The sequence below is a fragment of the Dromiciops gliroides genome, chromosome 2, assembly GCF_019393635.1.
Source record: "Dromiciops gliroides isolate mDroGli1 chromosome 2, mDroGli1.pri, whole genome shotgun sequence".
NCBI lineage: Eukaryota > Metazoa > Chordata > Mammalia > Microbiotheria > Microbiotheriidae > Dromiciops > Dromiciops gliroides.
Genome location: NC_057862.1, coordinates 530,140,811 through 530,209,523, shown reverse-complemented (window position 1 = coordinate 530,209,523; position 68,713 = coordinate 530,140,811). Strand labels below are relative to the sequence as shown.

Sequence of the window (68,713 nt, the reverse complement as noted above, 5' to 3'; positions counted from 1 at the left end):
TCACCCCCACTCGGTAATATGGACCAGTTCCCTTCTGCCTTCAGAACTCAGGAGCTTAGAGACAGTTGATCCTAGTCCTTTGCTGACGCTCGAGTTCTCTGGGGGTAGGACCCGCTCACGTACTTTACAAATATAGATACAACTCACTCATTTACTAATACTACAACTCACATATACCGTGTGCTCACAGCCACCTCGTAGGGTCCGTAGCGCAACTATCATTACCTCCATTTTACAGATGAGGAAACTGAGGCTCAGCGAAGAGCGTGTTGCTCACAGTCATTCAACTACAGAGGTGTTAGGAGCTGGACGTAGCCAAGTTCTATAATTTTTGTTTTTACATCGCAGTCATTTTCGGGGAATATATCTCTCTCCCGGCTCCCTGTATGACTTTATGTATGTGATTACCACCCCCAACCCACCTCCAGTAGTGAAGATTGTTTCCGATCGTTTGGGGGGCAGTTCTCACTCAAAGAACCAATGACGTCTTAATTTTAGCATCTACAGGGGGCCAAATACAAAATCGTAAGCCATGATCCCTCTTCTAGAGAAAAGGTAACCCTGGAGGTTACCAAAATAAAGACTAAAACTAAACCGTCAAACAAACAAACAAACAAACAAAACCTCAGTAACATCAACAAGAGCATACCCCCCTTTTCTGTGGTCAAATGCTAAGTGGGTGGCAACCTTATCCCAGTACTTAAGAAACTTAAGTCAACAAGCATTTATTAAAGTATTTACTCCAAGGAAGACATTGTGCCAAGTTGGGAGATAACAAAGGAAGGGAAAAAACAGTCCCTGCCCCCAAAGAGATGACAAGCTAAGGGGGAGAGACAACATGTAACAGAATGGCATCTATCTATCTATCTATCTATCTATCTATCTATCTATCTATCTATCTATCTATCTATCTATCTATCTATCATCTATCTGTCTGTCTCATGGGGAAAATGGGGTAGGGGTAGGGGTTTGGGGTCCTTAGGAATTCCTCTTTAAAGAATTGCACCCTCTTGCACACAAAAGCAGTTAGAATAGTTAATTTTGGAGCTGAGGAAGGGAAGGGGGAGGGAAACTATGAAAGAAGTCCTTGGACTTCTCATGGGGAGAGGGCATGGCACAGAGCGTGGCTCTGAGATACCAATCTCCTCGAGCAGGAGACTGGCAGGTACTTTTATAGAGGACTGATGGGGGTGACCATCTGACTGTGGGAAGTTCCTTTAGTGAGGGAGGACCATCCCCCACTGGTGGTGGCTGGAGGAATTGGGTGAGGGGTGGCTGCAGATCTCAAGCCATCTCCTCAGGACACAAAGGAAGCAGCCACATCTAATCTTATCTCCCCAGGGTTGAGGGAGACTAGAATGAAGGGTGGAGGTCCCGAAGCTAGATCAATCCCATCTGGTTCCACTTCTCTCTCTCTCTCTCTCTCTCTTTTTGGCCAGGCAATGAGGGGTTAAGTGACTTGCCCAGGGTCACACAGCTAGTAAGTATCAAGTGTCTGAGGCTGGATTTGAACTCAGGTACTTCTGAATTCAGGGCTGGTGCTTTATTCACTGCGCCACCTAGCTGCCCCCTCCCCCCCCCCACTTATCTCTTTAGGTGTGTCTGTCCTTTGGATTAGTTTCTCAAGGAGAAGGTTCTTTGATATGCCCCAGAGAACTTCTGGGGTACTCTGGGACCATAACATATCTATCTATCTATTTATTTATTTTGGCAGGGCAACGAGGGTTAAGTGACTTGCCCAGGGTCACACAGTATGTGTAAGTTAATGAGGTCACATTTGAACTCAGGTCCTCCTGAATCCAGGGCCAGTGCTTTATCCACTTTGCCACTTAGCTGCCCCCAGCATCCAATATTTTTGAAATGAAGCATTTTGTCTAGAAATAAGGGAGGTGATAATCTCATTGTATTCTGATCTAATAATATAATATATATATAATATATATATATAATAATATGATAATGGTCTACCATTATCATAGTCTTGTGTTCAGTTGTGGGCACCACATTTTAGGCTGGACATTGTTTTTGTTTTTGTTTTTTGGCAGGGCGATGGGGGTTAAGTGACTTGCCCCAGGGTCACACAGCTAGTAAGTGTCAAGTGTCTGAGGCTGGATTTGAACTCAGGTCCTCCTGAATCCAGGGCCAGTGCTTTAACCACTGTGCCATCTAGCTGCCCCCTAGGCTGGACATTGTCAACCTGGAGACCATCCACAAGTGAATGATCCAGGGCTGTGGGGGTCACTTGGGCACCTTGATAGTACTTTAGATAGCTTATTACAAACAGCATTTCCACCTTTCCTCCTAGACTGTGAACTTTGTTTGTATAAGAGTTATGTTTAATTTAATTTAATTTAATGTATATTTCCCATCCCATGTGATGAGCAAGTCACGACTTCTCTGGTCTTCAGGAAACTCTTTAAATTTGGACTATAAGATGAGATCTGCCTTGATGAAGAAATATTCCACACATAGGTACCACAATTTGACACAATGGTTCTTGTGATTTCTCTTAATAACCTGCACGATGTTCTGCCCAGTGTGGGTACTTAAGAAGGCATTTTTGGAAATTATAGCCTTTGCCCATGGGAAATTCTACTTAGTAGAACTTTCGACTCTTGCCCTTGGAACTTCTTTTTGAGTCTCGGGCTCTCTGGTCTGGCAAACAAAATTCCAGGTGTTCTTGAAACAGGGATGCCATTTTCCCAAGGAAAAGTTAGGGGCTTCTTGCAATTGTTCTCTCATGCATTACTCCAAAAGTGAAATCTGGTTTCTTTAGATTCGGGAGAGTGTTGACTTCTAAGGCTGACTTTGGCCAACAAAGATAATGGTTTGCTCCAATGACGCTTTTAAGGTCAATGTAGGATCTGCTCTGCCCCATAAATATCCAAGAATGTGAGCAAGATTGCTGGACACCCTAGCAGATGTTGATAAGTATTTGCCTGAAGGAGCTTAGCAGGGTAGGAGTTGGGGGAATATCAAAGGCATGAGGGTGAAAGCTTTGGAGTAGAATGGGAGAGTTCAGGACATTCAAGGCATGATATGCATCTTAAAAACTTCAAATATTTCACTTCATGATCATCAATAAATAATAGTATCATCAAAATGGAAATTTTTTAAATTCAACAAAAAATTAGTTTTACAAAGCATTGCATTAGACCTCAAGATACAAAATTTAGATGTCAGTGATCAGTTACTAGACTGATCAGGAAGCACTTTATATCCTGTTTGATAAAATGCTACATATTTTGAATTAATGCATCTTTTCACTGGCTAATAAAAAATAAACACATTGGTGAGGGCTCAAGTTGCAATTTTTGGTGGGTTCTGACTCAGAGAGTACCTCAAACCTGGAATATCTTTTGGAGGGACCCATTCCCTATGGGAAAGGAGGTACCCAGGAAGCACAACCATACTGCACAGAAGATAGTCTACATTTACTTCCTCTACCTTTTCACCAACCATCTGCTCTTCAAAGCTTTTCAATTTGGCTTCCAACCCATTATTCCTTTACTGCTATTTTTTTGAATTTTAAATCACTGTAGAAATATGAACTCTTACTATACAGTGACTTGATGGATATGTGATTTCATGCATATAATTACAGCCTTCACTAGTACAGATTGGATTCTCATCATCCTGCGCAGTTTTTACTTAAAGGGAACCGATGACATCTTAATTTTAAAATACATAGGCTTTTTTCCATACTTTATCCTCCATGAACTTTCTGTACATCCCCCCTTTCCTGGATACTGTCTTCTCCTTTGCTTCCACAACTGTTCTCTCCTGATCCGTTTCCCTTTCTGATTGTTCTTTCTAGTCACTGGTAAAGGTTCCTATACCTTCCTCTGTCTGCCCCCTTCTGTAAGTATCTCACAAGCATCTGTCGTGTGTCCCGTCCCCCCCCCCCTCCCCCGGCAATGAGGGTTAACTGACTTGCCCAGGGTCACACAGCTAGTAAGTGTCAAGTGTCTCAGGCCCGATTTGAACTCAGGCCCTCCTGGATCCAGGGCTGGTGCTTTATGTACTGCACCATCTAGTTGCCCCCAAGCATCTGTCTTAAGGTCCTTTCTCTTTCCATTATGATTTCAACAGCACACATGCTTTTTATTTCTTTTTTTTGTTTATTTGTTTTAGATTAAATCTCTGTCTTGTTCAGGTTGCAAGTGCCACTCATGGGACTGACCCTGTCACTGATCAGCACAGAAACCTTGACCTGTCCTGGGCTGGTTTGTCCTCCTTAGGTAGCCTGCTGGCCACTTGCTTCTGGGGGCTTACCATATTGGTACTAGCAGGCACGAAGTCAGTGCTAGATTTAGTGCAGATACTGAACTGGCTTTAGCCCTACTACAGGTCAGAACTTGAATTCAGACATCCATCATCCTGACCCTCTCCAGTAGTGGGGACTCTAGATGTAGGTTGCTACATCCAGCTATTTTCTTGTTGTTTAGCCATTCAGTTGTGTCCTACTCTTCCTGACCCCATTATGGAGTTTTCTTGACAAAGATACTGGAGTGGTTTACCATTTCCTTCTTCGATGGATTAAGGCAAATAGAGGTTAAGTGACTTGCCCAGGGTCACATAGGTAGTGTCTGGATTTGAACTCAGATCTTCCTGACTCCAGGCCCAGTGTTCTCTCTACTGATAAAACTCAAAAAATATTGCCAAACTCTCACCCCACCCAGAAATTACTTTGCATTTGCTTTGTGTGTGTATGTATGTATGCATGCATGTTTTATATTTATATATATATATATATATATATATATATGAAATTTACTTTATAAAATCTCTTAATTGGAAGAAATCTCACAAGCCAATTAGTTCACCTGATATCTATGAGGATGTAGCAGAGGGGAAAAAATGCTGATCTAAGATGTTAGTTATTCTGCTTCTCTTTGTGACATCTGCAAAACTGATAAACATGATGTCTTTATCCAAGTCACTGATAAACATGTTAAACAACACAGGGCCAAGCACAGATCCCTGAGGCACTCCACTAGAGACCTCTTTCGACACCTTTAAACATTTTTTAAAATATTTGACACAAACTTATTAATGACTACTCTTTGGATGCAGGCATTTTTGGGACACCACTCTCTCCTGGTTTGCTTTTTACCTATCTGCCTTCTCCTTTTCTGTCTCCTTTGCTGGATCCTCCTCCAGACTGTGCCATATAATAGTAGGTGTCCCTCAGTGTCTGTCCTATGCCGTCTTCTCTTTTCCCTCTATACTACTTCACTTGGTGAGCTCATCAGCTCCCACAGATTTATCTCTATGCTGGTGATTCTCCAATCTACTTTTCCTGCCCCAATAATCCTGACCTTCAATCTAGCATCTCCAAATGCTTTTCACTTTTTTATTTTTATTTTTTCCAATTACATGTAAAGACAATTTTTTAGATTAAGAAAACTTTTGAGTTCTAATTCTCTTTCCCTCTCCCCTCATTGAGAAGGCAAGCAATTTGATATAGGTTATACCCGTGCAGTCATGCAAAACATATTTCCATATTAGTCATATTGTAAAAGAAAACAGATTTAAAAAAAAACAAGGAAAATTAAAATTTTTTTAAAGTGCTTTGATCTACATTCAGACTCCATTAGTTCTTTCTATGAAGGTAGATAGCATTTTTCATCATAAGAACTTTGGAACTCCCTTAGATCATTGTATTGCTGAGAATAACTAAATCATTCACAGTTTATCATCGCACAGTGTTGCTGTTACAGTGTACAGTGTTCTCTTGGTTCAGCTCACTTTACTTTGTATCAGTTCATGTAAACCTACCCAGGTTTTTCTAAAAGTATCCTCCTCCTCATTTCTCATAGCACAATAGTATTCCATTACAATCATATACCATAACTTATTCAGCCATTCTCCAAATGCCTTTCAAATATCTCAAACTGAATGTCCAGTAGACATCTTAAATGCAATATGTCCAAAACAGAACTCATTATCTTTCCCCCTCAACTGTGACCCCCTTCTACCTTCCTTATTACTGGAGAGGGCAATACCATCCTCCCCTTCTCTCAACTTAGGAGGGATCCTGAATTCCTCACTATTTCTCACCTCCATATCCATGGTGACTTTCATCTCTGCAGCACCTCCTAAATACTGTTCTCTCCTCTGACACTGCTACCACTCTGTTTTAGGCTCTTATCCCCTCACCCCTGGACTACTGGAATAGCCTGCTGATGAATCTGCTTGCCTCAAGTCTTTCCCCACTCCACTCCATCCTCCATTCAGCCACTAGGGTGATTTTTCTAAAACATCAGTTCAGTCATATCACTCTCCTACTCAGTAAACTCCAGTGACTTCCTATTGCCTCCCAGAGCAAATACAAAATGATCTGTTTGGCATTCCAAGCCCTCCATAACCTAGCCCCCTCCTACCTTTCCAGTCTTCTTACACTTTACTCCCCCCAAAACATACTCTCTCGATCCAGTGACATGGCCCTCCTTGGCTGTTTCATGAAAAAGACACTCCACCTCTCAGTTCAGGACATTTTCTCTGGCTGTCTCCTATGCCTGGAATGCTCACTCCATCCCTTTGCCAACTCACCTCCCAGGCTTCTTCTTCTTTTTTTTTTTTTTTGCAGGACAATGAGGGTTAAGTGACTTGCCCAGGGTCACACAGCTAGTAAGTTGTCGGGGTCGAGGGCTTAATTCCCTTGGTGGAAGTTGAGGATCAGAGACCATTATTCATTGAAACATCAGCACCACATTATGTGAGATAAACTATGTGCTTTTTATTATCCAGGATAGCTCAGTATTTATAGCAGAAAGCCATAAAGAAATCAAAGAGTCTCTGCTAGAATAATTCTAAGAGAATAGGAATAATTTTTCAACCTTTCAGCCTTGACCTGGCAGAACTTGTTCCAGGCTTAGGCAGAGCAAGGTTTGTACAGCTGAGTCTTCGGACCCCTGGGAGGCCAGCCAAGCATTGTCTCAGGAATTCAGGCCTTGACCACAAAGTTTCCTAGGAGACTTGCTGTCTCAGTGACCACGGCCCAAGCCTGGGGAGAGGGAACTCAATCAGAGGGGCGACAGAGAACCTTCTGGGTTTGCCACAGTAAGTGTCAAGTGTCTGAGGCTAGATTTGAACTCAGGTCCTCCTGAATACAGGGCCAGTGCCTTATCCACTGTACCACCTAGCTGCCCTCCTACCTCCTACAGGAAGTTTTCCCCAACCCCTCTTTTTCAAAAATTTTATTTTTATTTTTTTTTGCAGGGCAGTGAGGGTTAAGTGACTTGCCCAGGGTCACACAGCTAGTAAGTGTCAAATGTCTGAGGCTGAATTTGAACTCAGGTCCTCCTGAATCCAGGGCCAGTGTTTTATCCACTGAGCCACCTAGAATCCCCCTCCCTCTTAATTCTAGTGCCTTCCCTCCGTTATTTCCTATTTATCCTGTATATAGCTTGCTTTGTACTTTTATTTACTTGCATATTTGCGTTTCCATTAGAGTTTAAACTTCTTGAGGGCAGAGACTGCCTTTTCTCCATTATTTGTATCCCTAGCACTTAGCACAGTGCCTGAGACATAATAGGTGCTTAATGTTTATTGAGTCAACCCTTTCCAACATCTGGCTGTCCAACTGTCCAACTCCTATCTCTTCATCTTTTTTTTTTTTTAATAAAGTGATACAGATTTTCCTATTAGTCATTTTCAAAAAAAATTAAAAGAAAAAAGCTTCAATCTGCATTCTGAGTACATTAGTTCTTTATATGGAAATAACATGTTTCATTATGAGTCTTTCAAATTTGTGGTTGGTTATTGTGTTGATCAGAGTACCTAAGTCTTTCAAAGTTGTCTTTGCAATATGGCTATTGTATAAATTATTTTCTTCACTTTATATCAATTCATTCAAGTCTTCTCAAATTTTCAGTTTCTCTGAAACCATTCCCTTCAGCATTTCCTTTTTTTTTTCTTTCAACAAACATTTATTTTATTTTCCATTTACATGTAAGGGTAGTTTTCAACATTCATTTTCATAAGATTTAGAGTTCCAAATTTTTCTCCCTCCCTCCCTTCCTTTCCTTCCCCCTCCACAAGATCGCAATCAGGTTATATATGTACAATCCACAAGTGTTCTTTTTATCAGTTCTTTCTATAGCAGTGTATGCTTCCTCATTAGTTCCTTGGGATTGTCTTGGATCATTGCATTGCTGAGAGTAGTTAAGTCATTCACAATTACTCACTGAACAATACTGCTGTCACTATGCACAATGTCCTCTCAGCTCTACTCACTTCACTATACATCGATGTTCATTAGTCTTTCAAGGTTTTTTGAGGAACATCCTGTTTGTCATTTTCTGTAGCACAAGTCCATTCCACTACAATCATCTAACACAGCTTTTTCCATCATTCCTCAATTGATGAACATTCCCTTGAGTCTCAATTCTTAGCCTCCACCAAGAGTTGCTATATTTTTTTTTACAATTTTTCCCCCTTTTCTCTTTTTCATGGTTACTATTGTTAACTGTTTCCCTTCCATCCTGTTCCCTTCCCCATGATATTTATTCTATTATCCATCTTCTTTCATCCTATCACTCTTCAAAAGGGATTTGCTTCTGTCTGTCCCCTCCCCCACTCTGCCCTTCCTTCTTTTGTCCCTCTTTCTTTATCCCTTTCCCCTCCTATTTTCCTGCAGGGTTATAGAGATTACTCCACCCAATTGAGTGAGTACATTATTCCCTCCTTGAGCCAATTCTGACAAGATTGAGGTCTTTGAGCCAATTTTGAAGAGTGTTAGGCTCATTTACTGCCCAGATTAAATAGATTACTCCACCTATTTGGGTGTGTCTATTAGTCCCTCCTTGAGGCAGCTCTGATGAGTTTAAGATCTTTGAGCCTTTTCTGATGAGTGTAAAATTCATTTACTGCCCTGTTCCTCTCCCATCTCTTCCCCTACTCCATAAGCCTTTTCCTGTTACTTTCATGTAGGATTTTGCTTCTGTCCTTCCCCCTCCCCCAATACATTCCCTTCACCCCTCAATTTAACCCTAAAGATGTTATCATCTAGCTAAGTGACACAGTGGACAAATCATCACCCCGGACCCAGGGGGATCCCAGCCAAAACCTGGCCTCAGACACAAGACAGTCACCCACTGTACAACCCCAGGTATGTCCCCCGGCTCCAATTTTTTTTTTAATGGTTCTCTAGGGTCTTGTATTTGAAAGTCAAATTTGCCATTCAGTTCATGTCTTTTCATCACAAATATTTGAAAGTCTTCCTTTTCTTTAAAGTCCCATTTTTTCCGCTGAAAGATAATGCTGAGTTTTGCTGGGTAGGTGATTCTTGGTTGTAATCCCATTTCCTTTGCCCTTTGGAATATCATATTCCATGCCCTCTGGTCCTTTAATGTAGAAGCTGCTAGATCTTGTGCTATCCTGACTGGGGCTCCACAGTACTTGAATTTTTTCTTTTTGGTAGCTTGCAATATTTTCTCCTTGACCTGAGAGCTCTGGAATTTGGTTATAATATTCCTAGGAGTTTTCTTTTTGGGTCTCTTTCTGGAGGTGATCAGTGGATTCTTTCAATTTCTATTTTAGCTTCTTCTTCTAGAATTTCAGTGCAATTTTCCCTGAGAATATCTTGGAAGATGGTGTCTAAGCTCTTTCCTTGATCATGGTTTTCAGGTAGACCAATAATTTTCAAATTATCTCTCCTGGACCTATTTTTCAGGTCAGCAGTTTTTCCCAGAAGATATTTCACATTGCCCTCTATTTTTTTTATTCATTTGGATTTGCTTTATTGTGTCTTGGTTTCTCATAAAGTCACTGGCTTCCATTTGTTCAATCCTAATTCTTAGGCAATTATTTTCATCAGAGAGCTTTTGTATCCCCTTTTCCATTTGACTTTTCAAGCTGTTGACTTTTTTCTCATGTCTTTCCTGCATCACCCTCATTTCTCTTTCCATTTTTTCCTCTATCTAATTTTATCTTCAAAGTCCTTTTTGAGTACCTCTATGGCTTGAGACCAATTCGTATTTTTCTTGGAAGCTTTAGATATAGGGGCCCTGATGTTGACATCTTCCTCTGAGGGTGCCCTTTGGTCTTCCTTGTTACTGAAGAAACTTTCTATGGTCCTTACCTTTCTCTGTCGACTCATCTTGCCTTTCTTTTACTAGACTTTTAGCTCCTTAAAGTGGGGCACTGTTTCCAGGCTGCAGTATCCCAAGCTTAAGAAGTCCCAGGTGGTATGATTTAAGGAGAATCAGGTTCTTCCCTCGCCCAGCCTTTTTCCTGGTCCTAGATGACCCCAGACCAACTTGCCAATCAACCAGCTTTGTGTGTTGTGACTGTTAGCTCCTATGAGCCTGTGCCCCTCCCCCACCTGGGCCACTTCTACTCGAGCCTACCACCTGGTTCTCAGTAGGGGTGCAGAATCCAAGTTCTGCCTTAGCACTAGCATAGACCCCTGTAGTCTCTCCCCTGCCCAGGGCTCAGCCCACTCACCAGACTGTGAGCTTAGTTCCAGACAACACTGGTGCTTCAGCTGATTCAGAGGCTCTGGGGGTCTGCTTCTCTGGTGAGGACTTCCTGAGACTGGAACTGTGTCAGGGTGACTGTGCAGTTGGGCCCGACTCCTGTATCAACACAGCAGCTCCCTCCTTCTGACCTTCCAAGCTGTTCTTGGTTAGATGATTTTAGCACATTCTTCTGTGAGTTTTGCTGCCTCCTATCTCTTCATCTTATAGGTGTAAGGAATATCAGGAACTTTTATAAAATGTTTTCCTGAAATCTAGGTAAAATGTATACAGAGTATTCCCCAATCCAATATAATAAATTAATAACTTTTCCAGAGAGAGAAAATGAGTCTAATGTGGTATGGTTCTGGATGAAGCCATACTGGCTCCTTTGCCTTCTTTTCTGTGTTTATTACCAGTCTCTTTACCACCCTGGAGGATCTCTTCTGATTAGTGAGCAGCTCCTTCCCTGGAACCACTATTGTGGGAAGGAGCTCAGCCATGCTTCATTTCACTCATGCCTGGACCTTCTTTGGATTCCTCCTTGCTGTTATAGTGGCCTGGCATGGTTGCTAATGAAACCTTCCCCTCCACCCCCAGTCCCCAACTTTCCCTTTATGCATTCTCTTCCTCCACTAGGATGTAAGCTTCTTGAAGCTAGGGAAGGACCATCTTGCTGACCTGTATTTGTACTGCTAACACAGTGCTCTGCACAAAACAAGCACTTAATAAATGCTCTTTTTTTCTCTCTCATCTTTCTCAGAATTTGGCCAGGGATTAATTTCTATTGCCCTATAGCTCAAAGACGCCACTTTCTTCCTTTTGTTAACCATCAAGCTGCTCTTTTCCAGTCCTATGATATCTTTTTCAAGCTCCACAATTTTTTGGTTCAGCATCATGGTAGTCATTTATTTCAGGATGCAATATAGTTTGCCAGGGCCTGGTGACTTAAAACTTATCAAGAGTGCTAGGTGCTCTCTTTACTTTTTTTGGTTTTAAACTCTTTATTAGTATTTTCTTTCCATCCTCTCACCATCAGAGAAAAGAGATGCAAAATACAATTTAAGTAGTCGTTTTCTCTCCCTTACCATTATCATCTTTTTCTATCCCTCCTTTGGTTCTCTTTTCCTCAATATCACTACAAATGTGCCCTTTTGTTTTACTCAACATTCCTTGACAGCCTTGTGCTAATTCTGAGCTTTGGCATGGCCAACACTATTCATGCAGGACAGTGCCATGTTTTTATATATAGTCATCCTTCCTACTTGTCTTTAAAAACCCACGTCAGGGGATGAGTTGGCTATATATTCACATCTTTAAACAAGCCTCCCTTTTCTGCCTCAACAGAATTGTCTTCCTTTGCCTTAAGAATTTCATTTGGGAGAGCTTCCTATCCCTTCTGGGCTGACTTCTGTGAAGTTTTTGGTCATGGGCTTCTATCTATCCTGGTCATGGGCTTCTATCTATCCTTTAAAATCTGTTTTCCCCAACAATTTGTAATTATGGACAAAATTACTAAACTATGCATACCCTTTGACCCTGGAATACCACTATGAGGCCTACACCTCAAGGAAATTAGAAAGGAAAAGGTCCCATGTATAAACAAATATTTTTATCAGCTGTGTATATGTGCATGCTCACCCTCCCTCCCTCTTCCCTCTTCCCTCTCTCTCTCTCTCTCTCTCTCTCTCTCTCTCTCTCTCTCGTGCAGACACTGGGTGGGAACAAGAACTGGAAACTATGGAGGTGACCATCAACTGGGCAACGGCTGAGCAAATCAAAGCATACTTATGTAATGGAATATTGTTTTGCCCTAGAAAATAGACTGGTTTAAAGAAAGTTGGGAAGACATGTATGGATGAAGAAAGTGTGAAGTGAGGAGAACAAGAACAATTTACACCATAAGATCGACACTGTAAAGATTTAACAAATTAGAAAGACTTAGCGACTCTTATCAATGCCGTAATCAATCATGGTTCCAGAAGCCAGATGAGAATGTTACTTCCTAAACAGATAGATGATGGACAAATATGGAGAGTGAAACACATTTTTGGACACAGCTTGTATGGGAATTTGTTGTTTGACTGTGCTTATTTGTTATAGGGTTATTTTAATTTTAATTTTTTTTTTATTCAAGGCAGGAGGTGTGAGAGAGAAAAAATGCTTGATAATTGAAAAAACAATGTAAACATCCGTTGTCCTAAACTCCAACCTATATCAGATTACTTGCTGTCTTGGGGAGGGGGGAAGGCAGGAGAAAAATTTGAAACTAGAAATCTTATAAAAACAAATGTTGAAAACTATCTCTAAATGTAACTGGAAAATAATAAAATATTTATATAGGAAAAAAATCTGCTTTCCTAAACTCTAAGGTAGACCTAAGTCTCTGTCTTATCCATCCTCCACCCTTGTCCTTTAGCTTTTTTCCCCCGGTTTACTTTTCAGTCCTTTAATCATCTCACTGTCCTATCTCTTCACTATGCTGGATACAGTACTCTTTTTTTTTTTTTTGGACAAAGTTCTACTTTACAAATCTTCTGAATTCTGTTCTCACCTGTCTTCAAAGGTTCTGGGACACTCCTCACCTTAAAACAACAAGCATATATATTCATTTCCTACAAGGGCAGAGACAAAGGAGACCTCTGAAACACGTTGTTTTCTTTTTCTAGGCTGGTGATCAGAGTGTAGGGATGATAACCTACACAAGCTGCATACTCACTTGATTATTATGTGGTTTCTATATCTGATTTTCCCAATTTGCTGTTTATTATATCATATTGTATAGGACAACAGTAAAAGCTTACGCAAAGTAAGGACTGGTGACAATCATTTCCTCCTTAGTCACCAAAGTCTGTTAGCCTGTCCTAAGAGATTAGATTAGCATACTGGTTTTATACTTTACAAAACCTAACTTGTCACACAATATATACCCTATACTATCAAGAGTGCTTACAAAAACTTGTTTTGTGATGATTTTTTTCCCTCTAGGATTATTTTCATCATTATTATTTTTGTGACATGTAGGGATGAATATAAAACTGTACCATGTCAGTTTAAAATTTCATACTATAAGGTTATTTACACAGCTGGCTCGCAACTCAGGCAGGGCCATGATGTCCTTTTCTGCATCACAGCAAATGGCTTGGGAAATGACTGACCCCCATTGGGGGTGGATTTAGTAGAGAAGTTTCCAGAGTAAAGGCAGGCCATTTCCTGCTGCTGTTGTTGAAATGACTTATCTATTTATGCCTGAAAATATCTAGCATGTTTAGAGTATGAACTAGAGGGCAGGGGCCTATGTCTTCTTTATATTCTGAAATCCTTCCAATGTTTTGGTATCCAGCCTTGCTCATAGTGGGTACAGCCATTCCCTGGTAACTGGGTTATCCGTCAGGTGGCAGTGGATAGAGCACTGGGCCTGGAGTAAGGAAGACCTGAGTTTAAATCCAGCCTTAGATACTTCCTAGCTGTGTGACTCTTGGCAAGTCATTTAACCTCTATGTGCCTCAGTTTCCTCAATTGTAAGTTGGGGATAATATCAACAACTACCTCCCAGGGTTGTTGTGAGGAGCAAATGAGATAATAATTGTAAAGCACTTAGCACTGTACCTGGCACATTTTTATTCAGTCATTTTTCAATAGTATCTGACTCTTTGTGACCCCATTTAGGGTTTTCTTGTCAAAGATACTGGAATAGTTTACCATTTCCTTCTCTGGCTCATTGGACAGATGAGGAAACTGAGGCAAACAGGGTGAAGTGACTTGCTCAGGGTCACACTGCTAGTGTCTAAAGCCAGATTTGAACTCATGAAGATGAGTCTTCCTGATTCCAATCGTAGTGCATTATTCACAGTGCCATCTAGTTGCCCCACCTGGCACATAGTAAACATTATATTGATGTTAGCTATTGTTATTATTTTATTATTCCCAAACAAGAATCTGAGTTTGAATTAGTAGTGATTTCTCCCTAATTAACTCACCAGGAAATGACTAACTTCCCCCACTTCTCCTTTCAAAACAATCGCCTTTAACTAGATTTGGCCAAGGTGCTGATCTTGACTATACCTATTTGTTACAAGGCAGGGCTTCTATCAGGGTAATGGATTTAGTGGGTAGTGGTAAGATATTTTTTAAAATGTCAATAAAGGTTACCCAAGATGGAGAGGTCATAATAGAGAGTTCTGAAAAAAGGTGATCCATTGGAGAAGGAAATGGCAAGCCGCTCTAACACCTTTGCCAAGAAAATCTCATGGGCAGTATTAAAGAACATGAACATGGACAGACTTTGGGAGATAGTAGAGAGACAGACCTGGCGTGTTATGACATGAGGTCACAGGCACAAGTGAACAACAATAACTACAAAATGAGACATTGCATACCATTATGCATGTGAGTGGAATGCCCCGTTTGTGTTTGCTCTCAACTGAAAGGCTCTGGGTTGCAGTGTGAACAAAACAGTACCATCAGTTCAGCTGAAGGGAAGTTTCAGCTATGATACTGTGTGGGATCAGTTTCACAAAATGGCTTACAATGGAAGCCAGGAAGGCATACAAGGTTATGTCATCAACTTTTAAAAAAGAGACTGAAGTGCTAGAAGTGAAGAATGCTACATCCCCACTCCACAGTGTGAGAGTAGTTCCTAAGAACTTAGTAAAACAACTGACTCAACAAAAGAGGATGAAATGAATTATGTTAAAATCTGGAAGAAAAATCTTAGATCGTAATCCATATTTACTAGAACTAGAGAAGGCTCCAACCACTGAAAGGCTGAACTTGAATTTATGAGAAAAGAATATTTCTTTTGGGGTGGGAAGTAGGAAAAAGATGATCACTTTGTTTTCTCTCTCCCTTTCTCCTCAATTCTTTATGGATGTTTTAAAATATTTTGTGGAAATATTTAATTTCAAAAATAACTGATGGCTTAATACAGTATTTGTTGATAAATGATACAATAAGTAGCAAACTTTTAATACTTTAGTGTTATTATCAGTAAGTTACCAGTTGCTAATACTTTTTTCAAAAGCTTTTTCCACATACAATTGACTTTACTGATTTGGTAGGTGTGGGGTGTACTATAGATTTGATAAATATTGGAAAACAAAAGACTTCTCAGCTGCTAAAGATGCTTATTCTTTACTCTCCAATGACAAATTTATGGACAAGTAAACCAACTTAACTAGTTCTTAGAGAACTGGCTATTTTGTGGGTAGACATTATGCTAATTGTGAGAATTTTTAGCAAGAAGAAAAAAAGAGTAGTCCAAATCTTAACCCCTTTTTTGCTATGAAACTTCATTTATCCATGTCCTTTATATACCTTTACTAGGAACTAGTGCAGCTAAGTAGGCTATTTTCCCTTCTATTACTGTGTTCTTGTTGTTGTTTTTTAAAGTAGAGCAGAGTATATGGAAGAGTTCAAGGATTAAGAAAATTTTCCATGGGGTGCCTGAAATTTTTAACCATTTTTTTTTGTGTGTGTGTGTGGAGGGGGGCAATGAGGGTTAAGTGACTTGCCCAGGGTCACACAGCTGGTAAGTATCAAGTGTTGGGCTGGATTTGAACTCAGGTACTCATAAATCCAGGGCCAGTGCTTTATCCACTGCATTACCTAGCTGCCCCCTGGAGTGCCTGAAATTAAAAAAAAAAATTAAATGCAAAAAACTGTTGGAAGATGTTTAGAAAAGTTACTATGAAGAGCTTTGGAAGGAATAATGCTTTTTTATCCTACTGGCTTATATTAATTTTATAATTTTTAGTCTTTTATCTTAGACACTAGCTGTGTAACCTGGAGCAAGTCACACAAATGTTTGCCTCAGTTTCCTCATATGTAAAATGATCTGGAGAAGGAAATGGCAAGCCATTCTAGTATCTTTGCCAAGAAAATCCCAAATGGAGTCATGGATAATCAGACATGAATCAAAATGACTGAAAAACAACAAAAATAGGGTATAAAAGAAACTTTGTAAAATTATAAATTAGTTTGGGAATTTCATCTTTTTTTTTCATTAAAAGCCAAAGAAAAAGATGAGAATACATTTCCTTTAGTCTTTAAGTTAGAAGAGGAGCATGCTGTTTTTTTTTTTTTTTTAAATTGTCATTCTGTCGAGATTATTTTACCTGAATTTGGAAGACTGGGAGGTGGGGGTGGGAGAAAAGAGTCCTTTAAAGTAACATAATCATGAAGAAGATGTAGTCTCCACCAATAGTAATATTTTGAAGTGGGAGATAATTTTGGGTAACTCCTAAAATACCTTCCTAAGTAGGGCTGACTGAGTTTGACTTGAATTAACTTTGCCCTGTTTCACCAAATTAAGTATAGTGTAGAATTTAAAAATATACTCTGCATATCAAAGTAGCAGAGCATTTTTAGCTATGAAAATACAGTTAGTTGAAACAGATCATGACATGGGAAAATCGCTCATATGATGTGCTATTTTTTTAAAAGGGAAAATGAAGCTAAAATGGGTTCTTCTTTGGGTACTATCTGTGCTGAGATCAGCAATTATGTTTAGTGCCATACACTGTGCTCTAACCTTTAAAACAAATTACTCTCTTGTTAAGGGCTAAAATTCTAGCTAAACTGTCTAAAATATCTAATGAGTGGTCGCCAATAAATTATAAGCTTTAGCAAGAGTTAGACTTTTAAGCATTTATTAAGGAGAATAAGAATTTGATAAAGAGAGAAAGGCCTAGATTTCTATCTATCAAAGGGAGAGAGCATTTCTAGCTCCACTCTCCACCAGCGTCCTCCGGAAAGAGAGCGAGACTGAGCGCCAGTCTCTTCCTTCCTCCTCCCACTAGCCCGCGTCACTTCCTTTTCCAAAGAAAAGACTCCTGGTCTTGCCCTCAAAGACCTTCGCTTCATGGGTGGAACTCTTCTACAGTAAGTCTCCAGCAGGTGGCGTCATTCCAATCGTTACACTCTAGAATACTGGGCAATTACAGAAAAAAGCACGTTAATCTGCTCTTTACAGGCTCCATAGAGTGGCATTTGTTTCTTTTCCTCTGTATTTTGGCTAGTCACATTGGATAGAGCACTTTTTTTCAGTTTTTTCTCCCCTCTCATCGATGTGGCAGAAGGATGTCTTACCAGCCTAATGTAGATAAATATAGAAGATAATACTGAAACACTAACCAGTAAACATAATTTGTTTTTAACATAAGGAAGATTTAACATCTAATAGTCATCTCCCAAATAATCACAGCATATCTGATATACCTTCAGCCACATTATTCCTTGAAATCTAATACTCTACAACTAAAATGCTAAGTTTAAACATCTTTACTGTCCTCTAGAAACATGCAGCTGCTACTAACGCCCATTTTTTAGTTTCTAGGCCCATACTATTAGAATAGTTTTCTTAAAACTCCAAACTTAGAAGTTGTAGACTTTAATGTTTGTAAGATTCACACTACTATTCTATTTAACTGTATGAAACCCCATTCATATAGGGTTCTTCCTTTTGGTTTTGTGGTAAAAATTAGAGAACTCTCCATAGGCAGCTTTTGAAGGACCTCCCCTTTTGGGGAAGGAAAGATTGAACGCTCCCTGAAGGGGGGTGGAGGCTGCTTCCGGAATGCTAGGCGTCTTCCAGGACTCGGCCTTTTTTGTGCTTGGCCCTTCTGGTGGTGGGGCGTGTTAGCTGTCTCTGGTGGCTGCTATTCTGGCATCGTGAGCAACTGTAAACTTTCAGGTTTGGTGAGTTAATTACGGAAAACCCTAAATTCCTTTGAACTAGCTTAAATGGAAATGGTCTGGCCAGTGAATAGGTTAAGCTTAGAGTTAAGAATATTTATCTGTATTTCTATTTTCCCATTTCCTTATCTTTGATTTTTATTAGTTTCACCTTTGTTGTTTAATTAATTCCCAAGTAATAAAATCTGATCCTTTTGTGAACTAAAGCTTAGAGGCTCCTTTCTTATTGGCCTGAGAGAAATATCTAAAAAGGGCAGTTCAGAGGGGAGGGTGAACCTAAAAGGTCCCTCATATTTTTGGGACCCCAGTATTAAGGCGGGTCACCTAAATAACACTCTGTATATCAAATTTTGGCCCTCACAGTTTCATGTGTAATGATTGGAATGACACCACCTGCTGGAGAGCTACTGTAGGAAAGCTCCGCCATGAGGAGAAGGCATCTGAGGGCAAGCCATGTGGTTAGTTCCTTGGTGTCAGGAAGTGACGTTTGCTCATGGGTACTGTTCATCAAAGCTACCAGTCAATCAACTTGAGGAGCCTCCCATTTCTGGGAGGACTCGAAGTAGGAAGCAGACGCAAGTGGAGGGGTTCTTCCTCTTTTGGTTCCTGGCCTCGCCATGGCAGGTCGGATGATGGGGTTAATTAGATTTTTACCTTTCTCTTTGATCCTAATGTTCTTTAATAAATACTTAAACACTTAAATACTCTTGCTAAAGCTTATAATTTATTGGCGACCACTCATTAGATTTTAGATAGTATACCTAGAATTTTAGCTCCTTACACATGGCAGTATCAGAAAAAAACTGTTAAGGAATCGCCTGGGATTATGCCAGGAATCAATATCCAATAACTCACCATGTACGTGCTGTACATTCAGATATGTATAATGCAGCTTTCTATATCAAATCAACACATGTAACAGGAAAAAAGTATCAACAAAACTTTTTAAAATGTATGGAAGAGAAAAAATGTATAAGGGGCTATAAATGGTAAATATTTGTACCCTGTTAAACTTAATATGTATATTTCTTTTTAAAAACTGTATCAAAAATTGTTTCTTATACAACCTTCTTTCCTGTTCTTTGAATCTAGAAATGCTTATGATGGTTGAGGATTAAGTTCATGATTAAAAAAAGAAGAAAAACAATCATCTTTAGATTTTTTTTTATCAGCTATCTTTGCCATTCACAAAATATGAAAAGATTGAGAAGCTGGCCAGTGTATTGGTTGTATACTTTATGAAGCTTTTTCAGAAGGGCATTAAGAAATGCACAGGATGAGAAGCCAACCTGCACAGGCGAAGGCTGTACTTTCATGCATGGAATCATGCATTCATTAAATAACCACATAACAACAGTTCATATTCATGGAGTGCTTTAAATTTCACAAAGCACTTTCTTTACAATCATCCTGTTTAGTAGGTAGTGCAAAGTTATCAATCCTGTTTTATAGATTAGGAAACTGGGATTCAGAGGTTAAATGACTGGCCCAGGGTCACATAGAGAGTAAATGTCAATGGCTGGTTTTGACCCACTCCCACTGTTATTTACATCACACTATGAAAGCATTTTAGCATCAGTTATTTCCAAATCCCATTTAAGATGCCTCCTACTCCCCCAAAAAGGCCAACCAAAATCAAAAACCCATTTTTATTGAAAGAATGAACAACAAAACCCAAAGACCTTTTACATTCACATAGGACCCCATGTGGTCCAAAAAAACCCCATTTCCAGATAGCAATGTAATACAATCAACTTTAGCTGCATCATCTATAGAATCAATAATAACATACACTAATTTCTCCAGCATAAAGGGTCACCTATTCTTCTGGGCCCTCTGGAAAACAGAATCATTTGGAACATTCAACCACCTGCTCATAAAAAAGGAGAAGGAAAAGGAACAGACTACTGATTGGCTGTCTGTTACTTCATTTACAAGGAAATGATAGGAGAGGTAGAAGAGAGAAATGGAAGGAGTTGTGATATCGATGGAATCCTAGAAGTTGGGAAGAGGTGGGTTAGGTATATGGATACGGAATAGCCACTAGCCCAAATAACGGGCACACGTTATGAAGCCTTGTGGTTTATACTAAATGAATGGCAAAGGGCTAAGTCAGTACTTGTGACTAGAAAGCATTCACTTTTTAAGATTTACCCAATGGCAGAAAATCCTGAAGAACAGTTTTGGTGCCAAGACCCTGAGGAGAAATGCCAAATTTGTTTTAAAAAAATATATTGTTTACTTATTTTGAAACGGCATTGTTGCTAAGGGATTCTTTTGGTCAATATTTTCAACTGAACACAAACACAAAAATGATGCAGTTAAGAACTCTGATTCTCCTTCAGTTCATTCCCCCCTCCCCCCTTTAAACCTCACTAGTTTGATGTGAGATTCAAGCAGGATAATATATGTGAAAATGCTTCATAAAACTATAAGGCGCTAGACAAATATAAAGTGGCAATATTAACTACAAAACTTTCCATCCTTTTAAAAAAAAAGCCTTATCATTAGAATCAATGGGGACACTGACCCCTTAGTATATGATTGCCTTATGTTATAACAGCAGACACCTCACATAAAAACTAATAATAATAATAATGAACTTTGGCTTCCTTGCAAGTCTCGTTTGTTAATGTTTAAAAAAGAAGTGAATGGTAATGTAAGAATTAGCTGTTGTAAATTTTAATGAGCAAGCAACATTCATCAAGGATGACTTTACTTTGGAAAAGCCTACAAAAACTTGGAATTCTAAAAATATTGTTACATATTTTGCTATCCAAGAAGTCTGTAAATAGCAGCTGTGACTTTATTGCCTGTTCAAATGCAAGCTACTATTGTTTTATTTCCATGTTCAGAATTCAAACATGGTTTAAAGAACAGGTTTTCTTTCCAGTAAGAGCTAAAAAACAAAGATGGATAAACACATCTCCAAAATAGACCGATAGGCTAGCTCTCCCATGTTCATCCCGGTACGGAACACACATTGGATCTGTGAAAGCAGAAACTCACAGATTTGTATTATTTAAAGTGAATGTGGATTAACACTGACAGGGTTGAGATATACAGCAGGTTTCAGCTTAAACACAGTTTTCCTGATGTTAAAGTGTTGCTGGTGCAAGGAACAAGATGGCACAGTAGGCTAGAGCTAGAGGCTCCCAGGTTCAAAATGTGAGCATGATGGTCCAGGACACCCCCTCCTCCCACTCTCCATCTTGGCTATGGTATTAACCACAGCTTGAAGGATGAGTCTCAAAGCAAAGTGTCAAACAATCACAAAATGATGTGAGACCCAAGAAACAAGTTAGGAATACAGAGAGCAAGTATTTGCCCCCATAGAGTAAAATGAAGCTTATAAACAGGCAAATCATTGAGGATGAATTTGCCAAGAAACTGGTATCAACTGACTGCTTTCCAAAGGAAGAATCAGAAGACAGGTGGGCATAGATGGGTTGCACTGTTGAAGGGAATGGCCACATTAGTGAGATCACAGATCCATTGGAGTCTCTGAATATTCTGAAGGAAGAGGGCTTAGAGTTCTGTAAAGGAGATGCTAGGATGGGAGAGGGGAGTGATACTGAGGAAAGGATGTGGCCAGTCTAAACCTGGAGTTTCAAGGAGCCACGTAGAGAATGCATCCCTCTTTCCTATGTGTGGATTTTGCTTCTTGGACAATGGATGAGCTGGGGCAGCTCAAAGAGGCAGCTTGGGCAGTGGTTTGCAAAGTTTAGTCTCAGGATCCAGAATAGGGACATGGTTTAAGACAGGAAAAGCTGATTACCTTCATAATGCCCAGACCTTTTCCTCCTCTCCCTCCAAACTCCCAAAAAGTCCGAAGCTCTGTAGGGGCAAGGCATGTCAATTCCCCTCTCCCTGTAGCCCTCCCCAACCCCGCAAGTCAATTGTTTAGGTATGGGTCTAGGTATGAGGCCTAGACCCAAGCCAGAGTAATTCATGCTCTTATTCCCTGGGAAGTAGGGTAACCATGGAAGTTCAGGGCTGGCGCCAGGAGAATGGCTGAATGTATCCAAACAGCCCCCCCCACCTCAAGTTAAAGCAAGCTGGACTTACCCCACTGGCTGTGCGCTGTAACCCCCCTAAAACAAACTATTAGAATCTCCCAAGATAGTTCAAAGCTTTCCAAAGCAGCGTCCTATTTTAAAGTAGTGTTCTGCGTTTGAAACTCTGGGGGTAAGAGTTCCGTTCCAGAGACGCTGGTCAGGTGCTTTGAATTCTATTTCCAAAGCCACTCCTAGAGGCTTAATAACATCCTACCTGCTTATTCAGTGACTTAAGTGGGTTCTGCAATTAAAAACAAAACAGAAAAATACACTGCTTAAGGAATGGACTTTGTCTCAGTTAAGCCAGAGGATACTCACACATCAAAAATGAGCCGAGGAAGAGATCCTCAGAAATATGACCAGGGCCATTTTATGTTCCCCATAATAAGGGGCTTCTCCTTTGTTCCCTTGGGTACTGGAGGGACACATTTTCAAGGCAAAGATACCACTTTATGGGGGTGAGGGTAGAAGAGACCTCAGCGGCTTTAGAGACCTGGTGAGTGTTTGTCTTTTGGATGCTGAGTAAAACCAGAAAGTGGTGCTTGCTTGCTTTTGTGGTGAGTTTACGTGTTTAGGAAAAATCCACAGAATGTTAAGAGGGAGAAAAAAGTTTATGAAACCTGTACTGTGACCACATACTGGTCCTGGAAATGTGTGATCAGATTCTGCCCAGCCTCCATACCCTGGGGCAGGGCAAGGAACGTGAAGAAAACCTTGCAAAGCCTAGCACCATTATTGTATTTTTTTAAAACAAGGGCTCAAAGAAAGTATATCCCTAAAACAATACATGTAGGTGATAAAAGAAATGCCAGTTCAAAAAAAAATTGACTTTCTGCAGATGTTTTTCCATAAATCCGCTGGCAAGTCTTGGAAACACATGTTTTGCTCCGTTGTTGGGCTTCACCCCAAAGCCCCCTGCCTTGCAGGCAGGGGTGAGAGATCTAGACCATACTTCTCCATAAAACAGAAGAGTCAAATCACCTAGCAGAAACACTCTGAATTTTCCCTGCTCTTTAACGACACGATCCCCAATTAAGTCAAGTTTCAAAGGGGCCAAACCTGGAGCTTGAAGCCAAAGGGTTTAGAAGAAACCAATGCTTTTCAGATTTTGTCAGTTCAAGCTCCAAATTACAAACCCCCAAAGCAAGTGAGGGTTTAAGTCTTTTTCTTCCACTTCATCACAGTATTAGAAGAGAGTCCAAGAAGGTAGTTCTGGGGAAAGGACATTGTTTCATCTTTGAAAAATAAATAGAAAGATTTCTTTTTAGTGTCCTTCAAGGCTGTAGAAAATGTTGTGCTCACTGCTCCTCTGTGGCTGCCCCCCAGCTGTCCTCTAGGTTAGAGCCTAGATCCTCGGTCTGCCCCTCAAACTGCTTGGCCAGATTGCCTGCGGTGTCCATGAACATGTTGGGGATGTCTTTGCCAAAGTAAATCTTGCTGTTGGAGGCAATTGCCTTGTATTTCATCAGCTGCAGGTATTCTGGGGTCAGCTTCAGCTGTGCAGAAAGAAGATGGTATCCTGAGGGGGAGGGACTGATCAGAGAAAGCTTGGGGCAAAGTAGGATTTGTGTCTCTGGAGCCCGAGGGGCACATGGTGGTAACCTTTCTTCTGGGGGAGCTTACGATTCCAATGCCTTGAATTGTCAACCTGTGCTTTATGTTGGGATATCAGCCCTTATCTGTGTACATCTGTACTGATTTTGGCTTAAGTTGCTGTATTTAAAAGTCAAACAAAAACCCCAAACCCACCACCCTTGCTTTGTGCTGACTCTGGAATGTCTGGAAGTGGGCAGGACCCTGAAGCACATGGGATAAGGGTGATGCATACCTTCCAATGTGAAGCTAAGTCCCTAGGCATTGATGCCCACATTGCCAGGCTTGAGAGGGTTTGCTTATTTGAAATTCAATTTCTTTTGCAACAACCATGTCTAAGGTTGTGAATCCCAGGACCAGTGTGATGACTCTTCTGGCTGGGAATGCCTTAGGAAGGCAAATCTATCTCAGGCAACTGAGAAAGAGGCAGTTAAGTACTAGTAATTGACCTTTTCTGGTTGTTAAGGGTAATCCCTTTCCCTAAGTCAGAATTGGAGACCATCTCCTGAACTTTTCTTCCTGATGCATAGAACCTAACCGAGTCCATAAGGCTCTGAACCCTTAATATGATATCCTTTGCTTTATATATGGAGGACAAACTCAGACAAGTCCTAATAGACCTTTCCCTATTATCTCCCATTTCTATAGACTTTAACGCTGGGAATTTGAGAGAGAAGGGAACTTCCAATTTCCAGTACTGGGCATCTAAGAGCTCTGAAAGGCCCTCTATGCACCGGAATCCATTTCTATCCAGGCGCTGATGAGCACAGGCCACGCCAACTCTGGCTAGGAGGGGTTTCCAGATGACTCCCAAATGAACACCCAAACCTCCCCTATCCAGGTGCAATAAGCCATTACCTTATTTGCTTCAGCTATTTTCAGGGCGGTATAACACTCGGCATCAGCTTTTGCCTTCTCTCGAGCTAGGAATGCAGCATCTGCCAGGGAAGAATACAGTAAATTAAAGGCAAGGTGGTATGGCCTGATGGAGTTTGGGCTGCAAGTCATAAAACCTGGGTTCTAGGTCCAGTTCTGCCACTCACTAGTTTTCCAACCTCATGAGTCCTGCACCTCAATAATCCTCCTCTGTGAGCTTAGGATAAATGGCACCTTCTCTATCCATCTCACCAATCTGGTGTGAAGCTCAAGAGAGATTGTGAGAAGTGTCAGAAGTATGTATGTGGATGGGGACTTCACCGGTGATTTTCTTGGGTCAGTGAGTTCCCCAGAGAGGAAATTCCCTCCAACAATGTCAGTCAGTTCCTTCTCTGCAGCTTGTCTTGAGAGAGCCTAGAGCACTAAGAGATTAAATCACGTGTCCCTGGTCTACCCAGTCAGAATGGTTGGGACTTGAACCCAGGCCTTCCTGGCTTTGAGGTAAATGACATCACATTAGCTTTTGTTTTATTTTAAACACACATATGTATGCATGTACATTTATAATCCTATGACAAAGCTCCAGCGAGACACATCTACCCCAAATTAGGCAGGAGGGGTCAAAGTGTTCCTAGGGAATCAAGCCCGGCTCCCCCATGTCACACACCCTTACAGACCCCTAGTTAAGAGAGCAGGTAGCTGTCCATTCTAGGGCTCACCTTCCCTAATCCTCCCTTTACACCAAAAGCCCAGGGCCTGCTCTGTATAAAGTCAGAGATGGATCCATGGCCCCTAACTCCATGTGCCAGGGAGGATGATGGTGATGATGCTAGAGCATGTAGTAATTCAGCAGCTCCATCTCCCTGTTTTCCTGACTTTTATTTCACTGCTCGTTCCCATCCGTCTTCTAGAAAGGCCTCTCAGGAGCACACAAGTGCTCAGATAACCAGACCTTCTTCAGTACTTGAAGAGTTCATGACCTCTTCGACGATGCCCATCCCCTGTACCAGGGTGGACTGTGACTCCCTCAGGGTCATGTTGTAGCAGCTCAAAAAACTCGTCCTCTGGAGGCCGTCTTTCAGCTGACCAGCCGTCCCAAACCCAGCTAAACTGAGCCTCAGGACAAACAGACCATCACTGGGCCCAAACTTGAGGCCTTGGCTTTGGCCATGATGAGACCCCAGAGGAGCACCTTTAGTGGAAGCATGAGATGCTCTCATTAAGACTACTCCTGCCTGAATTAAGAGTGGTTCAGCTGGGGGCAGCTAGGTGGCACAGTGGATAAAGCACAGGCCCTGGATTCAGGAGGACATGAGTTCAAATCCAGCCTCAGACACTTGACACTAGCTGTGTGACCCTGGGCAAGTCACTTAACCCCCCATTGCCCCACAAAACACATACCAAAACCAAAAAGAGTGGTTCAGCTTCCCATCTGCAAGCAGTACATCTTACTAACCTAACTGTGAGCACGAAGCACATTTTATTTGTTTTTGTTTTGTTTTTGCTGGACAATGGGGGTTAAGTGACTTGCCCAGGGTCACACAGCTAGTAAGTCAAGTGTCTGAGGCCGGATCTGAACTCAGGTACTAATGAATCCAGGGCCGGTGCTCTATCCACTGCGCCACCTAGCTGCCCCCCCCATGAAGCACATTTTAAAACCCTGGTGAGCTTTACTTTCCCTGCCCTGGGAACCAGGCCGGGACCATGGCTAATATCGGTAGCCAAAAGCCTGAGAAGAAAGGTCATTTTGTGGATGGGTGGGTTCTCAAAGCATACACCCAGCATACCATAGGGGTGGAAGGCAGCAGTATGGGGGGAGACTGCAGAACGGCCAGGCTTCTGGCTGCCTTGTAGCTCACTCTGCTGGCCTTGGCACCTGGTGACATGTATTTATAAGAAATAAAAACTTATTGTCGTTCTGCTGGGAACTCCTTAATGAGGAACCGCTGATCTGTAAAATCCTAATTGGCTCCTCAATGGGCCCCTGCAAAGCTGACAGGCCCCATAATGAGTGTAATTGGACACAGCGCCTTGTAGCTTGAAGCCTGGGACTCAAAGTCCTGTTTTTGTCCTGGAATTTGCCTGACACAAGACACTACATGGGGGCCAGGGGCAGGGGTGGGAATGAGGTGGGGACTTCAGGGGTAGGGAGATGATGGCGAATAATAATTAAAAAAAAAAAAGAACAGCCAAGAAAACACTTGTACCTAGTTATTCTTGGTGATTATCATTGAGTAGGGCTGGTTTAATGAGAAAAAGAGAAAAAAAAGTCTCAGGACATTCATTTGAGAACAGTCCTTGTTACCTCTGGGTCCTTGGACAGGAGAAGCTATTGGCTTTTGGCATTTCAAGCAAACGTACTTACAGAGAAATAGGAAATAGATACAAACATAGTCGAAATGATTTCCCTAAAGCTTTGCGTATGCCCCAAAGAGGAATGGTGACACTAGTGGGAAGTACAGCTGGACTTTCTTGAAGAGAGAGCAAACAGGCAGTGACAATGATTGACATCTCTTGTCTGCCTTGCACTTGCCCCCACCCCCCAAATGTGAGAACAAGTCACATTTACTACTTGTGTATACTTGCCTTCAATTTCTGAAATCTTCTTCTCTGTTTCTTTCTCCATAACTTTCTGTCCATAGGTTATTTCTGCAACCTGAGCCACCTTTTCTGCCTCTGAATTAATAAAGTTAAGAAAAGTCTCAGTCGGTAGGAAACTAGGTATGTGGAATGTTAGTTTCAACTGGTTTTTTTCCCCTTTATTTAAAAAAAAAGTCTCTAATCCAGAAATAGCTGTGACATGAAACCAAAAAGTATCAATAAAATGTAAATGAAAAAACCCTACAAAATAACAAAGTGGTTTCCAATCTCAGAAGTTGTTATGAGTAGATCTGGCTGGCACCTTGGTTTCTTCCTTACGTTTAACTGGGTACCCATGGTGTGCCAAGTATTGAGCAAATGTGAACAAAAATTCCTGGGCTAGAGTTGGCTCTAAGGCTGAAGCTGGAGTCAGGGTACAGGTAAGAGGTGGAAAGCTCTAGGGGTCACATATATCTTAGTCCCACGGGGCTAGATGACAGACATGAGTAACTGAGGGGTTCCTGCAACAAGACAGGTGGGCCAAAGAGATTTAGTCAGGTCAGAGGTAGACTGAGGAACTGACCCCAACTTTGCCCAGTCTACAATGAAAAGCCTCTTTGTCACCCTTTCTCCCACAGAGACTTGGTATGAAAAAATATTTTCTTTCATGATCTTCACCTTCCTGTACCCAACGAATCAGAATTCATTAGCTTATGCGGTAAGGCAGAAAGATGGAGGGAGGAGGGGGACAGGAGGCATACATTCAGAAGCATAAAGTTTTAGAAATTAAGAATTGGAAAGGAGTGAGTCCATCATCTTGGCCAAACCATCCATGAATACGATTATCCTCTTATTAACATCATTAACTAGTGGTCATCTGGCTTCTGCCCAATGCCTCCAGTGGTACAAAAACTCACCACATGCTCACCACCCTCTCTTCCCCTCCCCACATTCAACAGCCTGAAAGAGACCATTCTCCTGCTGTACAGTTCTGTTAGCAGGTTTCTCCTTCCTGACAGGCTAGGTGGCATAGTGGATAAAGCACTGGGCCTTAAGTCAGGAAGATCTGAATTCAAATCCAGCCTCAGATACTTACTAGCTGTGTGACTCTGGGCAAATCACTTAACCCTATTTACTTCAGTTTCCTTATGTGTAAAATGAAGATAAAAAAGCACCTACTTCGCAGGGTTATTGTGAGGACAAAATGTGATAATATTTGTAAAGCACTTTGCAAACCTTGAAATGTTGTAAATGCTAGCATTGATATTATTACTGTTAATAAATCATTATCACTATTGTTATATTAAGCCAAAGCCTGTCTGTCTGCAACTTCTACCCACTGCTCCTAGTTCTGCCCTTTGAGGCCAAGTAACACAAGTTTGATCCCTCTTTCACAAGAAGGAAACAGTGGGTGTGGGAGAACAAACTCTAGATTAAGATGTGGGTTTAAATCCTGGCTTTATTTATACCTATGTGAGCCGGCTTCCTTATCTACAAAAGGGGGTGGACCAAGCTCCTTCCAAATCCAAGTCCCATGATGCCTTATGTCCATTCCTCCTCCCTCCCTCCCACCTCCAAAGTCTTCTCTTCTCTAGACTGAATAGGTCACAGACCTGAACACAGCACTCCAGATCTGGTCTGACTGGGGCATGGCATCTTTATGGTGTTAGACATGATGTTTCTATTACTTTGGCCTAAGAGCACATTAGCTTTTGGGTGGCAGACTCATGCAGGTGCCCCAAGCTGGTACTTCTGTAGCTGTTTTTTTTAACCATGGATAGGCCTTCATACTCACTGCCATCCCTGCTTGGCCTCTGGTAACTTAGTTCTGGGTCTACTCATATTCTAAGGAGGCCAAGGAAGCCTCCCCTAATGGGTACCTGAGCATCCTTTGAACTTCCCACTTCCATTCCCTCCCTCCCATTTTTCTGCCCAGGAACCATATCCGGACCGATGAGAGCCTTCTTCCGCTCTGTTTCTGCTTCCTTTTCCACCACCTTCTGTTTCTGTGCTGCAATAAGGAGTTTTGTCTTCTCACTTTCCCTAAAGGGGGAAAAAAAATCATCCAGCTGTTATGAAAGGCAGTTGTGTCAAAAGCTGTAGAGGGGGATCTGCTGTCCCTCAGAGACAACAAACTCACTGAATGGGCAGAAGCAAACTGCCCGTGTCACATTCTCTCTGGTGGCTTCTGCTCAATGTCCCAGGTAAGAGCTGACCTGTTTCAGATATTAAAGTGGTTCTCCTTTCACTCACAATAAGTCATTTGTGGGAAATAAAACATAATTTACTTTTAGGAAAATAAACTCACCTGCCCCCTCAATGCTATTTCCCTCCTACCTGTGGTATGAACCATTAAACACAAACAAGGCCCACAGGACCCTTTCTAGAGCATGAGTGCTTTCCACAGACTGCTCCTGTGGCTTTCAATCGCAGTCCAACAGCCCAGGTGACAGCCCCAATGTGCCTACTTCTCTACCACGGTGAAAGAGGCTGCTTTGTTTTTTTTTCTTTTTTTTTAAGTGATGAGGAACAAAGACTCTGGCTAGAACCGAATGCTCATCTTGGGCACGGGAATCCAGTTTTATGGGGCAAGGACAGGGAGAGGCTCAAGCCTAAGGATACTCACATCAGTTCGTAGTTTCTCCGGATTGCCTCAGGAATGTTGGGCTTTGTGACCCGCACAGCCTGGAGGAGGGCAAAAATGGATGGGGTGGTGAGGGTCCCAATGATCACAGTACTCACTGTGGCAAGGAATTCAGTCATCATAAGAATCCCATGCCAGGGCCCTGCCTTACCTGAATGACAAGTCCAGGAGCCATGGAGGTCAGGTCTTGTTGCAAAGCCAGTTTGAGATTTTCATCAATCTGATCTGATGTAGAGTGAAAAGAAATCAGTATAATTAAACATTTAGACAAAGAGTTTCAGTTCAGGTTATTAGATCAGCTAAAAGAATGAACCTTAAAGGCAAAATGTTGGTGTGGTAGAAAGAGTGCTGGACTTGGGAGTCAGACTCCCAGGTATACCACAGGTCACCTGCTCCATTCTTTCCCCTACGACACCCCCCACAAGTGGGAGTCTGCCCTCAGCCTGTAGACGCCACACTTGAACAGAACCTGCTGCTACTAGAGGCAGGCCATCACTCTGGGGTAGCTCTAATTGTTAGGAAGTTTTTCCTGATGTCAAGCTACAATTGGCTTCTCCACTACTTTTATCATTCATTCCTGGTTCTGTCCTTTGGGATCAAATCCTGGCTCCAGCTGTTACTAGCCATTTGCCCAGGGTGAATCACTCTTATTTCCTGAGTCCATTTCCTCACCTGCAAGATAAGGACAATGATGTTTGCCCAATCGATCCCAGAGGGTTCTTGAGAGCAAAACACTTTGGAAAACTGGAAAAGGTACTACACTACATCAATATAAGTTATTTCAGAAACATTCACAAAAGGAAGAAACTGGAAGAGCCTGTCCAAACAACCCAGACTTTGAGGCAAGGCATTTTGGTTTTTTAATGCCACAAGATAAGCTGCTTTTTACAGTAAGGGTAGCTTAACTCCAAAGGCACAGTAGACAGAGAGCTTGGAATCAGGAAGACCTGAGTTCAAATCTGGCCTCAGACACTTACTAGCTGTATGACCCTGGGCGAGTCACTTAACCCTGTTTGCTTCAGTTTCCTCATCTGAAAAATGAACTGGAGAAGGAAATGGCTAAACCACTCTGGTATCTTTGCCAAGAATATCCCAAATGGGGTCACAAAGAGTTGGACATGACTGAAATAACTCAACAACAACAACAAACCCCAAGTGCACCTTAAATGGAGGTCTGGCTTAGAATAAATAAAAATGAGAACTGTAGCTATTTATCTGGATTTGAGAAGCAATTCTTGGAGAAGTGACAGCACAGCCATCTTCAGCTGGTGACACACAAAGCAGGAGAGTGAGCCAAAAGGCCAAAGGAGGAAGAATCAGTGGGGGAATGAGCAAGAAAACCTTTCAGCAGGACGTACGAGACTCAACATGGCTGTGAAATGTCTAGAAGGAAAACAAAGGCTCTGGCTTCCAGGAAAGCCCTAAGGAAGACTGTTTCCACTGGAATCTTCATCAAGCAGCACAGGGGGAACATTAAAATTTATAGCTCTGAAAATGATCCCAACTCATTGGGTTGGTTATTTGCTTTGGTCCCTGTTCTCTCGTCTGGAATTCACATGTGAGCTGTCGTTCAGAAAGGAGTGTAGGAAACAGCTGTAATCAGTTTCCTGCACCTGCTTCCAGATGTGGTCATGAAGAACCAGCACCAAGGATTGTTTTCTATAGCCTGGACCCTTTCCATATGGTTTTATGGTCCCCCTCAACCTTCCACTTGAATGACCCTCACCCAGACTGCAGGAGGAAGCAGAGAAAGAAGTTTTTTCAACAAAACCAAGTTCATAGAAACGATTCACAAGAATCCACTTTAGTGTTTTGTCTATTTTATATCTGAAACCGGGATGCCCTCTACAATGCCTGAGCCAAGTGAGCATCCTGCCTCTGCTTTTAGAATTCTAGTTGACAAGGAACCTACTACCTCCCAAGGATGCTCATTTCATTTAAGACCCAATTGTTACCATGTACACAGTCCAATGCCCAGGGCATATACAAAGTCTTTCTTGTACTGAGCTGAAACCTGCCTCTCTTCAACTTTACCCATTGATCTAAGTTCTGTCCTCTGGGGTCCAACTGAAGAAATAGAATTCCTCTTCCAGGACGGACCTCCATATATCTGAAGATGGCAATCACCCGCTTCCACTGCCTCCTCCCTCCAGGCTGAAAGCAGGCAGTTCTGAAGATCTTAAGGTCATGGGGCTTTGAGTTCTCTCATCATCCTGATCGACCTCTGGCTAAATCCACCTTGTTTCTTCTAAAATGTGGTACCCACAACGGAAAACCTGTACGCCAGATGTGGTCTGACTAGAGCAGGGTACAATATGAGCATCACCTCCCTTGTTTGGGATATCACATTTCTATTAAAGAGGTAGTATGGAAGACTAGAGAAAAATCTGGTCTTGGAGTCAGGCAGCCCTGGGTTCAAGACCAGCCTCTAAAACAGACTTGGGTATGAATCATGAGAAAATCAATTAAATTCTCAGGGCCCTTAGGAAAATCATTAATAGAATAAGTTATCAAAGCGATCTTCCTAAAGCACAGGGCTGACCGTGTTACTTGACCCTACTCAATAAACTTCAGCGACTCATTATTGACTTGAGGATCACATATAAAATGCTGTTTCTTTTAAAGCCCTTTACAACCTACCCTTCTCTACCTTTCTAATCCTCTTTTTGGGGGGGGAGGGGGAAGCAGAGCAATGAGGGTTAAGTGCCTTGCCCAGGGTCACACAGCTAGTAAGTATCAAGTGTCTGAGGCCGGTGCTTTATCCACTGTGCAACTGAGCTGCCCCCCTTTCTAATCTTTTTAAACTGTGTTTCCTCTGTGTACTCTTTAATCCAGCAATGCTGTTCCTCTTTCTATTTTTGCTATCTCCCATCTCCATGTGTTTTCACTTCACAGGCTATCCCTCATGCCTGGGACTCTCCTTCCTCACCTCTGCCTCCTGGTTCCTCTAAGACTTAGCTCAACCTTGTCTTCTGCAGAAGGCCTTTGCTGGTCCCTTCCTTCCACTGCTAGGACCTTCCCTCCGAGATCACACTCGCCTTATCTCTCTCTCTCTCTCTCTCTCACACACACACACACACACACACACACACACACACACACACACACACACACATACACACACACACTTTGTATGTACGATTTTTGCATGTTGTCTCCCCCAATTGAGAAATGGTCAAAGGACATGAACAGGCAATTTTCAGATGAAGAAATCAAAACTATCTATTGCCATATGAAAAAATGCTCTAAATCACTACTGATTAGAGAAATGCACATTAAAACATCTCTGAGGTACCACCTCACACCTATGAGATTGGCTAATATGACGAAAAAGGAAAATAATAAATGTTGGAGAAACTGTGGAAAAATTGGAACACTAATGCATTGTTGGAGCTGTGAACTGATCCAACTATTCTGGAGAGCAATTTGGAACTATGCCCAAAGGGCTATAAAACTATACATACCCTTTAACCCAGTGATACCACTATTAGGCCTGTATTCCAAAGAGATCACAAAAAAGAGAAAAGGACCCACATGTACAAAAATACAGTTGCTCTTTTTGTGGTGGTAAAGAATTGGAAATTGAAGGGATGCCTATCAATTAGGGAATGGCTGAACAAGTTGTGATATATGAATGTAATGGAATGCTATTGTGCTATAAGAAATGATGAGCAGGCAGATTTCAGAAAAACCTGGAAAGACTTACATGAACTGGTATATAGTGAAGAGAGCAGAACCAGGAGAACATTGTACACAGTATCATCAACATTCTGTGATGATCACCTGTGATAGACTTAACTCTTCTCAACAATACAATGATCCAAGATCATTCCAAAGGATGCATGATAGAAAATGCTCTCCACATCCAGAAAAAAGAACTTTGGAGTCTAGATGCAGGTTAAACCATGCTGCTTCTACTTTTGTTTTTTGAGGATTTTCCCTTGTGTTCTGATTCTTCTTTCACAACATGACTAATGCAGAAATATGTTTAATGTGATCATACATATATAACCTATATTAGATTGCTTGCTATCTTGGGGAGGGAGAAAAATTTGGAACTAAAAATCTTATAGAAACAAATGTTGAGAACTACCTCTACATGTAACTGGAAAATAATAAAATGCTTTTATGATTAAAAAAAAAAAGAGTGTAAGCTCCTTGAGGGCAAAGACCAGTATTTTTGCCTTTCTTTTTAGCCCCACTACTTAGCAAGGGGCCTGGCACCAAGTAAAACATAAGTGAGTATTTATTCATAAATACTTGTTGGATGACTGACTAAATTCGAGATGAGTTTCTGACCTGTGTTGGATGGAGAGTATCTCCACATTGGCAGTCCCCCACACTGAAGAAGTCACAGGTTTGGACAAAAAAATCTAAGTACACAAAGCCTAAAACTGCATTAGCTTTGTTGGCTCCCCCATTCATAGTATAATGACTCATACTGAATGTGCAGACCCTCAGATCCTTTTCACATGAACTTCTGTCTAGTCACTTCTCATTCCATCTATACCTTTGCAATTGGTTAGCCAGGCAGTATGATATGACAGAAAGGCCCTGGCTTTGGAGTCAGAGGTACTGGGTTCAAACCCTGCCTCCGATGCTTACTTCACTGTGTAACCTTGCTTAAATCATTGAATCCCACTGGCTTCATTTCCTCATGTGTAACATGAGAAGTATGGACTATATCCCTAAAATTATTTTAATCTAAGTGTAAGATTTTGCATTAATTCTTATCATATTTCATCTTAATAGATTTGGTCAATCATTCCAGCCCATCAAGAATTTTTTGGATCTTGAAGCCTGTCATTCTGGAGGGTTGTGCTAGTAAATGTTTAACAATTGGCAGGGGTGGAGGGAATTGGAAAGTATCTATGACACTTTTAAGTTTAATTTGCATTATCAGATTTTCTCCATTGCTTTCTTAAGTCTAGACAATCAACAAAACAATAAAGGGCTGATTTATAGTCTTACTGTTTCCTTTCTTTAAAAAAAAAAATTGAAGGGCCAGCAATTGGGGTTAAGTGACTTTCCCAGAGTCACACGGCTAGTAAATGTCTGAGGCCAAATTTGAACTCAGGCCCTCCTGATTACAGGGCCAGTGCTCTATCCACTGCTCCACCTCGATGCCCAAGCCTTACTGCTTCCTAAGATGTAAATGTGCATATTGAAAATTTAACAATTAGCTCTTTCTCAAGGTGTCATAAGGTAGCTCCAGCCCACCCTTGTCTTTAACCTTTTTCCCAAGTCATGATTCTGGAGTGCAAAATTTGAGGTTACAATATTAAAGGAATAGCTTATAATACTTAATAAAGAGAAAGTAGTGATTAAATTTTTTTTAAATATGGAAATATATTTTGCATGACTTCACACATATAATTGATAGCCTATTGCTTGCCTTCTCAATGAATGGCAGAGGAAAGGGAGGGAGGGAGGGGATTTGGAAGTTATAATTTGAAAAAAGACACAATGTTAAAAATAAGAGGAAGTGGTGATTACTACAAGTCAGAATTCAAGCCAGACTTTCCTTTTCTGATAAGGAAAAACCCCACAGACACAGTGTACCAGGATTTAAAACTATCTAACAGAGTCTTTCATGATATCCTTGTGTAAAAGATGTAGATATGTGACCTGGAACTTAACCAAGTTAGATGCATTTAGAACTGGTTGAATGAGCAAGGTCATAGAGTGGTGCTTAATGGATAAACTGTTAATTCACAGGGAGGGCGCTCATAGAATTCAACATGATCCTATCTTTGGCACCATGGCATTCAACTTTTTTGTCAATGACTATATGGCATTGCTTATAAAACCTGCTGATGACATTAAATGGATGGGGATAGTTAGTTCACTGGTGATCACAAAAGATCTCACTAGGCTAAAATGATGAGCTGAATTGAATTAGATGGCATTCAGTTATAGGTTATAGGTAAAATTCTATGCTTGTTTGAAAGACCGCCACCTGCACAAGTGCAGGGTACATGTGGCTAGACAACAATCCCTGTGAAAACAAGCTAGCAGATTTAGTGGGCTGAAAATGCTACATGAAACAACAGTGAGAAATGGTAAGCAACCCTCTTCTCCATGCTTCCTGATAGTCCTCATGTAGCCTGCCCTGGACAGAGTACTACTGAAGTACTGGGTTCAGTTTTGGGTACTGTATTTGATAAAGAACATTAACCAACTGGGATCTGTCCAGAGGTGACTCATTGAATGGTGAAGAGACTTGACGTAATTGACAGGAAAACTTCCTGGAGGAACTGTGGGTATTTCGCTTAGAGGAGAGGAGATTTGGGAGCCCAGGATCACTCTCACTAAGGAACTGAAGGAATGTCTTCTGGAAAAGGCAAGGTTAAGAGGATGGGAGTTGCAAAAAAGTACATTTGGGCTCAATAAAAGGATGAAGTTCCTAATAATTAAAGTTGTTCAAAAGAATGGGGTGTCTCAGGAGTCTATCAATTTCCTGTTACTGGGGGCTTGGGGAAAGCTGGATGACCCTCCTTAGGGACTGTGGGGGGAAATTCCTACTCGGATAAGTGTTGGGCTAGAGCAGTGATGTCACACTCAAATAGAAACAGATCCCTGGAGCTACATATTGACTTAGGAAACTACAAATTAATGTTATCTAGATTGTATTGTATTTTTATTTATTCTGTTAAACATTTGTTAAGTATTTCATTCTGGTTTGGGCCCACACAGAGCTGCAGGAAAATTTGACTAGACAACCTCTGTAGTCCCTTTAAACCAAAGGATCTTAAGCATTTTTGTGTTCTAGACTTCTCATAATAATGCTTTGATGCCTATATTTATAATGGAAGGAAATGCTAGGTTTCCGTTAGAAGTTAGAGAAAACAAATGCAATTTCCCCCCCCCCCCCATTCCAATTCACAAATCCCCTGAAATCAATCCATAGAGCCCTTAGAGGTCCAGAAACTTCAGATGAAGAACCTCTGTTTTAAACCCTGAGAGTCTATGGAATATTTCAAATATTTATTCTTAATGTCACTAAATAAATGTCTCTATATCTTATGTCATATATATATGTGTATGTGTGCGTATGTATGTGTGTATATATGCATGTAGATTTCTCAGAATCTACCCTGATTACTGAGATCTAAACATCATATCAACATGTTCATGATACATAAGTATCATAAGACTGCCTAGCCCTTTTGAATGATTTAAGATACTATTTATTCCCATCAACAGATAATTACCGCTCTTAATGGTGCACTGCATATGAGATAGCAGCAGGTGCAGGGGGCCAGGTACTGCTTGTCAGATCTCATCTGTCCTCTTATGTATGAGTCTAATCAGCAAAGTCTCTGCTAAAGTTTTCCTCTGATGAGTCACCCTGGGGCAGGGTGTCCCTGGGTTCTTCAGTGTGCCCTGGCAGGCTCCACCAAAACCTCAAAGGTTTGAAGTAAGGACCCGTTCAACAATATTGTGGGACCAAGCTAGTTAAGTGTGAAGAGCCTTCTTCACCACTGGAAGGCTAGCTGCTCAATGACAAAAAGGTCCCATGGCCACCAAAATATTAACAGCAGCAGTGTTTGTAGTTACAAAAAATTAGAAGCAAAGTAAATGTTCAACAGCTAGGGAATGGCTAAACAAATGATGGTACATGGATGTCTGGAATATTACTGCACTGTAAGACACAAGGAATATAATGAATATAGAAGTTTACCAAACAAGTTCATGATATGAACTCATATAAAGTGAAATATATAGAGAAAACAATAGACACAATGACTTACAACAATGTAAATGGAAATAACAACCAAAAGACAACACAGAATGCTGAGAAATGATAAAGACAAGCTTGGAGTCAAAGAAGAAAGATAACCATAACCTCCCCCCTCCTTTCTTTGTGGAGGTGGTGGGGTTAGCTGGGGTGTGAAAATAACACTGGATTCAGATGATAGATATTCTGGTCGGCTTGCTGAACTTTTCTCTGTTACTTACTGTTCTAAAATATGCCTCTCTGAGGTGGGATATATGGGGAAATGTTAAGTGATATTTAAAAAAAGATAGCAATAAACAAACAAAAAACAAGCTTCCAGGTGATAACCATTTTTTGGCCAAAGAAACTCATGAAAACCACCTACTTGGGGTGTAGGGAAGACGGGCTCTGTCTCAGTGGACACAGCAATGAAATTAAGAATCCTTTAAATATCAGCAAAAAGGCCATGAGAGGAAGGGGAAAAAACAACATACCAGCCTAAGAACTGATCACTCAAGCTTGGGAAAAGACAGAGCCATTGCATCTCTTTTAGTTCTGCCCCACTAAAGCCTGTAAGATGCAATGCTCTTGCAATCCTGGTCTTAAATGACTCTGGTTGTGAGGCTTCTACCACTGACTGGGAGGTTTCATCACTTCTCTCGAGGGCATCACTATCTTGCACCAATGGCCTATTTGCAGGCTGTGCAACACCCTTGTGAGTTATTTTACCAACATCAACACGATCTGCAGAAACCTATCAGCAGTAAGGGAAGAAGATGAACAGGACCCCAAATCTCCAAAATAACAATGCCCTGAGTCAAGTATTTCCTTCCACTACAGTTGAAGTCAGGGTACATTCCCTGAAGCAAGCCAAAAAAGGCAAGCTTTTGCTGATTAGAAACTTTTAAAAGTCAATGGGGAAAAACACCCCCCTGCCCCCAATTTATTAAGTTTCTTGAGCAGGACACTGTACTAGGTGTTAAGAAGGCACTGAGCCTAGAGATGAGATGGCTCCTGGCCTCACGGAGCTTCTAAGCCAGGAAGAAAAGGATCACTGTTCTGTTCTGTTCTACCCTGGACAGAGGCAGGCAATCTCACTCCCATTCTTATCTCTAAGGGCATTTCTGCTACTCCAGAAATCTTCTTGTGGTCCAAAACAATCCCCAGGAACCCCACTTTGTGACCAGGACCCAAGCAATGGCTGTTCTCACTTTCCCCACCCTGTGTATACACTCTCAACCTGGGCATATATACTCACAGCTCTGAATCAGGAACTGAGAAGCAGAAGTAGGATAGTAAAAAGAGGAAGCATCTTCAAGGAGACTCTTACCAAAAAGTTCAATGTAGACCTCTTGGAGGGTGTGTACACTGCAGAACTGGTTCAGCTCATGATGGATCTTGTTGAAGATGAGGGCCTTGTCATAGTCGGCAGTATAGTTCTTTACTATGTCATACACTGAAGGGGGGAAGGAAAGATGGCAGAGTTGTAAAGGGCTGGGTCACAGAAGACATGTCTATCCATAGAGACCAGGAAATGGTCCTGGCATGCGAGGGTTGTGAGAGCCAGAAGAATCCCACCCTCAGCAGAACTGGCTAGGTTTTCCTGGAGAGCATGACTATAGGAAGAACTCACCAGCATTTGGTATCAGGAAGTTCACCACCTCAATTCTGTCGAAGTAAATCATCACGCCACCACTGTTGGAAGGAGAAAGGACACAGGTGTCACAGAGAGACTTGAGGATTTAAGAAAATTGCCTGAGATGTGGCACACACTAAGTGACTTGGCAGTGGAGGAAAAGAAAAAAAAATCTAACAAAGACATCAGGGGGAATGAGGTAGAAGCAATTTCTGAATTGTGTATACCAAAATGCCTTGTCATCTCTGAGCTTCCAAATAAAGTGTTCCTCTAAGCTTATGATAAAAGAAAACACCTTAATACTGAAAAAGTGTTAGCTGACACTGTGTAATAAAAGCAACCACAACAAGTACTCATATCCGATGGTGCTTTAAAGTTTCTATAATTTACAGATCAGGAAACTGAGGATCATGAGAAGTGAACTGACATACTTGGCGTTACACAGTTATTTGGGCTGGAGGCAGTATTTGAGCCTTAGTCTCGACTCCAAGTCCAGTGCCCTTCACCCTACATGATGCCACCTCTGCCTTGGCAGAGAAACCTTAAGGCAATGTGGAAAAGGTAATCTGATGGTCACCTTTGGGAGTTGGGAATTGGGGGGCATATGTTCCTGGGCTAGAAGTACCTTTTTTTGTTTATTTTTTCTTATTTAGAATTTTATTTTTTTTCCCAAATTACTTGTAAAAACATATTTTTACATCGATTTTTAAAATTTTGTGTTCCAAATTCTTTTCCTCCCTCCCTCCCTACCTCTTCCCCCTCAACAACTCAAGCAATTCAGTATTATACATGTGTAGTCATGCAAAACATTTCCACATTAGTCAGGTTGTGAAAGAAAACAGACAAAAAAGACTTTAGAAAAAGGAGCTAACAAAAAAATTATGCATCCATCTGTATTCAGACACCATCATGGGGAAAAAAACAACAAAAACAACCCTCCCCCGCCCCAATTTATTAAGTTCCTTGAGCATTTTCCCTAAATCCTTCAGAGTTGTAGCAGCACCTTTTCGCTAAAACAACTAGCACCCAATTCTTTCCAGAAAAAAAGAAGGTAAGTAAGCCCTAGCAGCCAGACTGCTCCCAGAAAGTGACAATCCCAATGGCAACTTCAGAAATATAGCCTTACATTCAGTGTAAGGCTTGTCATTAAGTGCAGAGGAAGAAGGCATGAGTAAGGCTGGGGGCAAGACTAAAGCTATATTGTTCTAAATACTAAACTTGAGCAAAGACAGAGGACTAATGTGTGGAGAGGAGTCAGCTCAGCATGAACAGCTACTTCTCTTTCCCGTGCTCCAGTCTCACATCTCAAAAATGGATGTCCTGCAGCCACCTCCCACTTGACATATCCAAAACAAGTTACCTTTCTCTCCATATTTCACCCCCTTTCCCTCCCGAACTTCCCAATTTTTATCAGGGGCACCTTCCATTTACCCAAGTTTGCGACCTCACTTTTACTCCTCCTCTTCTCTTGTTCTATCTACCTAATGTATCATATCCAATCAGTAGGAAATCTCATGATTTCTATCTCTACAACTCAGCCGGATGAGTGAGCAGGCCCCCTCATTGACTCCCCACACAGCTGTCAAAGACTCTTCCTCCAGCACTGATCTGAACATGTCATTCCTCTTCTCACTAAGGTCCCAATGGCTCCCTACTGCCTCTAAAATAAGCTATAAAAACCTGTCTGGCTTCTATAGCCCTTTGCTAGCTGCCCCAAGCTACCTTTCTAATGTGGTTCTTTGAACTTGGGAGTCTGGCCAGACTCACCTTGCAGCTGTCCCTCTCATAGGATACCTCATCTCCCATCGTTGAACCCTTGGCTGGCTGGAGACCATCTCAGTCCTTATTTCTGCATCTTAGAATCCTCTATTTCCTTCAGAACTCAGACCAAAAGCCACCCTCTACACGAAGCATTTCCTGATGTCCCCAGCCACCAGAGTCCTCTCCTCAAGTTGACCTTGGATATCTATTTTGTATACATTTATGTACATTTCTCCCCCACGAGAAAGAAGTATGTCCCTTGACATGCAGGATTATTTGGTTTCTGTGTACCCCTGGTATCTAGCATAGGGCCTGGCACAGAGCACGCAAAGGCTTATTTAATAAATGACTACTGATTGACTGATACATAATTAATTTCTTTCTTTCTTTCTTTTTTTTGCAGGGCAATGAGGGTTAAGTGACCTGCCCAAGGTCACACAGCTAGTAAGTGTCAAGTGTCTGAGGCTGGATTTGAACTCAGGTCCTCCGGAATCCAGGGCTAGTGCTCCACCTAGCTGTCCCAAGCTATTATTATGATTATGATGATGATGATGCTGCTGCAGCTGCTGCAACTGCTGCTTTTGGAGCTCCTGCAGTGGCAAACATATGGCTGAACACACAACCAGGATTCTGAAAGGGATTTGTTGACTTATCCATTATTTATTGCAGCAAGGAAACCAAGCAAGGTAAGCAAGCAGGGCAAAGTGCAGGGAGATAAGAGGAGGAAAAGAGTCATAAAGGAATTAAAAAAAGACAAACCACTACCACTAAAAACCTGTTCTTTCACTTCTTGGGGCCCCAGGGTTCACTCTTGGCTCCTCACCTCGTTCCACAAGGCACGTTCTTCACCTCATCTGTCTGGAGGGTGGTCTGCAGAGAGAAAACAGAAAAGGTTTTAACGGGAGGGGGGAGCCAAGAGCACTGCTTTGTCACCTCAAACATCTTATCCTGAGACAATTCTCTACATCTGTAAGTCAGCAGTGAGACTGGCGGGCCCTCCCCTATTGGGTCAGTGATATAAAGGGCCTTTGACCCCACAGGAAGAAAAGCACCCTATGAATGACCTTTTAGAACCCTACTGGACACGGCCATGGGCACTCCAAGGGGAAACCCCAAGAAGGCCATTCAGGGCATTTCCCCCACTCATTTTCATTCTCCTTTCCTGAAGAACATTAAGTTGGGAGTCAAGAGACCTAGGTTGGAGTCCCAACTCTGCTAATTCAGTGTGACTTTGGGCAAGGGGCTTCCTCCCTCTAGGTCTCAGTCCTCCAGTTCCCTCTTCTGGAAGGTCTTTTGCAGCTCCAACATTCTGTGACTCTGGGACACGCCCATGGAATGAGGGGGGGTCCCTTCAGGGGAAGCCATTTTGATCTAGTCCAGCCTCATCATATCATAGTGAGCTACCCAACCCCCACCCCCTTTTATCTAACCTTATCTCTAACTCCATTTTGTATCACATTGACTGCATTGTACCAAGAGGAGAAAAACCATGCAGGGGATGCTTGGGAAAGCTGGTCTAGTTATTTAGTCCATGGAGCCTCCAGGACCTTGTGAGCACAGGAGCACCTCTGCAAAGCTGAATCCTAATTAAGCAATACTCATCTCAGACTTTTCTCTACTGAGGTTTGCCTGAAGGTAAAGAGTAAGTCCCCCTTTTTAACTTTCACTTCCCATTTTTTGTCTGGCTTACTTTGCTGTGAAATAAGAAACCTCAGCTTAGGATATCCCAGAAGATGGAGGCCATGGAGATGTCTCTAAACTGACAGACCAGGAAGAAGAGACAGGCCAGGGCCAGGAGGCCCAAGTAGCAACTGTTAGAGCCAGAGAAGATTCCAGGTGAATGTCTACAAGATTCTTGTATTTCTTGGATATCAAAGTCCCATGAGTTAGTTTTCAAAGAGGTATTTTTTCCCACCCAACGACAAGAAAAAAAAAATCCCCCAACATAGTCACCCAAATGCAAGCATCACAACAGATGCACCAAAGTACCTGCACAGACTTATACGACGTGATGAAAGGAAGCATGAGATGGAAACCAGGGCCACTGGTGGAGGTCAACAGAGCACCACCTCTGCAGGAAAGGAAGAGAGAGAGAGGCAGGCTGGGTTAAAGCCAAAGGCTCCCAAAAGGAGCCCGAGAACTTGGAACAACCACAGACACCGAACACACAAACTTTCTACAGAGTGCCATAAGCCTTCTTCTTGGCAACTCTGCCTCCTCTGGTCTTTCTTTTCCCCTGCTGTCCCTTCAAGCCAATCCTTATGTATTAGGCAGTGTCGATATTCTTAATGGCCGGTCTCAAACTGACGAGTGAGCCGTGCCTCTGTTAGGAATGAAGTGGGCACACATGCTATCTGTAATGAGGCACAAGCTGGGCTAAGAGTAGAAGCTGGTTTTGCTTTGCCACAAGTGGTACTCAATGGCGAGCCGGGAGGTGGTAATCCATTAGGGAGGCTGAAAGCAGGAATCCAGGTCAACACTTAATGATGCTGGGGAGGAGGGATGTGGCCAATCAAAAAAAGCCCATTTTCTATGTGGCTTTGTAATATAGTTGGGCTATTTCTTGGGTAATAGATTTACCTTCCCCATCTTGTGGTGCATAAATGGATATTAAAATCAGTTTCTTTCCCTTAATTTGATGGTGAAAGGAAGTGGAACAGGAGTATGTGGGGAAAGGGAAGCCAATGTAAACACTAAAAATCAGGTGTGGACTGTTGAATGGGATGCTGCTAAGCACTGCTCATTAAGTCCTCACTCTATGACTGATGGTACCTACAGCTCAGTTCACAAAAGGAAGGCTCAATAACAGGACTGCATTTTAACTCTGAAATCAAAGATTTTCTCCAAGGATCTGTGATTTTGTTAGGGCAGAAGCTCCCTCCTCTGACCCATGCCTTAGTGTAGGCAGAGGTTCTTTTCCTGGGAGCTTAAAAGAAATTGTTTTTGCTGACTGTGTCTCAATATAATTGACGTGCTATGTATTTGATTTTGTGCATTTAAAAACATGATTCTGAGAAGGGCTTTGAAGGCTTCACCAGCAAGGGGACTACTCCTTAGTAGATGGTTCTTGGGAGTGACTGTGGCTAGAAGCAAACAAACAAAAAAAGTCATCTGGCAGCAAACCTTCTGGTGATGAGCCTCTGGGCAAACATCCCAGCATCTGGCTGGTCCCATGAACAACAGACACAGCCCATCCCCAGACCATACTTCAAGCCCCCCCAGCACTGTAGGACCTTTCAGAGTTTGCAGTGAATGGTGTCCTTTCTGAGCCCCCACCATGAGGAGGCAGATCAAGATTAAATCATTTTGGATAACAGTGTTAAAAGTACAGACAATAGAATGGCTTAATTATTCCAAACAGGAAACCCCCAGAAAGTCTCCTCCATTAGGCACACACCTAATTTTTAAGAAGGGTCCCAAAGTCAATATTTTGATTAAATAAGGTGGGAAAACTGTCCTCTCCTTTGGCCATCAAGGGCAGGTGCCTCTGTTGACTTCTTCAGGGGCAACTTAGGAGCTTGCAAAGAAGCCTTTTAGGCCAAGTGAATGGAAAACTGACTTCTAGAACCGTTTTCAAACCTAGTGCTCTCTTCATTCTGCCTTGGAACCAGCACAGATGGAGAGAAAAGGCTTGGGTTCAAATCCCACTCCTGTGATACTGGGCGAGTTCTCCGATCCATAGCTACCTCATCTGCAAAATGGGAAGGCTACTTCTAGAGTCACCCACTCCACAGGCCTACCATGAGGAAATATCTCTGTTTGGATGTGAGCTATTACTATGACTAACACTGGCATCAGTAGTGTCACCTGAATGTGGCTATCTATAGTGTCTCCAAAGTTTTAGGGTGCAGGTTTAAGCTGTGAAAGCTCCATACTGCACTAAGAGTTCTGGGACACCCTGGATATATAAATAGATCTATCAGTAGTTGTTACTACAGAGCAGCGACCTAATAGAATGCTCCCGTCCCCCAGGCAAACCAACAAAACCAGAACGGAGCACTGGCTGCCCCGAGGGCAAAAAAAGTCAGGAATCTCCAAGAGCGGTAAGCCCTGCCCCTTCCTCTTACCTGTAGTACACCCCAATGTGCCCTTCTTCAATCTTGTGCACAGCTGAGAAGAGGGCTGCACAGAAGAAACTAGTCGCCACAGCCACCACTGCCCCTACTTGCGCCATTGGGAAGCTTTTACCCTAGAGAAGGGGTGTAGGGAAACAAACACATGATGGTTAGGACCCAGGAGAACAGCTACAACAGTATTTCACCACCGTGCATACCTTGCATCATGCATGACCGCCTATTTGGGGCTGTTCTAATTGTAATGTCTGTCAGTGGAACCAAAAACTAAATTGGCAACTACTCTCACCTGATTTAAGGGAATGGAGGGGAGCGGCTTAGAAAAGTCTAAGAGAAAATATTAAGAAGTCCACATCATCAAAAATACGAAGAAACATCAAGTAATAGAAGTCCATAAATGCAAAGTATCCGGGGAAGGAGTGGCTTTGCATAATAAAGACAAACAACCCCTTGAGCAAATTCAAGGAAAATAAAGATACCTCTTTTGCAAAGGGCTAGCTCCATCCTCTACACATTTTGCATTTGAATCTGTCTCTGGGAATCACCAGGGCAAATGCAGATTCCTTGGGCATGAGAAATCAAACGATCCCAGGATGGAAGTTTCTATTCTTGCTAAAACAGCCAGAACCCTGAGTTGTTTGACTTGAGCCTTCAGCCTCACTGACTAGATCTAGAGGGATCTAAACTATCACTTTATCTATATGCCACCCCTACTACAAAACCTATCCAGAGTCTTTATGTTTATTAGACTGCCTCCAATTCTCTTGCCCTTTACCTCAAAGTCTAGTCTTAAATGGCCCCTGAGGAGTGTCATTTAAGAATAGGCAGAAAGAAAACTCTTGAACATTTATCTCCTAAGAAGTCCAGAACTGTATTCCACAGGTCTCTAAAGTAGGGCAGGTGCCAGAGACAGCTATAATCCAAGGGAGAGCATAGAGCAGAATTCAGATTCATCCTTTTCTAGTAAGCTCTGGGGCCCCCAAACAAACACAGGATCTCAGGAGCTCCAGAGGACTCCAGAAGCATCTCTCCTACAATAATGACAAGTTATGATCCAGCCTCTATTTGAAGGATTGTAGTGAATGAGAATGCTCTCCTTCCCAAAGCAGCCCAACCCACTTTGATGGCAGGTATAACTGTTAAGAAGCTTTATCCTTGTATTGAGCAGAAACCTGCTGTCCTGTGACTTCTGCCCATGGCTTCTAGTTCTGTCCTCTGGGGCCAAGCAAAGTAAGTATAATCCTTCAAATACTAGAAAACAATGATCGTGTGCATCCTCCCCAAATTTCTCCTCTGGCTAAACACCGTCTGGTGCTTCAACTAGGATCTTCCTATGGCACAGTTTGAAGTGACATGTATTTGTCAAGGGGGAACAGGCCAGCTGCAAGTGCTGAGTGACCAAATTATACAGGATGTCAAATGAACAGGAGACTGTGGCTCTGTAATTCCAGCCAGAGCCACCCAATGCTAATTGCAGGCTATTTCAAAGGAAACTGTTATTTACTCTTTTCACATGCTAGGGTGATAGACAGTATGTGCACAGCAGGGTTTCCAGGGCAGGATTATCTAGAGTGCCTCCTCCTCTCTCCTTTCCCCCATTATTCATTTGGCCCTTAATAGGGTAGGGCTCTGTCACTTGGGAAAATGACAGAATCCACAGCACGGCTTTATACATGCTACTTGAATAACACTTTATAGCTGATTATTCCCCAAGGATATCTGTTCAGACAGGAAAGAGGGGCTCGAAAGTTGAGAGTCTGGCCTCGAATATCCAGCTGGACTTAGATATCAGAAAGCTTTAGAGCAGTTATTACCGCTTTTATTTTTTGGCAATGGCCTTTGTAACTCCCACAGGCCCTTAGCATCCAAGGAGATTTATCGCCAAGACCATTTTTCACATGATGGTGCTGTTTGAACAAAATACGTTCTTTCTGAGAGGGTACGCAAGCTATCAATGTGGCAGCCACCACTTAGAATTGCCAGGACTGTCCAGTTTTCCAACCAGGAAAGTATACTCTGAAAGAGGCCTTGAGGAAGAAATACCCTTTGTCCAACCATGTGTAATGATTTTTAATTTGGAAAATAGGGTCACTGTAACTATACTGGCAAGTGCTGAAGGAATAGTTTGGATATATTAGTCGACGGCTGGTGTGCTCCCTGCATTGGGTCCATATCAGCAAATTTTACCTTCTTGTCCCTACATCAAAAGGTGGACATGAGAATGGGTAAAGAAATAGGCAGCAAGTATCTTCAAGAGCTTTAGCTTAAACTTGCAAAAAAGCCAAGATTGAGGTCTTTTAATTCAACAGTCCCTATCTGGACTGGAACAGCCAGACCGGAACAGAGGTCGGAGTGTCTTATGGTTAAAGGTGGGGCTAAGCATTCTGGATTTGGAGCTACGAGTTCCAGGTTTGAATGCCGGCTCTTCAATTAAATATTAGGTGGCATTTAAATCGTGCTTTAATGTTGCAAAGAATTTTACATTAGCTAGTAACATAGTGCTTTAAGGTTTGCAAAGAACTTTATACTGGTTAGCATTTTTGTTTAGTTTACTCTTGGTTAGTGGGTTGTTTTTTTTTCAGGTTGTGTCTGACTCTTCGTGACCCCATTTGGGGTTTTCTTGCCAAAGATACTGGAGCGGTTTGCCATTTCCTTCTCCTTCTAATTTTACTAATGAGGAAATGGAGGCAAATAGAGTAAGTGACTTGCCCAGGATCACAGGGCTAGCTCTGAATTCAGGTCTTCCTGACTCCAGGCCAGGGTGTACTCTATCCACTGTGCCACCTAGCTGCCCTCCAGTTAACATAGCGCTTTAAGGTTTGCAAAGAACTTTACCCTAGCTAGCATTAATATAGTGCTTTTAGGCTTGCAAAGCATTTCACATCTCACTTTATCCTCACGACAGCCTTGGGAGGTAGGCGCTATTATCCCCGTTTCACAGGCGCAGTAACCAGGGTATAGAGAAGTGCCCGGGACACACAGCTCGTGTCTGCGGTACGAGCTGAACTCAGTGCGCCGAGTCCATCGCTCCTCCTGATTTATTTACTCCCTACGGCATCATCTCCAAGTCATTTCGCTTCCCTGGCCCTCAGTTTCGTCATCTATAAAACGGGGGAGAGGAGGAGGGTGACTTTTTACGGTCAAAAGTACGATGTTATGACTAATCCCTTTATGTCGCCCCTGAGACAAACGCTGCCCGGGTCGTTGGCCGCAACAGCCTGGACTCCGGAGTGGTCCTTCTACATACACCACGTCCCGGCGGAGGGTGGACCGGAGAATGTCGGGGGGCAGGAGGCACTTAGGAGCACCGAGTGTCGGGAGACAGAGGAGGGAAGGGGGCCCTGGAACACGGAGGTTCAGGAGTGGAAAGGGCTTCAGGGATCCTCGAGTCCAATCCCCCCCCCCCCTCCGTTTACAGCGAGGAAACTGAGGCCCAGAGACTTGCGGGAGGTGACAGAGGAGTCGGGAGGGGCCGGTGGACTTGCAGATCCCCGCCCCACAGGGTGGGAGCCCCATTTGGGAGGCGGGGGTCAGGAGAGGCCCCAGGAGAGAAGAAGCAGGAGGGGAGAGAGTTGGGGGAGCGGGACGGGGCGGCGTCTAAAGCTGTCCCTCCTGGCGCTCAGTACCTGTCCGAGCTCCCTCCCCGGGCAGCCGCTGCCACTCCGCTCGGCACAGCACGTTTCCTCCTTCCGGGTCCGTCGCCGGCGTGAAACGTCATCAGGAGCGCGGGGGGCAGAATTCTGTGTCTCCTTTTCTCCCTAAGCCTTCCTTCCCTGCCCCGCCCCCCACCGGACTTCTGCAGCCGGCAGCAGTCACCGGCCCCTATCGGCCACGAGGGGGCGTCCGCCCCTCGGCTCCACCAGTCTCCGCGAGGGGCGGAGCGGGGGCTGGGAGGGGAGGGAGGAGAGGAGACCCTGAGGAATGAATGGATGGAATCTTATTGGAGTGGGTGGGGGGGGGGAAAAATTATCCTGGAAAGTTGTGAAGATGGGGGAAAAGGAGGAGGATGGCCCTAGCCCAGGGTGCAGGGATCAAGTCTCCCCAATCACAGACAGGGAAACCGAGGTCTCAGGCTCTCTCTAAAATAGAAATCATCCGACCCCTTCATTTTACGGAGAGAAGAAAAGCAGGCAAGGCATGGGAAGCGTTACGTCGATTGGATTGGAGAGGCAGCTCGAGCCCTATTGGGTTCGTAGTATTTAGAACTGGGAGGGACATTGGAGACCATTTTATAGATAAGGAAACAGGCTCAGAGAGATTATGACTTGCCCAGGGTTACAAACTAAGGTACAGACAGTGCCTGGCACAAAGCAAGATCTCCATAAATGTCTGTTGAATTGGGGGGAGGGGGAGGAGAATCCACAAAGAAAGTTGTAGAAGCAGGATCCTTCCTTCTGACTTCAAATCCAATGCTCTTTCTATTATACATACCTGCTGTAGAATGGAAAGAGAGGGCAATCAATCTATGATGTTCTGAGAGGACAAACTATTGCCTCTTAAGGTCGCGTCTTTAAGATTTCTTTAGGGTCCTTCCAATGGTTTGTCTCTAGGAATTCAGAATGCAGAATGACAAAAGTCATTCAATTAGGCTGCGGTTCATTTTACAAGGATTCTTCCCTTTTCAACGTTAGTCTTTTGACTAGCATCCCCGGCCAATGGTTCTGAAGGACGAAAATGTGCAGGTCCCATATTGGGTAGATTGTTCCACCAATAGTGACCTGTCACCATAGAAAGGGCACTTTCCACAACTGCCTGTCTTAGAACTGGAACACGTGGGCATGACATCAGCTATGTGATATTACACGAGTCATTTTACATCTCTGAGACTCAGTTTCCTCATCTGTAAAATAGCGGTGATATGACACAATCCATAGAGGGTTGGCCTTGGTGTTAGCAAGAATTCAAATCCTGTCTGTGACAAATGGGAAAGTAGAAAATGGAAGAGAATAAGCATTAACTACTTTACAATATTACCTCATTCAAACTTCACAACCACCTGGGGAAGTAGGTGCTACTATTATCTCCATTTACAGTTAAGGAAACTGAGACAGATAGAGGTGATGTGACTTGCCTGAGGTCTGAGGTAGGATTTGAATTCAGGTCTTCCTGACTCCAGTCCTAAGGCTCTATCCTTTGTACCACCTCTGGAAAGAGTACTGGTTCTGGAGTCCAGAGGACCTGGGTGGCTTAGATGGTCTTTGAAGTCCCGGACCATCTAGTCCAACCTCTTCTTTTTATAGATGAGGAACTGAGGCAGAGGGAAGTGAAATAGTTTACAGAAAGCCATCCTGATATAAGCATGAGAGGTTATGTCTCCATTTAGACCATGCAAGTTTGCCAATAAGACAGTAAAAGAAATGAACAGCAAGACTACTAGTGGACTTTTTGCCTTACTGGAATCTTGCCCACTCCCATATTCCAAGTATGGAGACCAGTAAAGATGGAAGCCAGAGAAATCTAGACCAGTGGTTTTCCATTTACAGAGAGTTGTCACTAGGAGTCTCTGCCATGTGTGTATGCTCCTCAGCCTTCCTGTGGATGAATAACTAGGGTAGCTTCCACAGAGTGTCATGGGGGGCGGGGCAGGGAGAAAAAGGGCATCAATATCTAGTAAAAACAGGTGAGAGTATTGTGAAGACTTAATTCTCAGAATCATAGAAACACGGAAAGGAAAGACTCCTCAGAAGCCATCTATTCTGACAGATTCTTGAACAAGAATGCCCTCTATGACATAACTATAGCTGGCATGGACATATTGTTTTAGGGTTTGTAAAGAGACTTACATATGTTCTCTCATTTGATCTTCAGATCAACTCTGTTATCATTAACATTATTAATAGCAATAGCAATAATAGCAATATCAGCATTAATGATTATTAACAGTAACACTGATAATAAATATTATTAGCAATAGGAGCTACCATTGTCCCCATTTTATGGATCAGAGTGATAGCCTAATAAATGCTTATTGACCTGACGTGCAAGTGGAAACCAAGGCTGAGGGAGGTTAAGTAATAATAGCTAACATTTATATGGTGCTTACCATGTGTCAGGCACTGTGCTAAGTGCTTTACAAATATGATCTCATTTGATCCTCTCAACAGCCCTGGGTGTTAAGTGCTATTATTATCCCCATTTAAAGCTGAGGAAACTGAGGCAGACAGAATAGCTTCAAATGTAGATCTTTCCTTACTCCTAGTTCATTGCACTTTCCACTAGATCATGCTTCTCTCAACAAGTGTGGGCATAGAGCCTCCACCTGAAAATATCCAATAATAAGCATCAAGGTAGCTTATACTCTGTTATGTCCAAGATACAACCCTGGAGAGGAGAAGAAAAATGGAAATAAATGCTAGGCCTGTGGATGCCTAGAGAGAGGGTAAAGAAGGATTTTGTTGTTGAATCATGACTGACTCTTCGTGACCATATTTGGGGCTTTCTTGGCAAAGATACTGCAGTGGTTTGCCCTTTCCTATTTCAGTTAATTTTACAGATGAAGAAACTGAGGCAAACAGGGTTAAGTGACTTGCCTAGGGTCACACAACTAGTAGGTGTCTGAGACTAGATTTGAACTTAGGTCTTCCTGACTCCAGGGCCAGGACTCTATCCACTTCACCACCTGCTGGAAGCCAGCAAAAGGTTCCTAGCTTTAGCAATGAAGAAGATTGTTGGTAACATTGGAGGGAGCAGTTTGAGAGAAAACAGAATAAGGATTATTTCTTTAGGAAGTTGAGAGTGGTGGCTGTGATGTCTCTTCTGACTCCATTACAGAAAGCTCAGAGTGATTTCTAGATTTTATCATGGCACAGTGGGAAGAATACTGTGTTCAGAGTCTGAGGACCTGCGTTCAAATTCTGACTGCTGCTTACTGACTGCAGGTCACTTAACCTCCATGGGGGGTGGGTTTCCCATCTGAAAAAAGAAGGGGTTAGATTGGATGACCTTTGAGATCCCTTCCACCTCTAGATCTATGACTGAGAGTCTATGATCTTTAGAGGGAATGTCATATCTCCAAGTGGCTAAATCAGAAATGCCCACCATAGGCAATGTTCCAAAGCAACCATAATACTCACTCGTTCTTTACACATTGTAATCTGGCGCCCGGGTCTGCAGAAATAAAGTTGTCAGAAACCTCAGAAAGAGAAGACTTTTTGGGATAAATGGTTTCATTTCCATTTAATGGAAAGATGTGTAGTGTGGTGTAATACAAAGAACATTGGGCGGAAAGTTTGGAAAGTTGTGTTTGAACTGAGGCTCTGACTTTAATTAGCTAAGTGGCCTGAGGCAAACCACTCAGCCTCCCTCCACCTCAGTTTCCTTGTCTGAAAGAAACGGAGTTCATCTAGATACCTCTTGTGCTATGTTATACTATCCTTGATGGAAACAGTTTGGGGACCATGAACTCATCCAAATGGATTGGCTCACAAAGAAGGGAATCACTTATTCTCCGGAAGGACAGATTTAGGGAGGGGCCCTGTTGTAAATCCCACTGAGGAGGACTTTCATGCCACTTAAAAAAATCAGGCCCGAAACAGCCATAATGTTTGTCAGGCCACATTTTCCTGTTCTTAAATAAGTGTGCAGGGTGTGGGAGATGAAATATGGCAGGTATTTGATTTAAAAAGACGGCACAGATTTAATGTCCTGATAAAATGTATTAAATCTTTTAAGGTTTTAATGAATCTAGTATGTGTTTCATAAATCAAGGAACGCTGCGAAGCCGTCTCCCAGTTTAATAAGAGTAAACTAGGAAATTGCTCTGAGCAGAAGCAAAATACATTTATATCACATTGAAAAGTAATAGATTTTTAAGCAGTGGGGTCTTTCTGGGGCTTTCCGAGTCGTTTGCTTATTACACTGCCCTGGCTCCTTCAAATATTAAACCACGGGCAAACACGTGCTTAACCGTATAAAGATGTGAAACAGCACAAAGGTAAATATTATTTGTAAGAGCTGGGAAAATAAAGCCTGCGCTTTGCAAAGTCTTCGACCGGAGCCAGACTGCATTTCTGCACAGAAACCTTCGGGACGAGATTTAACGCTGCTGAAGGTGGAGGGGTTTGCTTTTGTTTGTTTGTTTTTATTTTAAAGGAAAAGATTTTTGTTATTATTTGTTAATTAACCTTTATTAGCTCCCCTTCCCTAAACTCCCTCCCTCTCTCATTCCGAAGTACCCCCCCCCCCGCTCCTTCTAACCCCCCCCCCCCCCAATCGCCTGATTGAAGTGGTGAGTGTATAAAAATCCTTTCCGACTTTTACTGGCTCCCTTTGGAAGGGGCTCATTAAGGCAGCTCGCCTGTAGTCAGTCAGACAGGCAAGAAGGGGCGTCCAGGAGCCTTTCGTCGCTCTTAAATCCAAGGCAAAGGGGGTTCCCTCTGATCTTGCTCTTCTCGCAGTTTGCGAGTATGTCTCCCGGCCACCTCTCCCTCCCACCCTGCCAGGCGTCCTAGTCCAGCTCCCCGGCCCCAGGTTGGGTGAGGTGGCCCGGGGCAGGGAGACCTTTGCTCCGGGGCCTTTGTTCCCAGGTGCGACTGCCTAGGGCAACTGCAGCCTGTGGCGCTGGGGAGGTGGCTTTGGGTCGTCCGTTGGGGGCCAGGGGGCTCCGGCATTCTTGTGCACAAAAGCTGGCAGAACTCGTGAGCTCTGCAGGGGAGGGAGCGGGGGCCCATAAAGCTCACTGTGGAGAAGCCTGTCCAACCTCATTAGCTGTCACGGGCAACAATACTGATCTGGCAATAAAGGCGATTCCAAACCTGTTGGTCATTAATCACCCGCCTGACAGTTTCGAATGGCGCTGGAAAAACCTCATCCCTTTCCGACCCCCCCCCCTTCTCCTGCCTAGGCGCTAACGTTTAGAGTTACCTCCATGTGTATATGCGGTTCATGTGGGTTTATGTGTTGTTGTCCCGTTCCCCTTGCCCCCCCCTCCCACTCCCCTATGTGCCTGAGAGCTATGGGGGCAAGGGCCGGGGGTGGTGTACCCAGCCTGGGAGGGCCCCGCTGGTGGCCCGGAGCTTGGCAGTAAATAGAGGAACTTTGAAGGGGCAGGAGCTGAGAACTGGGAACTGCATTTTCCCTGTGGCATCGATCTGGCCACTCTGAGGGGGAGAGAGGGCTGGTCTCCCTGCCAGATCAGGAGCTTCTTGGGAGCCAGACTCTTGTCACTTCTCATCTTTTTCTCCCCAGTTACTAGCTCGAAGTGCCTTGACACAAATGAACTCTGAATGGCCTTCCTGGGCCTCAGTTTCTTTATCTGTAAATGGAGGATCTAGAATCTCAAAGAGCCCTTACAGCTTTGAATACTAGAATTCTAATAAAAAGCTATTGAATTGATGAATAGCTAGATTAGCTAGAAAACTAGGAGTGAGTAACCCCCCCCCCATATTGTTTGGATCCCAGTTAATCTGATTCACACCCCTTTCCTGTTCTCAAGATGAGAGCTCAAGAAAGGCTATATAGTGTAAGGCTTCCTTGATCTGTGTCCAGAGCACTGATTTTGGGGTCAGAAAATACCTGGGTAGCCATGGTGACTTCTACTTGCAACCTGTGTGACCATAGGCAAGTGACAACCTTATCTATCCCCTTTTGGCCTCAATGTCTTTATCTGGAAAGTGAAAAAGGTTGGATGAGATGTTGTCTAAGCTGCTTTTCAATACTAAGACACTGTGAATGCTCCGTAAATTATCTCCTACCCTTCTTTCCCCACCAACTCCCCCAAACTTCAACTCTTCTGGATTCCTTTGCTAAGTCTAGCCCATGGCAGAATTGTGCAGCAGGCAGAGTTGATTTTCAGAGTTTCCTGCCTTTCTTTTCTAGTCCCACTCCCCCATTCACTTCTTTACTTTTCTCCTCTTTATCTATCAATTACCTTTTCCTGCTTTCTGTAAAGAGAAACCTTCCCTATCAGAACTACTCAAGGGAAAGGGCTGAATATCGGTCACTTACCTGATAGTATGAATTTAAGCCAAAGAATTCCATCTGCTAAGGAAATTTTAAGCTTTGTCTTCAAAGGTACAATTTCAGGGTCTGTAAGCAGGTAGGGAGGTGATTTTGGGTGGGTGAGGAGTTCTTTTCTGGATATCCATGAAATCATTCCATCAGGCCATGGGGAAGGCAACAACAACAACTCATATTTCTATAACATTTTAGAATGAATGAAATGTTTCCTTCACAATTGCCTATCATTATTCCTGTTTTACAGATGAGAAAATGAAGGTTCAGAGAGGTTGTCACTTAACCAAGGTTACTTGGCTATGTCAGATAGGATAGGACTACTAATAGTAATTCCTATTTATATTAACACACAAAGGCTAACACAATCATCATATAATACAGGTAGTATACCATTAATTTTTTTTGGTAAGTAGTATCTATAGCCTTAGCAGACCCCATCTTCAAGTCTTTTCTTCCTTAATGCCTTCTTGGGGCACTGTGATTAGCTTTCTCTTCTCTATTATCACTGTTGATCATGTCTATGTCCGTCGTGGTGCATACCAATACAAAGGGCTTTACCAATGAATTTATTACAGTGCCCTAGGCTGTGACCCTGGTTAGTTGGTGTCTATCTCTCTACTTTATAGTTAAGAGACCAGAGAGGGTAGGTGGTGGACTCCTGAGCAAACCGCAGATCAAAATGGGATGAGAATTCATAGCCCTTCCATTTTTCATGTAATTACTTGATCCTCCTGGAGCCCAGATACCTCCTAGAAAGAAAGGATCTCCTTCTGTCTCATTTTGTAGGGCAGGGGAAACTCAGCCAGGAATTTCTGAATCAGCCCTGCAGGTGGTATTCACATGGTGCCCCCTTTGCTCATATAGTTGTCCATATGGTGGGGAGAATTGGAGAGTGGATGGAATGATGATAGATTGGAAGGGAAGGAAGTCTTAATACAACCTTGCTGGCAGTATTCAGAAAAGAAAAGAAAAAAAAACTGCTCTCCAATCCATGAAAAATTGTCTTTGGCCTCATCCACATTTACCAAGGGTATCTCTGGTCTCCCTAGCCTTGGTGATATTCTCTTCCTCATATTTCCTATGTGATTTTTGTTCAGTCATTTTTCAGTTATATACTACTCTTTTGTGACATCATTTGAGGTTTGCTTGGCAAGATACTGGAGTGGGTTTGCTGTTCCTTTTCCAGCTCTTTTACAGATGAGGAAACTGAGGCAAACAGGGTGAAATGATTTACCTAGAGTCACACAGTACCTGAGGCTGGATTTGAACTCAGGAAGCCATGTCTTCCTAACTCCAGGTCACTGAGCCATCTAGCTACCTCAATGCCCTATATGATAGGTGAAACAAACACAACATCTGTCTGCATCTGATCTGTGCAATCACAACTCCTGTGAAAATCAAATTGAAAGAAAATAAAGAGGGCAATACCTGCTTGAATGGACAGCTAGGTGGGGAAGGCTCATCTTCCTGAGTTCAAATCTGGCCTCAGACACTTACTAGCTGTGTGACCCTGGGCAAGTCACTTGATCCTGTTTGCCTCAGTTTCTAATCTGTAAAATGAGCTGGAGAAGGAAATGGCAAACCCACTCCACTATCTTTGCCAAGAAAACCCAAAATGGAGTTACAAAGAGTCTGAAACAACTGAACACCAACAATAAACTAGAATAGTTCCTTCCTTCCCCAGGTCTGCTTCCTGATTCCTTTAGACTCTGGTATCTCTTTAATATCCTTTAACACAATCTGTTAATTTTCAGAACCTCAGAGCCAGAAAGGGCTTTTCCATCTACATTGACCTGGGCATGAAAAGGAACCCCCCATATCACATCTCCAGCAAGTGGTTGTCGAGTCTTTACTTGAAGACCTCCAGTGATGGAGAGCTCATTATATCTTTCAGCAGTTTATTCTATTTCTTTAGTTCTTCCTTATATCAAGTCAAAATCTACCTCTGCAACTTTTATTCATTGCTCCTAGTTCAGGTTTCCATGGATGAGCAGAACAAAACTCATCTTTTCTTTCCTAGTGATTTTCCTCAAATATATATAGAGATGGCAAGAATTTTTTATACTCTCCTCTCCTCCTTTCCTTCCCCAGAGTTTCCCTTCTCCTAGTTCCACGAGTCCTCTTTTGGACCTGCCCCAGTTTTGTTAATGACCTTCCTCCCCTTTGAAGACCTAGAATGCTCTCATAGAATCACTGATTATAGAGTTAGAAGTGAAATGATCAAGTCCCACCTCTTCCTTTTTCAGATTGAAGACACTGAAGGTTCAGCGATCCGTTCATGGTCACAGAGGTGGTAAGTAGCAGAGCTGGGATTTGGACTCAGATCATTTGACTTTAATGAGTCCTCTTTCCACTGCCTCATACTATACCATGTTATCTTTCCTCTCTGCTTATTGTGACAGTGTTTTGGAGCCAGTGTTCTGGGAAAGCTGATTGTTAAATTTTCAGCATGTGCAGTTATACCTTGGAAATCAGCACACAGAAATCAGGGCTTGAATTATTGTTTTGGTGACTGTCTAAACTTAAGATAGTGTTGGGGAAGATATTAAGAATGCAGATTAAACTTAAAAGTTTGTTGTACATACATTCCCTCATCCAGAGAGCTATTGATCAGTCTATAACAAGTATATATTAAACTGTCTTAATGTCATTATCTTCCTGGCTTTGTGCTAGACTGGGTACTTGAACATGAATGAAACAAAGTGAGCAATATCCCCCAAAACCTAATTAAGTGCTAAATTATTTGGCACATGTGATAAGTGCCATAGAGTTATAGCTTGCATGGAATAATTCAGCACAGGATTTGTTACCTGAAAGAGAGTGTTATGTAGTGGAAAGAGTATGGGAAACCTAGCTTCAAATCTTGGCTCTGTATATCTTAGGCAAGTCACTTAGCTTTTCTAGGTCTTGTCTGTAATATGGACATAATAACATTTGTACTATGCATCTGCATTGTGTACTATGAAAGGCAGCATGGAATAGGAAGGTTGCAGGCCTGCCTTGGTGTTGAAAGACCTGAGTTTAAGTCCTACACTTGACATATGCTAACTGGCTGACCACAGACAAGTCATTTGATTTCAGTGCCCTGGGCAACAATCTGAGACTATAAGTTAAAAGGAAGGAATTTCCCATCCCCTTCAGTGAAAGGAGTTCCCACATCAGCCCCAACATTGAGGAAAATTAGGCTCAGACCAAAACAAAACTTCACCAGGTTGTTGTAAGGATTCAGTGAAATGTTGTAGATAAAATGCTTTGTAAATCTTGAAGAGCTATGTAATAATACATTTCCATAGTGCTTACTATGTGCCAGGAACTGTCAAAGTGAGAGCTTTATAATTATTAATTCATTTGATTCTCACAACAACCCTGGGGAGGTAGGTGCTTTTATTATCTCCATTTTCCAAATGAAGAAATTGAGTCAAACAGATGTTAGGTGATTTGCCCAGGTCACATAGCTAGTAAGTGTCTGAAACCAAATTTGAATTTAGGTCTAACTCTAGGTCCCATACTTTATCAATTGTGCTTCCTAGATGCCAGTAACGACAACAACAACAACAACAACAACAACAACAACATGCTCACTTACATAGTCCTCCTTGTCTTCTCAGTTCTTTCTTCTAGAGCTCTCATTTCACTAAAATATGCTTTTTAATCTTGTGCTTTTATCTCTTCCAGGAATCCCAATAAAGCTTGTGGGCAAACAATCACTTTATCTGAGGCTCTGCTCACAGTCTTTGTGGAGTTATTCAATTCCTCTAGCCTTGTATTTTGAACATTCCTTTATCCACAAAGTTCTCTGGATCTTGCATACTTGTATGCATGGGTGGACCACTTTTTTTTTTTTTTTTAGTGAGGCAATTGGGGTTAAGTGACTTGCCCAGGGTCACACAGCTAGTAAGTGTTAAGTGTCTGAGGCCGGATTTGAACTCAGGTACTCCTGACTCCAGGGCTGGTGCTCTATCCACTGCGCCACCTAGCTGCCCCAGTGGACCACTTTTTGGTCTTGAATTAACATTTAGGTCTAGTTACAGACCCTCTTTTAGGTTGGTGTCTGCTGTGTACAAAATGATTGTAGGTCTCAGTCTCACCTGTAGCCTGGCTGAGGTCTTCAAGGCTGTCAGGGGTGGCTCAAGTCAGCTGCTGCAAGCTTTCAGAACCTTTAAGTCAGGCAGAACAATCACTGCTCTTTCTATAGGTGCTTTGCAGTTTTGTCAGCTGCTGTCCCCATGAACTTAAGTATTTAACTACTCTGGGGCTTACAGGCCAGAGTTCTCCAAGTCTATGGGGCCAAGAGAGCCTCCTAATGACGAAGACACTCTCTCTTTTTATTTTTTAATTGTAATTCTCTCTGGTATTCTTTTGCATTAGCTCCTCTGGAATTCTGGTGTAAGAATTAGGCTGTTTAGCTCTTATTCACTCTACTATCTTGAAGTCTTGGGCCTTGTTTCTTAAAACCTATACTTCTGCAAAACTGATTCCTCCTCTTCCTCCTCCAAGAATACTATTCCTGCCATCACTATCTCCTTTTCCCTCTCCCATTTCCAGTCCTTACTATCAGATGCAACATGGATTATACCATTGACATGGAAAAAAATAAAGACAGTGGAGGTAGAAACTCTTCAGATGAAGAGGCTGCAGAAGAATTTGGAAAGCAGATAAGCCGCATGCTTGTGCCCAGAGACAAACAATAGATAAATCATGACTTTTTGCCCAGCTCCATCTACTTACCTGCTTGGTGCCAGGGCTGACTGCTCAAATCCTGACCTTGCCTGTCACAGTCCACTCAGACCTTGTAATTATTCTTGGTTCTAATCTTGTGACTCATTCTGATACTGCCTCCAGCCTCTCACTCTTTCATCTCCATTCTTTTCTTCTTGATTTTGGCTTTTTCACATCAAAATTCTGACTGCCACCCACCGACTCCCTGAGGATTTCTTGGCTGAACACTCTTCCCCCTCTCCAAACTAAGATGGGTTGAATTAGCAATGAGAAGCCTGCAGTCACAGCCCTTCGCTGGTGTCTAAACAATACAGTTACCTCCTAAGCCTTCCAGAAACTTTGTTTCCATAGGCTATGGTTGCATAGGCTAGGGTGGTTCAAGTCAGAGCTCTTACTTGCTTAAGATATAGATAGTTGACCCACCTAAAGCATGGTATTTTTGTTTGTTTTAATAGAATTTTTAGTTCCAATTTTTTTTCTCCCACCCTCCCTTACCTCCCTCCTCCCCAAGATGGAAAGCAATCTGATATAGGTTGTATATGTACAATCACATTAAACATATTTTTACATTAGTCATCTTGTGAAAGAAGAATCACAGCACAAGGGGAAAACCTCAAAAAAGAAGTGAAAAAACCAGCCCCAAAGTAGAAACAATATGGTTCAATCTGCATGCATAATCCACAGTTCTTTTTTCTGGATGTTGAGAACATTTTCTATCATGAGTTCTTTGAAACTGTTTTGGATCGATGCACTGCTGAGAAGAGCCAAGTCTATCACCATTGTTTATCACATAATGTTGCTGTTACTGTGTACAATGTTCTCCTGGTTCTGCTCCTCTCAGCATCAGTTCATGTAAGTCCTTCCAGGGTTCTCTGAACTCTTCCTGCTCATTGTTTCTTATAGCACAATAGTATTCCATTGCATTCATATACCACAACTTGTTTAGCCATTCCCCAATTGATGAGCATTCCCTCAATTTCCAGTTCCCTCAATTTCCAGTTATTTGCCACCACAAAGAGAGTTGCTATAAATATTTTTGTACATGTGGGTCCTTTTCCCTCTTCTATGATCTCTTTGGGATACAGATCTAGAAGTGGTACTACTGGGTCAAAGGGTATGCACAGTCCCATAGCCTTTGGGCATAGTTCCAAATTGCTCTCCAGAATGGTTGGATCAGTTCACAGCTCCACCAACAATGCATTAGTGTTCCAATTTTTCCACAGCTTCTCCAATACTAATTATTTTTCTTTTTTGTCATAGTAGCCAATCGGATAGTGTGAGGTGGTACCTCAGAGTTGTTTAATTTGCATTTCTCTAATCAATAGTGATTTAGAGCATTTTTTCATATGGCAATAGATAGCTTTGATTTCTTCATCAGAAAACTGACTGTTCATAATCTTTGACCATTTCTCAATTGGGGAGAGAGCATGATTTTAATTAAAATTCATGGTTTTTGTTGTTCAGTTGTTTTTTTAAAGTTGTGACTGATTCTTCACGACCCCATTTGGACTTTTCTTGGCAAAGATACTGAAGTGGTTTGCTATTTCCTTCTCTAGCTCATTTTATAGATGAGGAAACTGAGGCAAACAGGGTGAAGTGACTTGCCCAGGGTCACATAGCTGGTAAGTGTCTGAGGCTAGATTTGAACTGAGATCTTCCTGACTCCAAGTCTGGCACTCTATCCCTGTGCCACTTAGCTGTCCATATTCATGGTATTTTGGGATTAAAAAGCACTTTCTTAACTACTCTATGAGGTAGGTAGTGCAAACATTATTGTCCCATTTGAAAAATGAAGAAATGAGGCTTAGAAAGATGAAGTAACTTCCCCCAAAGTCATACAAATAGTGATGGTGCTTAGAATAAATCTCAGATCTTCTGATTCCAATTCATGGAATATATATAATTAAATATATTAAAATGTTAATGGTGAAGTTTATGGAGTTCAAAGAATAAACTTTACAAATACAAAATGAGAGGATGAGGCTAGATAGTAGTTTATCTAAAAAAAGATCTAGGGGGCAGCTAGGTGGCACAGTGGATAGAGCACCGGCCCTGGAGGATTCAGGAGGACCTGAGTTCTAAATCCAGCCTCAGACACTTAACACTTACTAGCTGTGTGACCCTGGGCAAGTCACTTAACCCCAATTGCCTCACCAAAAAAAAAAAAAAAAGATCTGGATGTTTTGGAGGAATGCTGGCCCAATATGAATCATCAGTGTGAAAATGCATCCAAATACATTCCCAAAAGTTAACATTCTTTGGCTACATTAGGTAAGGTGTGGTGTCAAGGTCTAGGAAAGTGATAGTCCCTCTTATCTCTGACCTGGTCAGACTATATAAGTTATTGCATTCAATGCTGGTTATCACATTTTAGGAAGGACATTGATAAGCTATAGAGCATCTAGGAGAGGGTGACCAAATGATAATCAGTTGAAGAAATGGAGGATGTTTAGCCAAGAATAAAGACTTATGAGTGCAAGGGAAACTATCTTCAAGTATTTGAAAGACTATTACATGAAAGAAGTGTAATAAGGATAGATAGTCCTATAAAGGAGGTGGTCTTTTAAGCATGCAATAGATATTTCCTGTCTGGGTTCCAAATAAGAAACCTAAGGAAAGCTTGAAGTGAGTCTCCTTTCCACTCATCATGACTGAAGGTCTGATACTATGTAATGATAGATTTGGAGTTGGAAGATTTGGGCTGAATACCAGTTCTCACACTTTTAGCTATGTGACCATGGGCGAGTAGGTCTCTTTATTGCAAGTAAGTCTCTTTACTGTATTTAAAGTTAGACGACCTAGGTCTGAATCTTGGCCTTTTGTTGTTGTGGTTCAGTCATTTTTCAGTTGTGTCCGACTCTTTGTAACCCCATTTGGGGTTTCCTTGACAAAGATACTGTAGTGGTTTGCCATTTCCTTATCCAGTTCATTTTATGGATGAGGAAACAGGTAAATAAGATTAAGTGATGTGGCCAGGGTCACACAGATGGTAAGTATTGGAGGCCAGATTTGATCTCAGATCTTCCTGATTCCAAGGCCAGGCTATCTATCCTCTTCACCACACCACAGAGCTTTGGGCTAGAGGTAGTGCTGCATAGCAGATACAGAAAGATAACTTTGGAGTCAGGAAGATCAGAGTTCTTGCCTCTGATACATACTGGCTAGATGTTCCTGGGTAAATTAACTTAATCTCTTAGTGCTTCCAAACAACTTTTGAAGAATATAAGTTTTAGAGCAGTTGCATTATTTGCAAAGTTGTATTATTTGTAAAGGTGCCATGCACCTTTACAAAAATTGACCATGTATTGGGGTATAAAAAAATCTCACAAATGAATGCAGAAAAGCAGAGATAATAAGAACATCCTTTATTGACTATAACACAATAAACATATTGAATAAAAGGTCATTGAAGAAAGGATTACAAATTAATTGGAAGTAAAATAATTTAATTATAATGAATTGGTGGGTCAAAGAACAAATCATAGAAACAATATGTAATTGTATCAAGAGAAAATGAAACAATATATGAAAACTTTGGGGTGCAAGGTGGTACTTTGAGGAAAATATGTTGCTAAATAACTTCATCAACAAAAGAGAAAAAGAACAAATCAATGAATTTGGCACATGATTTAAAAAATACTAGAAAAAACAACACATTGAAAAATCCTCACAACACCAATGCAGAAATTTTGAAAAACAAAGAAGATTAACAAAATTGAAAAAAATTAGTATTGAACTAATAAATAAAACTAAGGGTTTTCTTTGGGGGGGGAGACACTGAGAAAATAGATAAACTAAAAAGCAAAGTAGTATCTAAAATCAAGGGCCAATTTTTTATGTAATGGAGAAATGCTAGAGGCCTTTCTAATAAGAACAGGGGTAAAGATACTGTTTCTACTTTTTTGTTTTTTGTTTTTCTTTTTTCAGGATTTTCCTTTTGTTCTGATTCTTCTTTCACAACACGAATAATGCAGAAATATGTTTAATGTGATTGTACATATATAACCTATATCAGACTGCTTTCTGTCTTGGGGATGGGGGAGGGAAGGGAGGGAGAGAGAAAAATTTGGAACTAAAAATCTTATGAAAACAAATGTTGAAAACTATTTTTACACGTAACTGGAAAAAAATACTTTTATGATTAAAAAAAAAAAACAGGAGGCAGATAGGTGGCACAGTGGATAAAACACCAGCCCTTGATTCAGGAGGACCTGAGTGTCTGGCCTCAGACACTTGACACTTACTAGCTGTGTGACCCTGGGTAAGTTACTTAACCCTCATTGCCCCCCGCACCCCCCCCAAAAAAGAACAGGGGTAAAGTAAGGATATAAAAATAACCCACATAAATCACTAGTTTTCCTGTATAATACCAACAAAATCCTATAGGAAAATATATAAAGTGAAATTTCCCTCCATCCAAAATAACTACAAAACACATAAAATATTTTGGAGTGTGCCTACCAAGACACAAAACAAGAACTGCTACAAAGCATTCTTTTCAGAAATAAAAATAGCTCAAAATAATTATGAAGATATTAATTAATCATTATTGGCCCATGCCAATAGAATAAAAATGATAATGCTACCTAAAATTAAATTTACTTATTCAGTGTTAGATCAAGCAATCTACCATAGGATTATTTTAGAGAGCTAGAAAAAAATAAGAATAAAATTCATCTAGTGGAACAAAAGGTTATAGTACTCATGAAAAATGATGAAAAAAAAGTGGGAAGGAAAGGAGCCTAGCAGTACCAAAATCCAAACTATTCTACAGAGCAGTAATTATCAAAACTGTTTAGCACTAGCTAAAAAATAGAAAAGTCAACCAGTGGAATAAATGAAGTATACAACATATAGAAGTAAATAAACATAGTCACAGAGTCTTGAATATAGCACAAATATTCCATCTACTGAGGTAAGGGCTCACTGTTGGACAAACACTTCGAAGATAACTGGAAAGTAGCATGATAGAAATTAGATTTAAACCAATATCTCCCACTAGCTACTAAAATAAGTTCTATCTAAATGGATACTTGATTTAGGTATAAAAGGTATCATCATAAATAAATTAAAAGAGTATGGAATTGCCTCTTGGAGTTATGATTAAGGAAGAATTTATGATCAAACAAGGGTCAGAGAGTATTGAAGAAGATAAAATTGACCATTTTGATTACATAAAACTAAAGTTTTGCACAAATAAAACCAATTCAGTTAAAAGTGGAAGGAGAACAGTTAACTGGGAAAAAATCTTTATAGCACACCTCACTGATAAAGATCTGGTATTTAAGAAATATACCATGCTGATTTAAATATGGAACAAGAGCCATTTCCCAATAGATAAATTGTCAAAGTATATGAACAAGAAGTTCTCAAAAGAAGAAATTCAGTCTATCAACTGTCATATAAAAATGCTCCAAAGACTTATATGAACCGATGCAAAGTGAAGTGAGCAAAGCCAGAACATTGTTCACAGGCACAGCAATATTGCACAATGATCAATTGTGAATGACTTAGCTATTCTCAGAAATACAATGGTCCAAGACAATTCTGAAGAACCTATGATTTAAAAAATGGTATACACCCTTAGAGAAGGGCCTGATGGAGTTTGAGTGCAGATCAAAGTATACTTTCTTAAATTTTTTTGTCTTTTTTTTTTTTGCAACTTGGCTAATACGGGAATATGTTTTACATGACTGCACATATGATCTATGGCAAATTGATTGTTTTCTCAAAGAGGAGGGAGGAAAAGGAAGGAAGGAGAGAATTTGGAACTCAAAATTTGAAAAAGTGATGTTAAAATTGCTTTTACATGTCATTCAGAAAAAAATATTAATGCTCCAAATCACTAATAAACATAAATGCAACTCTGAGGTTCTACTTTACACTCTGATCGCAAAAATGACAAATGAAGGGAAATGACAATTGTTGTAGAAGCTTTGAGAAAGCAAGTATGTTACTGTTGGTGGATCTGTGAATTGGTACAAATCTTTCTAAAAAGCTATTTGGAACTATGCCCCCCAAATCACTAAATTGCATAGACCTTTTGACCCAGGATTACCACTACTAAGTCCATATATCCCAAGGAGATTAAAGAGAGAAAAGACCCATCCTTACAAAACATTTATAGCAACTGTATTAGCTGTAGCAAAGAGCTGGAAACAGCATGGGGCAGCTAGGTGGCGCAGTGGATAAAGCACCGATCCTGGATTCAGGAGTACCTGAGTTCAAATCCGGCTTTGGACACTTGACACTTACTGGCTGTGTGACCCTGGGCAAGTCACTTAACCCCAATTGCCCTGCAACCCCCCCCCAAAAAAAAAAACAAAAGAAAGAAAGAAAGAAATAGACAGCATGGCCATTTATTGGGTAATGGATTAACAAATTATGATAACGAACATGTAGGAATATTATTGTGCTGTAAGAAGTGATAAAGGGTTGGTTTCCAGGACTGATACAGAGTGAATCAAGTAGAATAAGGAGACCTATTTATATAACAATATCATTGTAAAGGAAAAGACATTTCAAAGAGTTAAGAACGTTGGGAAATGGAAGGACCAGCTCCAGAGGACCCTTGATGAAGCATGTTAACAAGCTCTTGATAGAAAGGTGAAGTTCTCAAGGTGAAAAATGAGACATATATTTTTGAACATGGCTAAAGTCTAGATTTGTTTTTCTTTGAATATATGTTATAAGTATTCAATTTTGACTTGTTTTTTAAATAAGGGGGATGGTGAGAGAGGAAACTAGGAAACAGGTTTTTTTGAAAAAAAGAAGAAAAGGAAGAGGGTCTTTGAAGCAATTTTTTTAAATGCACAGAAGTAAACAGAATAAAGTTCAGAAGGAACTTATGAGTAAGACAGCATTAAAAAAAACATTGAATTTATTATATATTGTTTAAAAAGCAAGGTGTATATAATAGAGATTTGTTGTTTCATATTCAGTTCTCATTGTGTGCTCTACATTGTATATGGAAATGTTCATTTTATTTAGTGTTTAAGTTTGGAATAAAAAAAAAAAGAAGTAATTCTGTGGTTGTAAAAAAAATTGGGGGCCTGGTAAAAAAGTGCTACAGCCTGATGGACTGGTGATTGGGAGACACTGATTTAGAGGGAAGGTTCGAGAACTGGGGCACAGTAGGGTCATCCCCAGGTCTGGAGTCCTGAAAGGAAATACTAACCCCTAATTAACACTTTCCTAGGCTGACACTCCCACCACCAGCCCCGCCCCCCTCCAGTGCTACAATAGCTGGCAGTAGGGAAGCTTGGAATATCTTTGAGGAATTTTGCCAGGCTGGGTGGTAAGTGCATAAGGTCTTGGTAATGAGCTGGGTTCCTCAGCATGGGGTGTTCAGGTCCTAAGCCAGTAGGCTAGAACAAAGATAGGAGCCTGAGGGTCAGGGACCCCAACACGGGGAGGCCACCCTTGCCCTCTGACACTAACCCTTCAGAAAACAGAAAACAGAAAACAGAAAACAGGTTGGACAGAGAAAGGATGACGTCCAGAAAGCAAGCCAGGAAAATTTCCAAGGTATCAAGCCACACTGGGCACAAACTGTTGAGTCTCCATTTCTCTCCCCCTTCCTAATTCCTCCACCCCTTAGAAAAGAAATGTGAGTGCAAAAGCCAACTCCAGTTTGTACCTCAGCTCCCTCTCCTCTCATTTCTAAACTTTCTGTAATGTGGCTCATTATTCATTCTTCAACCAAAATGGCTCTCTTCAAAATACCCAATGCCCTCTTAATTTATAAATCTAATGGCTTTTTTTTTTTTAATCCTCACCTTTCCTGACTTCTCTGAAACATTTGATAACTGTTGACCGTCTTTCCCTCCTGCATCTTTTATCTTCTCTGGGTTTTTGTAATTTTGCCACCTTTTGGTTCTCCTCCTACCTATCTGACTAATTCTCAGTCTCTTTTGCTGGATCTTCTTCCATGTGATGACCACTAATTGTGGGTATCCCCCAAGATTTTATGCTGGATCCTCTTCTCTTTTCTCTCTCTCTTCTCTCATTTAGTGCCTACAGGCTGTCATCTAATGTGGTGGATAGAGCACTGGGCTTGGAGTCAGGAGACTTGAGTTCAAATCCAGACTCAAGACACTTACTAGCTGTGTAACCCTGAGCTTGCAACTTAATTTCTGTCTGCTTCAGTTTCTTTAATTGTAAAATGGGGATAATAATAGCTTGCCTTTTTGTGCTATTGTGAGGATCAAGTGAGATAATATTTGTAAAGCACTTAGCACAGTGCTTGGCACATAGTAGACCTTTCATAAATGTTTGTTCCCTTCTCCTTGGTGATCCCCTCATGGAAGGAGGAACATGTGTTCCAGTATCATCTCGATGCAGATGACTCCTAGATCTATAAATACAACCCTCGTCTCTCCCTTGAATTTCAGTTCCACATCATCATATTACCTGCTCTACATTTTGGACTGGATATCCTATAGACATCTTAAACTCAACATGTCCAGAACAGAACTTATTGGTTTCCCCCACCCCAAACCCTTCCCTCTTCTGAACTTCCTATTACCATTGAGGGCACCCCCTCACTTCCACCCACCCAGCTTTATGGGGTCAGTGTCATCTTTGACTTATCTTTCTCATTCATCCCACCTACATAGTCATGTGCCAAATTGTTTCATTTCCTTCTCTCTTCTCACAAGCAAGCCCTTCTTTCCAAACACGTGGGCATCACTTAAACTACTGCATTTGCCTTTAGTTGGAATCACTCTTGCAAGTCTCTCTCCATGCCAATATAGCCTCCACCAGGTGATTTTCCTAAAAGTTAGGCCTGTTGGGGCAGCTAGGTTGCACAGTGGATAGAGCACCGGCCCTGGATTCAGGAGGACCTGAGTTCAAATCCAGCCTCAGACACTTGACACTTACCAGCTGTGTGACCCTAGGCAGTCATTTAACCCCAATTGCCTCACCAAAACAAACAAAC

General features: G+C 41.9%; 1 protein-coding gene across 1 annotated transcript; it reads right to left on the bottom strand.

The window, feature by feature from the left end:
• Window positions 1–19,381: 19,381 nt before the first annotated feature.
• On the bottom strand, window positions 19,382–48,809 carry ERLIN2 (ER lipid raft associated 2). Its single transcript, XM_043984403.1, has 12 exons — window positions 48,726–48,809; window positions 45,094–45,215; window positions 43,016–43,097; window positions 41,850–41,896; window positions 39,263–39,324; window positions 38,960–39,085; window positions 30,061–30,134; window positions 29,892–29,950; window positions 29,217–29,308; window positions 27,272–27,361; window positions 24,668–24,747; window positions 19,382–23,712 (listed from the first exon to the last, which is right to left on the bottom strand). The coding sequence occupies exons 2-12, from the start codon at window positions 45,198–45,200 to the stop codon at window positions 23,515–23,517; spliced, it is 1,017 nt and encodes a 338-aa protein (XP_043840338.1). The 5' UTR covers window positions 45,201–45,215; window positions 48,726–48,809; the 3' UTR covers window positions 19,382–23,514.
• Window positions 48,810–68,713: the final 19,904 nt, after the last annotated feature.

Coding starts and splice junctions, on each gene's coding strand:
- ERLIN2 (XM_043984403.1), bottom strand. CDS start 45,200: ATGGCGCAAGTAGGGGCAGTGGTGGCTGTGGCGACTAGTTTCTTCTGT. Junction 39,325..41,849: donor AACGTGCCTTGTGGAACGAG/GTGAGGAGCCAA, acceptor TCCTTCCAACAG/TGGTGGCGTGATGATTTACT. Junction 39,086..39,262: donor CTTCCTGATACCAAATGCTG/GTGAGTTCTTCC, acceptor TCCCCCCTTCAG/TGTATGACATAGTAAAGAAC.